The sequence below is a fragment of the Pongo pygmaeus genome, chromosome 10, assembly GCF_028885625.2.
Source record: "Pongo pygmaeus isolate AG05252 chromosome 10, NHGRI_mPonPyg2-v2.0_pri, whole genome shotgun sequence".
NCBI classification, from domain to species: Eukaryota; Metazoa; Chordata; class Mammalia; order Primates; family Hominidae; genus Pongo; species Pongo pygmaeus.
The window spans coordinates 129,014,934-129,086,698 of NC_072383.2; the positions used below are offsets into that span (position 1 = coordinate 129,014,934).

Here is a 71,765-nt window from a genome sequence, read left to right on the forward strand (position 1 = left end):
AAAAACAAAACCAAAAACAAACAAAAAGAGAACAGGTGCCCTTTCTACTGGCCACGGCTATATCTGCAGTTCCTAACACAGTGCCTGCACGGAGATGATGCGTGCTGCACACTTGCTGAATGACTGAATGAAAGGGTGAATGAATGCATCCCTGGCTCCTCTCAGACGCTGCCTTCTTCACCAGGTACTGGCCTCTGTCAATCCATCTGGACAGAGCTCTCTGGCCGGACAGCTGAGAGGTGGCGTAGAGGCCACCAATATGTCACAGAGTTATAGCAATAAGGTGCAGCAAGGCTGAGAAATCTCCGTAGGTACAAGCAAAGGGAGTCGCTTATCCCAGTGATGAAACTCCTCACTCTAAAGCCAGCAAACATTTCCTATAAAGATCGAGATAATAAATGTTTTAGACATCTGGGCCAGACGGTTTCTGTGGCCACTACTCCATTGGAGTGAGAAAGTGACCATCTGCGAATTGTAAATGAATGGGTGTGGCTGTGTGCCAATAAAACTTTATTTACAAAAACAGGCATTGGGTCAGATCACACGGCATAGTTGCTGACTCCTAATGAAATAGCTTCACATCAATGAAAGAACTAAGCAGACATCTAGCATAGAGTTTAAATATTATACTGGAATAGAGGTTGGAGGTATTGTATGCAAAGAATTTGTTTAGGCAGATTTTGCCTATTTCAAACCTGCATAATTCAAGGCTGATTTTTGCAAAGAAGCACACATCACTGAGGAATTGTTCTGTATTTCTGTTGACAAGCTCAAATGGCACTGACTTTCCACGTTAGGGAAAATGTGGTTTACTATTAACGTAGGCAGCCTGCTTTAAAGTCACATGTTTTTACTAATTTTAAAAATTGGAGTGTGTGTAGTATTTATTCCAATTTTGTTCTAGTGAAAGTCCATGAATATTTGTCATATTGCCCTAGTCCGAAATCCCAGAATTTGAATTCATATAAAAGACAGCTCTGTGGCATGTGTTGGTCTTGCTGTCTCTCCCCTTGGCCTATGAGCCACTCAGGAACACAGTGCTCCCTTCTGATTTTCTCTGCATAGGGAAGAGTGTTTTGATGTAGCAGGCACCCAACACATGCACCACACAGAGGTAAAGCACCTGCTTTACCTCTCAGCTTGAGAAGGAGTTAGCAGAGCAGCAGGGACCTCAGTAAGACAGCGGAAAGCACTTTTCTCTTTTTTTGAGATGGAATCTCACTGTGTAGCCCAGGCTAGAATGCAGTGGTGTGATCTCGGCTCACTGCAACCTCTGCCTCCTGGGTTCAAGCGATTCTCCTGCCTCAGCCTCCCGAGTAGCTGGGATTACAGGCACCTGCCACCACACCCAGCTATTTTTTTTTTTGTATTTTTTAGTAGAGACAGGGTTTTGCCATATTGGCCAGGGGGTCTCAAACTCCTGAACTCAGGTGATCCACCTGCCTCGGCCTCCCAAAGTTCTGGGATTACAGGCATGAGCCACTGTGCCTGGCCGGAAAGCACTTTCTGATTATAAAGAATGTATAGCTGTGATTATAAAGAATGTAGAGCTGTTATTCTGATTATAAAGAATGTATAGCTGTGATTCCAATTATAAAGAATGTATAGGTTCTGCGGTCTTTTCCCCTCGAAGTTTGTTTGTTTGATAATAGCTAGTGTGGACTCAGTCCTTCAGGAAGCAGGAGGAAAGAGCAGAGAATATTCCTGGCATCCTTTCACATCTGGCATCTAGGAAGGGAAATGTCCTCTACCAAGTATGACTTGTGCTTTTCTTTTTCCATGCACTTTACCAAGCACTTAAAATCCACTGTGGCCTCACTGCTTAACCACATCAGAAGCATTTTGCAATGACGCTTTTTCCTCTATGAAACCTGAAGCTGTAAGTGGACCTGCTATTACACTGGTAATTAAGCCACTCCCTGGGCCAGTGGATACACATTCAAGACGTCAAAATATGGTGCAACAGGTGCCTTCCTCAGTGGGGCCCTGGTGGCCTGACTCCACTGTTCCCCTTGATACCTTGTTCCAATTCCCACAGATTTGCATGGAAGTTTGTGGGGGGGCTACCTGTTGCAGTCACCGAGGGGCAGACAGTGGCTTTGGGACCTCACCCTTCCAGTTTCAACCACACCCATTCAGCAGCAGCTCACCCCAGCAAGCAGCTCACCAAATAGCCGTGTGGTGACCAGAGATGGTTTCCCGGGGCACTCACTGGAGACAAAGCAACCACAGCCATCCAAGTGCTGCCATCTTCAGTTTATGATGCCAACCAGCCCTGGGAGGATTGAAGGAAGTCCTCTGAGTGATCAAAAGATGCCTGCCAGTCCCTGTCCTCCCCTGCCCGCTGAGGCCCAGCTCTGCTCAGATGTCTGCCGTCCTTCACGGGCTCTAACGGTGCATGCTAGCTAGTCTACACCAATCCCAGTAGTCTCCTGTGATGCTGTTCTGGCCAATGAGATGAAACAGAAAGTCTGTTGTGGGGTTTCTGGGAACGGTTTTCATGATTAAAAAAAAAACAACATCATAGAGACACAGGACAATATGTTTCCCCTTTTTGATTTCCTTTTGTTCCACTGAACAGGCACTGCTTGTGTATGTGATGGCAGGAGCAGAGGCAGCAATTGTGAGCATGAGAGGACAGCTGGCCCAGGCCAAATCAACAGGCTGGAAATGGCACAGCAGAAAGAAGAAATGAATCCAGAGCCTCGATGAAGTTCTGAGTTTCCAAAGAAACCAACCCTGAAACCATCCCAGCTGTAGAATTTCTCCTTCTAGCAAATGATACATCCCTTCTCTGTCGAAGGCACTTCCAGTCAAGTCCTGTTACCTGCAGCCTGAAGCATTCTAATCTACAGAGAGCCCACTCCTAGATTCTTCCTGGATCTGGTTTGTAAGAATTACTCAGATTTAATGACTTTGAGGCATGAAATGATGGAGAAACACCTTTCCTGGGCAGAAAAGGGAAGAGGTACCAGCTCTCCCCTTCTTTTGTCCCAAACCCAATGGCTTTAGCCCAAAGAGCAGAGGAAAAAGTGCGGAGCAGACGAAGCCCAGGAGCTTGAGCACTGGATGTGCTGCATTTAAATTCTGAGTGCCACTTGTCTATTCACAGGCGCAAACCCCAACCCACAGGAGATGTTGGCTACTTTATGGTTGCTTAGCAACCAGTGATCACCCTTCTCCTGAACTGCAGTGCCCAACTTTACTTTTGGGGGTCCTCCTCTACCCGATTCTCAGTGCAGTTAGCTCAGAGAGGTCTGACTTCTTCCTGGTTAATCAGGATACCCCATCCCTCTGGAAACAGTGGATGGTTCAGAACTAGGCACATGACCTGAGCCAGTCCAATGAGACTCCACCTCAGTCCTTGCAGGGCAGTCTGTGAAGGGTGAAGCCAAGACAGCGAGAGCAGGGCCAAGAGCTGGAGAATGGTTCAGGCTTAAAAGCACAGCTGGATCTCAGCTTTTCAATTCCACGAGCCAGTGAATTTCTCTCTTTCTTTTCACAATCCAGCGTAGCTTGGTGTTCTGCCCTACCTATCCAAAGGAATCTTAAGTGAGGCAGTTCCCCCATGAGGGACACTGACCCAGATGCTGGGAATTGGATTCAGCTTGCACCCCTCTCAAGACCGTACGTTAAGACCAAGATGCATTTCTTACATATAACATGGTAGATTGTGGTAGTGATAATGCGGTTTCCCATAAAATTCCTTGTTTCCTTCTGGTAATGGAGCCCTTCTTTCTTCCAGGGAGCTGTACCATGTAGTAGAGATGACGGTCAATGAATCTTCCCTCCCACAGCCTCCCCTCCACACCCTCCCACACTCACCCAAAGAGTCCAAGACCACGGCCTGTCCAATTGGAACTAATCCATCCAGAGCAGCTGGTTTAGGGGTGAGCTCATGACCCAAACTGGGCCACTCGTACTGCTTCATGGGACTTTTGCTGAAACACATGGAGGAAATGGTCTTTCTTAAAAGGATGCTCTCAGCTTGGCATTGCTGGGGCCGTGTTTGCCAAACTGGGGGAAGCCTTGAAGAGAAGGACGCCGCACAGAGGAAAGCAGGGCGCAAATGTGCGTCCTCGTTTTCCAGAGCCAGCCTCTGCCAAAGCATCACCCTTTATACTCCCAGACGCAGGAACCTTGTTTAGTGTAAGCCAATTTGAGTTGGATTTTTCTCACTTACTAACAAGACTCCTAACGAATGCATTCAATAACAAATGCAGCAACACCAGCAAAGATCAGCACGTGTGAGTGTCCCTGTGGTAGATACTGTGATAGGCTTTTCCCATGAATAATCTCTAATTACCCATTGAGGACACAACTCCCATCTTACAGATAAGGAATTGATGTTCAGAAAAGTGTCCTAACACATCCAGGGCTATCTACAAGGTAGCCACTAGCCTTTGTGAGAATTATGAAAAGGTGCCCCCTCTCAGAGGAGGCTTCTGAGGGCACATGGTTAGGTAGATGGGATCTCAAGGTCTCTGTGCACATTGGAGGGAGGAGGGAACCCTTCCTTGAGCCAGACACAGACCCATGCCAGGGTGCACGGCCTAGGAGTGGGGTGTGGGCTGGATGGCAGCCCCCTCGCCCCAGGTAGCCAGGCACCTTAGTGCAGGTCACACTCACGCACCTGAAGGACCCCCCAGCTCCCCAGACCCAAATGACCTCACTCATATGCTATACAACCAAGCCTGGAATTTCAGTCCTCCTCATCAGTTACGGTCCAGCCAGAGAAATACAACCTGCAATAGGATATAAATATATTAAAAGATGCATTGCAAGGAATTGGCTTATGTGATTCAGGGAGCTTGGAGGCAAGTCCGAAGTCTGAAGAGGAAGCTGGAAATTCCCAGGCAGGAGGTGACGCTGCGGTCCAGAGGCAATATTTCATCTTCCTCCAAAATCCTAGTTCTGCTCTCAAGGCCTTTCAGCTCACTGGACGAGGCCCACCCACATTCTTGAGGATAATCTCCTCTACTGAAAACCAACTGATTGTAGATGTTAATGGCATCCAAAGACCTTCCCAACAGCACCAAGGTTCACGTTTGGTGGGCTCACTGGGGACTGTCACCCGGCAGAGTTGACACATAATGAATGCAGGTGGTCTCGCCACTCAGATTCCTCTCCAGGAATCTCCAGCCCTCATCTTCTGGTGTGGGGCCATGGCCTAGACACACCTGGCAGGGTCCTGGTTCGCCCCGCCTGCCCCAGCATAATTAGCAGCCCCCTTTACACTTTCGATAATGTCTCGCTTGCATTGCGGAAGACAGCGTGGCAATTCCTTAAAGACCTAGATGCAGAAATGCCATTTGACCCAGCATGTGTGCCATCCCATGACTGGGTATGCACCCAAGGGAATAGAAATCATTCTACCATAAAGGCATGAACGCGAATGCTCACTGCAGCACGAGTCACCGTAACAAAGACGTGGAATCAACTGAAGCGCCCATCAATGACAGACTCAATAAAGAAAACATGGTACATATACACCATGGAATACTATGCAGACATTGAAAAGAATGAGATCATGTCCTTTGCAGGGACATGGATGGAGCTGGAGGCCATTATCCTTAGCAAACTAATGCTAAGGATAATTGGGTGGAGGACACAATCCCACAAGGCGCTGACCCTTGCACGGCCACGGCAGAGGGAATGAAGAGGCTCCTCTTTGCATTGGAGCCCTGGGACTCCTTCTATTTTCCACATCCTTTCTCAGTGCATAAATAGGTCAGGAGCCAGCTCCACACCTCCCAGCTCCAGAGACAGCAGGGCCGAGTGTGTGCAGTGTCCGTGCAGAATAAGTTGTCCATTGAATTATTGAAGAAACACACAAGGGACACTGCCCTTGAACTGGGAACACGTGGAGGCTCCTGTTTGGTTCCTGCCTTTATGCAGCTCACACTCTTAGGGGGAAGCAGGTGGGCAGAAGAACAGATGCAATGCCTCACACCCAGTGCCCTGCACAGGGAAGGGAGGGAAAGCCCAGGAAATTCCTAGCCAATTGCAAGATGCATGGATCCCAGCCCCAATGAAACTTAGGACCCAAGGTGGTCACAGAGGGAGGCCACTCACTGCTCCCTTCACAAGCACAGCTGCAAGGAGCTAAGGCTGCCAGGCTGGCACTGCCATGCTGCCGTCTTGGGATCCACTGAGCACATGTTAAGGCTGTGCTCCCAGGCTGAGCTGAGGAAGAAGAGCAACACACCATTTTTGCTTGACTCCACTAATGGGCAACCTTGAAACCAAAAGACTGGCTTCCCATGCATTCTAGCCCAGAAGAACCACTCCCGGGCCCAGGAGAGATGAACAAGCATCCTTGGCACAGGCCGCAGGCTCCAAGGGGAAAGTGGGTTCTCTGACCCCATGCAGGCTGGGTTGAAAGTCAGGCCCCGCCATTGACTGGCTGTGTGCCCCAGAGCCTCCGTTTCCTCCTCTCTAAAGTGGAAAGACTATGGCACAAGCCCGGGAGAAGGATTCGATGACGTGACTCTTGGAGACCACTTGGCAAATAGGGCAAAAGCCCTATTTGGGCTTCCCAGGGACACAAATTAGGTGGCTTAAAACTACAGAAATGTATTCTCTCACAGCCCTGGAGGCCAGAAGTCCAAAATGAATATATCTGCCAGGCTGCGCACCCACCACAGGTTCCAGAGGAGGCTCCTTCTGCCTTTGCCAGCTTCTGGCGTTTCCGGGCATCCCTTGGCTCACAGCCACATCACTCCAGTCTCGGCGTGGCCTTCTCTCATATCTTACATCTCCCTCTGTCTTTCTCTTACAACATCACCAGTCATTGGATTTCAAGGGCAGCCGGATAATTCAGGGTCACGTTCTCTCAAGATCCTTAACATGATTACCTCTGCAGAGACGTAACGTAGAGCTTTTTCCAAATAAGATCACAGCCGCAGGTTCCCAGGATCAGGATGTGAACACATCTTTTGGGCGAACACCATTTAACTTGCTAGAAGCACTCAGCGAGCAGCTCTCAGAAACGGGGGCTCTGAGGACAGCAGCTGTTAGGATTGTCAGTTCTCTGCCTGTCTGTACCCTCCCTCATTCTAGGGAGAAACTTCATTTACTCCGCAAACCCTAGGACTCCCTAAACCTAGCTGGGGTCTCTCCTGCATAGAATTTCAGAATGCTTACAAATAAAGCTGTACAAACTTGTAGATATGAAAAGTCACGGAGTGGGTGCCAGCTTTTTGCCATTGGTCGTCGTGGTGTTTTATTGTTTCTCTCTTAGGGAAAACTGTAAGATGGAGTAGAAGAATGAGTTTTCTGGCAGGGTGCAGTGGCTCATGCCTGTAATCCCAGCACTTTGGGAGGCTGAGGGGGGGCGGATCACAAGGTCAGGAGATCGAGACCATCCTAGCCAACATGGTGAAATCCTGTCTCTACTAAAATACAAAAAAAAAAAAAAAAAATTAGTTGGGCATGGTGGCACACATCTGTAGTCCAGGCTACTTGGGAGGCTGAGGCAGGGGAATCACTTGAACCCAGGAAGTGGAGGTTGCAGTGAGCCGAGATCACACCACTGCACTCCAGCCTGGTGACAGAGAAAGACTCTGTCTCAAAAAAAAAAAAAAAAAAAAAAAAAAAGAAGAAGAAGAAGAATGAGTTTTCCATCAAAATGGACAGCCTTGGTCCATGGTCAAAATGGACAGCCGGCCGAGGCTCGCCTGGTGGCTCTCTAAGCAGAATCCAATCCCTGTTGACTGTGGCCTCTTCTGCCTCCGGGATCCAAGCCACCAGCCTGTCTCCTCTGAACCACTGCGGCTGTCTCCTAACTGTTTCTCTGCTTCACTCTTTCCCCACCGCTCTGTGTCCTTGACGCGCTAGCCAGAAGGGTTCTGGGAAGACTGAAGTCAGAGTATGGCTCTCCTCTCTCCAGAACCCTTCGTGGCTCCCCATTTCACTCAGAGTCAAAATCAAAAGGCCCATAGACGCCATCATGGCCCGATTTCTTTCCCTCCCACTTCCTCTCCGCACACCTCTTCTGTCACCTACCTTCTGACGCTGGCCCCTATGCCCTGACTTCCAGCCATTGGCCCCATTGTTCTTCCTCAAAAATCCCAGGTATGGTGGCACCTCAGGGCCGTGGCACTGGCAGACACCCCATTATCCCAGCAGGCACTTCTAGAAGTGCCCTCAGCTCTCTGCACCCACTCCTGGTGTCTTTGCTCAATGGTCTCCTTCTCATCGAGGCCTTCCCTACCCATCTTGCTGAAAACTGCAACCCCCCTTTCCTAGCTCTCTGGATGGCACTGAGCTGCTCACCTGCCCCGCACGCTACTCACTGTGGAACATGCTCTAGCACGCACATGTGCAGACCCCAGCCTATCGCCTCCTCCTACTGGAAGGTGAACTCCATGAAGGTGAAGACATCTGTCTTTCTATCCTCTGCTCTATTTTAACCATCTGGCAAAGCAAGCAAACTCAGCGCAGTACTTATTAGAAGGGAGGGAGCAGAACAACTATTCTGGGACTGACTTCCTGCTGGAGGAGGAACAGAAAATAAACACATAAGCCGATAAGTAAGATAAGTGACGGGCAGAAAAAGTACCACAAACAAAATAAGAGTAAGACTGCTCCAGGACAAGGGGCTGGGGAGGGGGTCCCTGAGTAGGAGGCAGCCTAGTGGACACGTCAACCAGGAGCAGACATCGTGTAGCCATGAGGAGGCCAGGGATGCAGCCTCCTGATGTGTCAGCTCTGAAAGCTACTGACTGTGCCTGCGTGTGTGCGCGTGACATGCATGAGCTGGAAGCACAGCTCCATTAGATTATATATGTGTGTGCATGTATATATATGTCTGTGTGTATATATATGTGTGTGTATGTATGTCTGTATAATATACATACACACATGTGTACACATATATAACCTATATATATCTCTATATATAGATTATATATGTATATAGTCACATATATAACCTATATATATCTCTATATATAGATTATATATGTGCATAGTATATATACACATGTATATATTATATATGTGAATATATGTGTGTATATATGTATATATGTGTATTATATATACACACACATATATATGTATACATGTATAATCTATATATCAGAGAGAGAGACTGGCCTGCCAGCAGATGGACAGACATTTGTCAAATGGGGAGAGAGTGGACATTTGTCAGACACGGAGAGAGTGGACATTTATCAGAAGGGGAGAGAGTGTCTTTATTCCTAAAGTTGGTTTCTCAGCTGCAAGGGCAGTGGCCAAGTCCTTCCCCAATCTTACCTTATGAAACAAGGGTGACAGGCATTCAGGGATAGCAAAACGATCTTTCCTATCCTATTTTGGGCCTTAGAGAAAAGTGTAATTGTGCATTTAAATTGTTGTTTGGGATGAGGGGAGCAGAGCACACAGCTATTGGAACCACAGTTTCTCTTCATGCTATCATATGAGGCTGGAACCTGAACTATCTCTGGGAGGCTGCAGGAAGTGGGAACGGAGTTTCACATCCATGCTGGAAGAACAGGTAAAGGCTCCCGAAGGGCTCTGGGTGGTGTCTGCTGCTGATTCAGCAAAGGACTTGTCCTGGACACGGGGGCTGTGGGAGCTGAGCACGGGATTTCAGGTCCTGCTTCACCTCCTTCTCACAGGGAAGAAGCTGTCCACTGCTCACTCCTGGTTAAATTCAAGGAAGAAGGGACACACAAGTGTAGCAGCCCTATAGAAAAGAGAAAGACTTGTAAGTGATGATATTAGTAAACCAGCCTTCCGGCCAGTAAAGACAAATGAATTTAACAAAGAAAAGTCAACTAACCAGAAAGTTTACAGACCGGTGAATCCCACAGGGCTAGCATTATGTGCCAACTCAGTTCTCAGAGCTTACTGAGTTATCTCACTTAATCCCTACCCCAAACCTGATAAAGTAAGTGTCATTGTTCCCATTTTACAGCAGAGGAAACAGAAAGAATCTCAGAGAGGTGAAGTAATTTGCCTGGAGTCACACGGCCGAGGACATGGGTAAACCAACACACATTAATACCTCCCACATTGCTTCTTCCACCATTTCCTCCCTGTTTCTGGCTCTAAAGAATCCCTTCAGACACCATCACGGGGAATATCAACATAATAGGAAAGTGGCAGCCTCGCCCCAGGCCAGGAGTCCCTCAACAAAGCCATAAACCAAGACTTGATCTTTGCCTGGCTCCGGACAGGACAGCAGAATGGGGCCCCATTCTGAAAGTCAGGCTCCATCACAAGTACCCACTGTGCCTGCATCTCCGTGGAGAGGCAGGAGGCCAGGTGTAGGCACCTGAGCCCCTCGGGGAGTGGAATGGTGTTGGCTTTACCCCCAGCAGCCCCGTGGCCTGGGTCTAGTGACTTGGACTCCCCAGCCCCAGTTCCTCCTTTCTGAAATGGAAATCTTCTCTGGACCAGCTTCCTGGGGTACCTATGAGGAGGCAGTGAGCTGCTTCCTATCAAGGCTTAAGGCAGCACCTGTCAAATGCTTAGTCAGCCTTGGCTCTTGTTAGCCTTTTGATTATTTGCTTGCCTTGATTATCAGCTTGTATTACTGTGTGCCTGACACTGACATGTCCCCAAACTCCTCCCCACAAATGTCACCTTCCAGTGCCTCTCCTTACTGTGCTCTCTCCTTCCATGTATATTGCATTTCAACAATAATAACAGCTACTCATCACTGAGCACTTATTTGGTGCTTGGTATTGCGATCAACGCTTCCCAGTGTGTTATGACATCATCCTCATCGTGCCTTGGGAAGCAGGAACTCTGCTGGTCCCATTATGCAGATGAGAAAACTGAGGCAAAGCGATTCGAAGTGGCATATCTGAGGTCACAGGGCTAGAAAGTGGAAGAGGGGGATTCAGACCCACGCATCTGGGTCGTTTCCTCCCCAGCTCATCAGTGTGGTGTGGGGCTGCTCACGTGTTTGGTGAGTAGCTGCAGATTCAGAGCCCACCTAAGGTGAAAAGCAGGAACAGGGTTCCTTCTCATTTCTTCGTAAGGCAGAGCCAGGCTCGTGGGTGTCCCCGCTTTGTCCCTGAAGGGACAGTTTCTGCGTGTCATCTTTGCCTCCTCTGTAACCTATGCAGGGGCCGCAGGCCTGTGATGAGCTGACCCACTGAGCTCCCAGAACAGGCAAAAGAAAAGGGTCCCAGGGTGCAGGAGGGAACCCGAAAGAAAACAGATGGGAAGGGGAGTAATTAAATCAGCACATCCCAAACAGCTAATGGAGGGGACAAGGAGCAAAGCAATTAAGACCAGGTTTGAAGTGTGAACTCACAGAATGGGCACGTGCTTCCGATAAGCTGTCCACTCAAGCTGTTTGGAATACAAACACCAACCAAAACAACACACGCACACACTCTTTTGTGTCATGTTTCTGGAATTCTGTGATGTTTCTTTTCTCATATAATTCCTCCAAAAACAGTCCAGTACAGAATTGCAGGTGGAAGCACTGTGAATAGGCTCTAGGTTTGCCCCAGGTTAAGGGTTAATTTGTTTGAGTTTCAGAACAGGCAGGCAAAGCTCTCCTGGATTTTAAACAGATAACGTCCTTGTCATGTAAGAGCACTTAGATAGAAGGCTGGCTTTGTCTCTTTAAAAAAAAAATATATTTATATATGTATACACACACACATATATATACACACACACATACACACACATATGTACACACACATATATATACACTCACATATATACACACACACATATATACACACACACATACACATATATATACACACACACATATACACACACACATATACACACACATATATACACACACATATATACACACATATACACACACACATACACACACACATATATATACACACACAGATACACACACACACATATATATGATTGTGTTTGTTGTTGTTGTTGTCGCAGTTGCAGAGATGAAAAAGAAATCTGTGTCTTTAAATGAGGAGGGGCTGTGTAAGGAGGCTTGGGCAGCAAAAAGGCTAATACGCTGTGGAAGAGAAGGAGTTTAATCTAATTTAGTTGGAGGGTGTCTGTCTGCGGTGTTGTTTTTTGGAGTGTGGGAATAGAGGCGGGAAGCTGCCCCCTTGAATGGTCCCTCCTGAGCCAGGAGCAGTGGGGAGCCAGGCGACGCCAGCGATCCAAAGCCCGGCCTTGAAAGAGGATTAAATCAATGCTCTGATTTGCAATTCACACTAATGCACCCCGTGGAACCTTTGGTAATATTTCAAACCACATTTCAAGAGAAGTGGCCTTAAAATAGCTGCCTAAATTGTGCTGGAGCCACACTGGACACCCCACTCATCCACTTTAGGATGGGGGTGCTTCGGGGTTCATTTCTCACCTTCCCCCAACCCTCCACATCTCACAACCAGTGTTCTTAGGCGGAATTAAAACTTTTGCGCCTGTTGAATTCGCTGCAACTTGCATGGCCTTTCTGGTGATACAAACTGTGTTTTCTTTGCTAAGTATTACTTCAGATCACTAAAGGTATTTTCCCTGGAGAAAAAGATGGGGGCACGCCACGGGGAGCATGCCTACTTGATCAGAAAACATAACTTTTTGTGCATGCTTTATATCTGATAAGTTTCTGCAGAAACTTGATACTAGATGAGGTCAGAGAAAATAAGGCCTATTCACATCAGGCTTCCCTGCATGTGAGGCAATGATTGGTAAATAGATCAGTTTTCATTCTTATACTTGAAAGTAGAATTGGAAATGTCCCGGACTAAATACAAATATTGACGACACGAGAAGACGAGAGAAGAAACACAAGAATCACTTACGTGGATCCTCACACTTGAATGTACCAAGAGAGATGATTCAAGCAGCAGCTACTGAAAAGGCGTTAAGACAGCCTGAACCACTTTTTATCTCAACATTCACCAGCACGATTTTATTTCTGTTTATGAGCTTTCTTCCTATGACACGAGTTTACTCTTGCAATTAGCTTGTAACATGCTAAGCTTATGGTTTAATTTCTTTCTACTGCTGAAAGACTCAGTACTTTTTTATCTTAAAGAGATTATTTGGGTTTTCTCTAATCCCATTTCAGAAAACCTCGCAGAGTGCTTATAATTTCCATTGACTATTACATAATAAGAAAAGACACAACTTTGATTTTTAGCAATATCTGTGTCAAAGTACTTTATACTTTTGACTTTGCGAGTTTAAATGGAATGAAACTGGGCGTCTCTTTCAATTCCCCTCCACCTCCAAAAAATATTTAGTTCTTGTCCAAAACACTGCCTGACTCCTGAAATATTCTCTTTCGAAAACCTCATACTTTCCCCGGTGAACGTTTGCAAGAACTTGAAGGTAGATAATGTTTACTGATAGCTTTCCGATAGATATTTTTAGGTGGTTGGGGGTAAAAACATATTCCTTGTCTCTGCACGTTATGTGAAATCATGTTTAATTATAAAGTTTCATTAAAAATCTTTGCTCAAAATTTTAGAAGCCTAATAAGATTTCCATTAATTTAAACATATCACTATTCCCACGACAGCTCCAAAGCTTTCTTTTCCCTCTTTCATCCATGGTTAAATATGTAAATAAAATGTCTAAAGTCATTCTTCAAAGAAGACAAAAGAAAAAAGAGCTGAGGGAAAGACAGCCATAAAATTCCTCCCAATTCTCCATAACATTTGCCAGAGGGGGGTCGGTTGCCAGCCAGGGCTGAGCAGCGGGGAACCCCGGCTGCTCCTTAGACTCACACATCTCAAATCCCACACACAGGAAAAAAAATAAAATAAAATATCTTTTCAGCTGGGGCCATCAAAAGAGCCTTTTCATTTATTAGTTACAGACTTATCTTCCAGTCGCTGATTTCTCAGAACCCTCATTTCTCTATAATAAAGTCTATTTGTTGGTTTCCATCTCAGCTGGACAGGGCGAAGCACTTCTGCAGACATTTTTATAAAAAACGAGAGAAAAAGGCAATCTGAAGTGGTTATAGCTAAAATAATGGGCCTGAACACGGCTGAATTAAAACAGCACAGAAAACATCAATTAGGAGGCACTTTCTCAAATAGCTCACACCCAGCTCGCGGCGTTTGGCCCTCACTCTTGCACTAAATATTTCTAATAGTTGCTGAGGGAGAGACACAAAAAAGAAAAGAAGGAAAATAAGGGCCAGGAAGGACCTTTGCAAGGAAAATTCTAGAAAAGCCAAGTGATTTCTGCTGAATTAATTTTAATTTAAAGGTTCTGAAAAATTACTCACTAGACAAAAAAACAAAAAACAAAACAAAACAAAAAAAAAAACACTATCATAATAAAAATGGCAGTCTTTCAAAATAAAATCATGCAATTTTTCACTTGGGAAATAACACAGTTGAAGGTGGTGTTCTAACTGCCCGGAGTTTCTACCTTCTTTTTCACTTTCTCCCTCACCCCGACTTCCTCCAGCACCTCCTAGTGAGACCCAGGGCACCCAGGGACAGCGACCCAGGGGTAGGTGCCTGAACCTGCCTATTAATTCTGGGATTCTGGGGGCTCAAATGTCTGTTGAACGGATGAATGAATGAGTGGAAAGGTGAGATTTCCCCAAGTTTCTTACCGATGTAAAAATTGTAGGGCTTGTTTTAATTAAAAGCCAGTACTCTCCGAGGAAGTGGCCCACTTCTGCACGGCGTGCAGAAAGCTGGTCAGTGAGGGGGGTTCCAGGCGGGCCCCATCTCCTTCCCGGGCGCTTCCTAGGGAGACCTTGCCCCGTGCTCAGCGTCCCCACCGCGGGGGCCCGTGCAGCCGCCCCCCACGCCGGGTGGAGCGCCGCCAACGCGGGAAGCCCCAGCACGGCCTCCAATGATGTCCGCACACTCCACCCTGCTCCCTGGAATTATCCTCAAACGGGCAGGGGGCAAGCGAGGCCGGTGGACGCGGGACTCGCTCCTCTGACCTCTCCCCGGCCCCCCGGGAGGTAGCGGGAGATTGCACACGCGATCCTGGGAGTTTCCGAACTTTGGAAGATTGTGACCCGGAGAGACCCTGGGAGGAGAGGGCCGGCCACCTCCTAGGGGTCAACTCAGGACGCTATGGGAAGCACCTGGCGCATCCTTGGGAACAGTGGGGCTTAGGGGTGGGCGCCCCCCGCGAACGCCCTGGGCGGGGGAAGGGAATGGGGGGGGGACGTCGTGTCCTAAGTGACCCCGTCACAGACCCGCCCCAATCCGAGGGGGGTGAGCTCAGAGGACCGGCCCAGGACGCTTCTTCCCCACTTTCCAGGAAAACCGAGCGGCGTGCGCGCCTCCGCGTCCTCGCGGGAGCTGCGGGTCCCCGGGGAGGCTCTGACGCGCTCCTCCCACGACCCACCCCATCCCACCCTACTCCGGGTCCTCCTGCGGGGCTGCAGCCAAGGAGGGCGCTGGCCGGGCACATCACTCGCCAAATCACATAAATACCCCACGAGCGAATGACTTCCTATAATAAATAAACAGCCGCCAAGAAGGCATCTCCAGCCCTGCTGGCGCGAGGCCCCGGCTCTGCGGCTTCGGAGGGGGCGGGGGTTACCGGGGTACAAACCAAGCCCCCACTTCCCGCGGGGTGGGAGGCGGTGTTCAAAGTCCCGGGACGCTTCTCGCCCCCTCCCCCTCCCCGCCTTCTTAGAGGAGACCTCGGATGAGCGGCCCTAAAATCCGGATTCTTAGAGCCCCTCCCCCTCCCCTTAGCTCGTCTCTTTGAAATTTCAAAGAAAATCCCTCCTCTGAGCCCGGAACCCGGAGCCCGGGGCTGGTAGCACCTCCCCAGCCTCGGGAAGATGCGGGCAGGTTTACAAGCAAGGGCCCACTTTATGGCCCAGGCTATAAAACGCAAATCCCACCTCTCTTTGAAAGCGCCCTCCGCCCGGGACTCACCATAAAAGGAAGAGAAGATGCGCCCCGCGCCCCTCGCCGCGGACCACCCCCCCAACCCCTTCTCCCGCCAGTCCCCGAACTTCCCGTAACCTCGGCGTCCTCGGGGTGCCGGGGACCATCCCGGGGACCGCCGGGAAAGGGGGCGCCGGCGGAGAGGATAGCAAGAGGCAAAGTTGGAGGCCAGGCAGAGAGAGGGCGAGGAGAGGCGGGAGGGACTGCCGGGGTGGGTCGCAGCGCGCAGAGCCCCGCGCGCCAGGCGGGCTGTCCTGGGGCTGGCGGGCGACGCGGGCGGGACTCGGCGCTGCGCCCCCCGCTGGGCTGCAGGCGGGGTGGGATTGGCCCCCGCGGGGCCCGGGAGCCCGCGGCGGGGCGGCGGGGCGGCGGGGAGGAGGCTGCCCCGGGCCGCTGCGCTTTCTCATGCAAAGCAGCGGCGGGGCGGGGCGCGCGGCCCGGGGGCGGGGCCTGTCAGCGCTCGGCTTTTCTGCCCCCTTTTGCCTTTTTGCGAGTCTTCTCATCCCGGGACGCAAACCTCGAAACAGCTGCCGGCTGGGCCCGGCGGAGGCCGGCGCAGGGAGGGAGGAGCCGCCCGGGCCCTGGGGGCGCCGCGAGCTGGCCCGGCCTCGGTGTGCCCGCGCCGCCAGCCCGCTCCAGACGCGCCACCTGGGCGCTCCAGGAAGAGGCCGAAGTTTGCCGCGGCCGTGAGTTGGAGCTCGTGCCGGGCCGCTGCGCCGGGAGTTCCGGGGGCTTGCCTCGCTTCCCGGTATTGTTTGCAAACTTTGCTGCTCTCCGCCGCGGTCCCCAACTCGGCGGTCGCCGGGCGCGGAGAGCCGAGCCGGGGGCGCTGTGCGCAGCGCTCGGGCCAGGCGGGGCGGGCATGGGCGGGGGCCCGAGCAGGGGTGGAGAGCCGGGGCCAGCAGCAGCCCGTGCCCGGGAGCGGCGGCGCTGAGGGGCGCGGAGCTCCCGGCGAGGACACGTCCAACGCCAGCATGCAGCGCCCGGGCCCCCGCCTGTGGCTGGTCCTGCAGGTGATGGGCTCGTGCGCCGCCATCAGCTCCATGGACATGGAGCGCCCGGGCGACGGCAAATGCCAGCCCATCGAGATCCCGATGTGCAAGGACATCGGCTACAACATGACTCGCATGCCCAACCTGATGGGCCACGAGAACCAGCGCGAGGCAGCCATCCAACTGCACGAGTTCGCGCCGCTGGTGGAGTACGGCTGCCACGGCCACCTCCGCTTCTTCCTGTGCTCGCTGTACGCGCCGATGTGCACCGAGCAGGTCTCCACCCCCATCCCCGCCTGCCGGGTCATGTGCGAGCAGGCCCGGCTCAAGTGCTCCCCGATTATGGAGCAGTTCAACTTCAAGTGGCCCGACTCCCTGGACTGCCGGAAACTCCCCAACAAGAACGACCCCAACTACCTGTGCATGGAGGCGCCCAACAACAGCTCGGACGAGCCCACCCGGGGCTCGGGCCTTTTCCCGCCGCTGTTCCGGCCGCAGCGGCCCCACAGCGCGCAGGAGCACCCGCTGAAGGACGGGGGCCCCGGACGCAGCGGCTGCGACAACCCGGGCAAGTTCCACCACGTGGAGAAGAGCGCGTCGTGCGCGCCGCTCTGCACGCCCGGCGTGGACGTGTACTGGAGCCGCGAGGACAAGCGCTTCGCCGTGGTCTGGCTGGCCATCTGGGCCGTGCTGTGCTTCTTCTCCAGCGCCTTCACCGTGCTCACCTTCCTCATCGACCCGGCCCGCTTCCGCTACCCCGAGCGCCCCATCATCTTCCTCTCCATGTGCTACTGCGTCTACTCCGTGGGCTACCTCATCCGCCTCTTCGCCGGCGCCGAGAGCATCGCCTGCGACCGGGACAGCGGCCAGCTCTATGTCATCCAGGAGGGACTGGAGAGCACCGGCTGCACGCTGGTCTTCCTGGTCCTCTACTACTTCGGCATGGCCAGCTCGCTGTGGTGGGTGGTCCTCACGCTCACCTGGTTCCTGGCCGCCGGCAAGAAGTGGGGCCACGAGGCCATCGAAGCCAACAGCAGCTACTTCCACCTGGCAGCCTGGGCCATCCCGGCGGTGAAGACCATCCTGATCCTGGTCATGCGCAGGGTGGCGGGGGACGAGCTCACCGGGGTCTGCTACGTGGGCAGCATGGACGTCAACGCGCTCACCGGCTTCGTGCTCATTCCCCTGGCCTGCTACCTGGTCATCGGCACGTCCTTCATCCTCTCGGGCTTCGTGGCCCTGTTCCACATCCGAAGGGTGATGAAGACGGGCGGCGAGAACACGGACAAGCTGGAGAAGCTCATGGTGCGTATCGGGCTCTTCTCTGTGCTGTACACCGTGCCGGCCACCTGTGTGATCGCCTGCTACTTTTACGAACGCCTCAACATGGATTACTGGAAGATCCTGGCGGCGCAGCACAAGTGCAAAATGAACAACCAGACTAAAACGCTGGACTGCCTGATGGCCACCTCCATCCCCGCCGTGGAGATCTTCATGGTGAAGATCTTTATGCTGCTGGTGGTGGGCATCACCAGCGGGATGTGGATTTGGACCTCCAAGACTCTGCAGTCCTGGCAGCAGGTGTGCAGCCGTAGGTTAAAGAAGAAGAGCCGGAGAAAACCGGCCAGCGTGATCACCAGCGGTGGGATTTACAAAAAAGCCCAGCATCCCCAGAAAACTCACCACGGGAAATATGAGATCCCTGCCCAGCCGCCCACCTGCGTGTGAACAGGGCTGGAGGGAAGGGCACAGGGGCGCCTGGAGCTAAGATGTGGTGCTTTCCTTCGTTGTTTTTTTCTTTCTTCTTCTTCTTCTTCTTTTTTTTTTTTATAAAAGCAAAAGAGAAATACATAAAAAAGTGTTTACCCTGAAATTCAGGATGCTGTGATACACTGAAAGGAAAAATGTACTTAAAAGGTTTTATTTTGTTTTGTTTTGTTTTTCCAGCGAAGGGAAGCTCCCCCAGTGAAGTAGCCTCTTGTGTAACTAATGTGTGGTAAAGTAGTTGATTCAGCCCTCAGAAGAAAACTTTTGTTTAGAGCCCTCCGTAAATATACATCTGTGTATTTGAGTTGGCTTTGCTACCCATTTACAAATAAGAGGACAGATAACTGCTTTGCAAATTCAAGAGCCTCCCCTGGGTTAACAAATGAGCCATCCCCAGGGCCCACCCCCAGGAAGGCCACAGTGCTGGGCGGCATCCCTGCAGAGGAAAGACAGGACCCGGGGCCGCCTCACACCCCAGTGGATTTGGAGTCCCTTAAAATAGACTCCAGCCTTCACCAATAGTCTCTCTGCAAGACAGAAACCTCCATCAAACCTCACATTTGTGAACTCAAACAATGTGCAATACATTTTTTTTCCTCTTTCCTTGAAAATAAAAAGAGAAACAAGTATTTTGCTGTATATAAAGACAACAAAAGAAATCTAACAAAAGAACTAAGAGGCCCAGCCCTCAGAAACCCTTCAGTGCTACATTTTGTGGCTTTTTAATGGAAACCAAGCCAATGTTATAGATGTTTGGACTGATTTGTGGAAAGGAGGGGGGAAGAGGGAGAAGGATCATTCAAAAGTTACCCAAAGGGCTTATTGACTCTTTCTATTGTTAAACAAATGATTTCCACAAACAGATCAGGAAGCACTAGGTTGGCAGAGACACTTTGTCTAGTGTATTCTCTTCACAGTGCCAGGAAAGAGTGGTTTCTGCGTGTGTGTATTTGTAATATATGATATTTTTCATGCTCCACTATTTTATTAAAAATAAAATATGTTCTTTAGTTTGCTGCTAGTCCCTGGTTCGTGGTGAGGTTTCCCTTCTCTGTGTGTGGAGAGACTACAGGACACTTTCTCCCTTTGCTTTTTAAGCAAATTCTGGGGGTGTGCTTCTAGCCAGAGAGTACTGGTTATCTATATAAAATTGCAGATCAGAGGATTCCAAGATTGGAAGAATCATTCACTTGTGAGTTTCAGAGGAACTGCAGGCAGGCAATGTGTGAAGTTGGAAGTCGTTTCTGTGACTGTTGGTAGCTGGACATGAGGGCTTAGTTGTAGACACATGTCACCAAGGAGAGCCTCACCACTAAGCGTGGACCCACTCATGAGCCTGGATTAGCCTGTTTTAATATATTCAGAGTAGAGCCAACCGATGAGGAGAACTAAATCATCTGTATTCAATTGACCTGCTAGGCTCAAATGGTACCTAGACAGAGCTGTATCCATCAGCCCGAAGTGTGCTGGCTTTGCAGTGACTGAACGATGAAGACATTTACAAAACAGATTATAGACCTGGACGGGATAAAATACCTGCTAAGGGTGGTGAATCCTTAAGAGAAAGTTAAGCAGCTTTGGAACTTCATGGTACTTGGTTCTTCTCCAGGGTTTGCTGTTAGAACTGGGTAGCTGTAAAGAACTGCCCCCGGTCTGCTGGTCAAAGGCACAACTACACTCAAGTTCCAGCCAGAAGGAAGCAAGGGCACAGTGCAGTCCTACTGTGGTGAGGACTCTATTAATATAAAGCAAGCCAAGCTGCCCCTGGGGCCGTGCCTTTGTCCAGCTCCAAGTTAAACAAGGAGTTCTGGAAAACTTGGAGCATGGATGACACGCTTACCAATGAGGAGGAGAGCCTGGAGCCAGTGCTGTCTGTTTTCTGAAGAGGGTGTTCAAAAATTCAACCTGGTAAACATAAGATCACCCATCAACACTAGGGCTAGAAACAGACTTACATTGGTTTTGAGGGGCTACTGCACATGGCCGTGAATATTTGCGGGCACAGGAGCAGGCAGATCGGTGGTTTGGGATCAAGTCTGACAAACGGAAACACCAGCTAGGTAGGCAAAGTAAAAGAATGCAAAATCCCAAAGAGCTTGCAGTGCATTAAAAAAGAATGCAGAAAAGCTTCAGAAATGCCCCCAAATAAAATTTCTTTGTTGATTGTTTTCACCTAGTCCCCCAAAAGACTACATAGAAATATTGATGTCTCCATGCATGTATGGGTATAGCGTTTCCTTTTTGTCACTCTTAGGGAAAATAAAAATAACGTATTTGGAATAGAACTTTCAAAAAGTCCGGAAGGGTAACATTGTCCGGATGCTGCTGTGAGCCCCAAGGCTACATATAACCCAAAGATATTTGGTTCTAAAATTCCTGGACTACAGCAGCTTCAGACCTGCCCACGCTCGGGTGTGTAGGCTCAAAAATGTGGTCCCAAGGAAAGACATATTCAACAACACACCTAAGAGCCTCTGTTGTTAGTTATCCCTGAATGTGTCTCACTGTGGATGCATCCCAGAAATGACTGATCTTGTTTACGAATGTTAAGGGATTGTGACATGTGGCTGGGTTGGGTGCAGCAGGGTGAGTGTAACAGTGAGCAGTGCAAGGAGCAGCTGTAGAGCTTCCAAGCAAAATACTCTAAGGTCTTCCTCTCCCTCTCTCTCTCTCTTTCTCTCTCTCTCTCTCTCTCTCTCTCTCTCTCTCTGCTAAGCTGAAATCTGACCCTCCCTCACATACAGACAGTGAGTTTTAGGAGAAGCATCAAGGCCTAAAAGTCAGAAAGCTGGAAAAAAAAGAAAGAAGGCAGGGAGGGAGGGAGGAAGGAAGGAAGGAAAGAAGCAAGGAGAAAGAAAGACAGGCACACACATCACTAGTGAAGGAAGGAAGGAAGGAAGGAAGGGGAAAGACAGGCAAAAACATCACTAGTGAAGGAAGGAAGGAAGGAAGGAAAGAAAGAAGGAAGGAGAAAGAAAGACAAGCAAACACATCACTAGTGAAGGAAGGAAGGAGAAAGAAAGACAGGCAAACACATCACTAGTGAAGGAAAGAAAGAAAGAAGGAAAGAGAAAGAAAGACAGGCAAACACATCACTAGTGAAGGAAGGAAAGAAGGAAGGAAGGAAGGAAGGAAAGAAGGAAGGAAGGAAGGAAGGAGGGAAAGAAAGGAAGGAGAAAGAAACAAAGACAGGCAAACATCACTAGTGAAGGAAGGAAGGAAGAAGAAAGACAGCCAAACACATCACTAGTGAAGGAAGGAAGGAAAGAAGGAAGTAGAAACAAAGACAGGCAAACACATCACTAGTGAAGGAGGGAAGGAGAAAGAAAGAAAGGCAAACACATCACTAGTGAAGGAAGGAAGGAGAAAGAAAGGCAAACACATCGCTAGTGAAGGAAGGAAGGAAAGAAAGAAAAAGAGAAAAAGAAAGAAAGAAAGGCAAACACATATCACTAGTCCTTAGATTCTCTTTAGCTCAGTACAGGGTTTCCAAGGAATTGTTGATAGCATTAATTTGGAGATTTCTCAGCATCTGTGCCCCATGGCCTTAGTTTTAGAAAAATGGCAACCTGTTTTGGATGGCAGTGGTGGAGTCATAGAAGAAGCCCAAAGAAGGAGATTGTCCAAGATCTACACCCATTCATCCCTCCCTTCCTTCCTTCAGCCTCCAGCCAATCACCACCCACCACATGCTAAGGCTGAGAAACAGAACTGGCACCTGGTCTGTGGTTTTGCAGTGGACAGGAGAGACCTTCATGGCACATCTTATATGCGCCTCTGTGAGGCATCAGGGCAGGAGTCCCAAAAGTAGATGTATTTCCACGGGGCCCCTAGATGCATACAAGGCAGAAGATTCAGCCTATGTGAGGTCATAGCAAGGGGAAGCTGCAGGCTCATGTAGAAGGCAAGAGAAGTTATCATCAGAGAATCAAAAAACTCCATTGGGACCCGGACTGGGTCTGGCTCATGATCCCCTATGTAAGCCCACACCTTGCAGAGGGCTTTGGGTGTGGTAAGAATAACTACAACAATAGCAATTGCTGTGATAATAGTAATGGTAGCAGCACAGCCCTGAGAGCATTTACTGTGTGCTGAACAGGTTGCTGGGACTATCTTAGTGAATCCTCAATGCATTCAGGGAGGTACTGTCATCAGCCCCGCTTTTCGTGTGAAGACCCTGACACAGAGAGGTTAAGTAAATTTCCAGGGTCACATGACAAATAAAAGACCCAGAACAGGAACTGGGTGGTCTGATAACAGATCTGGAACCCCCAATTCGGTAAGCGATTGTTGAATAAATGAATGAATGAACAATAGCTGACTACTTTACATGCATTAATTCAATCCTCTGACAAACATTGGTGGTACTGCTCTCATGCTCATAATATTACAGATGAGGAATTTGGAGCACAGAGTAGTTGTGTCACTTACCCAAGGTCACACAGGCAGCAAGCAGAGAGTCTGGCTTGCAAACCTGGGCTGTGGGACTCCAGACCTGCACCTCTGACTACCAGGCTTTCCCACCTCTCTGGTTTCTCAGGACTTGACTAAATCATTTCATCTTCACAGCAGCACCGCTGCACCTTTATTCCAAGCAAAAGGAGAACAAGGTTGCATGGCAAAGAGGAAAAGCCACTTGGCCAGTGTGGGGGAGCCCAAGGGATGAGGCCACAGCAACCTGCATTTTTGCAGCAGTCACGAGGGTGCTAGCAGTGGGGCTGGGGGGAAGCAGGTGGATGGAGAGGTCCTTAGAAGGAAGAACCAGGATTAGGTTTTATGTAGAAAGGGAGCAAGAAGGAATGGTCAGGGAGGACCACACCATTTCTGACTTTGGTGGCAAAGTGACATTCCTCAAGACAGGAGAAAACCAGCGAAGGACAGGCAGTGTGATGGGAAGTGAAGATGAGTGCAATGTGGATTATTTACCATCAAGGTGGCTGTAGAGAATTTGGGATGAAGTCATGGTCACAGGCGGGTGTTTGAAATGGTGAGAGTTGGAGCTGTGGTTAACCTCAGGAAGCAAGTGGGTCTCTCCAGGGACAGAGGAGGGAGGAGGGCAGACATCAGGGCCAGGTGAACAAAGAGGAGGTTGCAAGGGGAGCTGTGACTGGGAGCAGCCCCTTAACCACTTGGGCGCTGGGTGCCCATTTTTACTATAAGAGGATTGGCAGAGGAGATTATGTAAATGGCTTTATCCAGCGTCAAAATACGTGAGCCAGATAGCGCTAAGGGGGAATGCAGCAAGGATCTTACAGGAGTGACTTAGGAGGATCCACTCCTGCCTGTGATAACTCAGCCTCTGTATCTTTAACTTAACCCTTGGGCTACACAAGCAAAATTAAAATCAGCTCCAAGAGCTCATAGTTTTAAATTCTCCACTAGCATCTTTGAGGATGCTGCTTCAAGACAGAGAAACAGAAGAGAAAAATCAAGAAGTATTCCTGAGGCCATAGATATTATCCTACATTCTAGATTATTTTCTCAGAAGGAGGAGAAAGAAATACAGAAAATGATAACAGATTGGAGTGCAAACTGGCATTTTACACTTAAAGGATGTGCAGATATAAACATCGTTTAGGACTGAACTATATCTTGCCTTCTCTATGAGCTGGTTTTTAGTTTGACTCAACCACTTACACATTGCTTCACCTTGAGCAAGATACCAGAACTTCCCTGCCTCTGTTTCTTCATGTGTAAAATGGGCATGACAATGGTACCCATCTCACTGGACTGTCACTTACAAATAGCTCATGCTTATTGAACAAGTATTACATGCTCAACTGCTTTAAGTTCTCTGTGTTTATTAATTCATCTACTCCTCACAACAGCCCTAGGAGACATGGTACGAGATTAAATAAAACCATTTGTGTAAAGTACTTGGAAGGCTGCTTCGCGCAGAGCAAATGCTCCATAAAATGATCTATTTTTATGTTTTTTGTCCCTCCCCCCAAAGAAAGTTGAATCCTGTAAGCTAATGAGTAGGGCTCTTTAAAGAAAATGAGTTTTTTCTTACAGAAACACTTTTTCCAATACTGTGTTCAGGTTCCACAGAAAACCCACTGATCTTTCAAGTTTAAAAGGCAGGCACAGAGCCTCTACAGCAGTGAAAAATATTCTCTGTCTTTCCCTTTGAACACAATAACATCATAGCTGACTTCCCAGGAAATCAGACCTCATGCACGGACACCTCTATACGCAAATGGATAAAGATGGTTGTAATATGGAAATGCAGAAAAACGGTCAGACTTCAGGGAAGCTCGTGAAACAAGCGCAGGCAGCATAGTGTGGGGTGTTTTTTAATGTTTTATTAAGAGTGTGAAGGCCAAGCTGGAGGGAGGAGGGAAGGAGACGTTTGAAATCTGAAAGAATAAGTTTCAGCTGCCGAGGTGAGCTGTCGTAATTGGGGACACTCCTAGGAAAATGACACTGTTGGATCCCACACAATGTCCGCAGCCCATCCGGACTTCCCCAAAGTCAGTGCCTGTCGCTTTGTTATTCTAAGACTTTCTGAATGTTTCTGTTTTTATATACATTGTTTGGTACCAGGCTGCCCTCCAGGGGCCTTTGGTTTATAGGAAGGGATTCATAACAGCAATCCTTGCCACACGCCCATCTCCTTCCCGGACGCTGGGGGCTTCAGGGGTTCTGTAGATGGGATGGGGTGTTCCCAGGTGGTCTCTTGCAACAGAAGTCCTCAAAGGACGCAATTTGTGGCATTTTAGGGAATATTTGCACTTAAAAAAACATCTAAAACCTATCCTAACAATGTTGTATTTTAGGCAGAACTACAAAGTGATCAACCTTGACATGATGAATCAACACCCATTTTCCAATGGGGCGATGGTGATCGGGACCTGCAGGTGCTGACTTTGATCAGAATTGACAAGCTCATGGGGTGGTGCAGCTCTCTCCCCACCCCAGCCCTCCCCATTCCACCCCTGCCCCCAGGGCAGCAGCACCTGTTTACCTCCCACGCTCTCCCTGCACTATTTTTGCCTCTCATAAAACACTTGGATGTTGTTGGCTCTGAATAAGTTCATCCATTTGCGAACTGCCTCTCTTCCCGCAGCTCATCTGAAACAGTCTTATTGAACTTGGGTCAATATCACCTCAGTTTCTTTGGATTCCAGGATCACAGCAGAAGGCTCAAATTTGAACTAAACTCAGAAGCATTTTAGGTCAGCAAAACTTTTTTTTCTTCCAAGGGACTCTAAGTATTAGAAATCTAAGTGCCAACTTACTTTTCCACACATGGCACAGGTTAAACAGAACATGAGATAGTCATGAAGAAGTTGTGATTCTGATTTGCCATCATGATGACTCAGGTCTAAGTGGACAGAACAAAAGCAATGAGAACAAGAGAACAAGGCCAATTATAACATTTGACATTCTTCCATGGCAGTCATGATTGTAACCATTTTCAATTAAAAAAAAAAACCAATACTACAGCAATGTTCTGAGCTGAATCTTATCTCTTGAGTATACAGAGGGCATCAGAGCAGAAAACCATGCAATAGAAGGGAGGCATCAAACGAAGTTGGAAATGTAGTATTTTTATTTTTAACTCACCTCTACCTTCTAAAGGCTTTATTCTTTCCAAGACAAAAAGCTTCACACATGTCCCAGGGGATGAGCCAAGAAAAAAAAAAATCAGGTAAAATAATCCCTCTGGGTCAGGGGTGTGCATGTCACTCGGTGTGGTCAGTGAGATGTGAGGGGAGCTTTCCTAGTGAGATTAAAAAAAAAGGGGGTGTGCGTGTGGGAGTGAAGGAAGGTTCTAAAAAAAGATTTTGCTTCATGATAAAAAGAAAATGATGAGGAAACCTGTCCTTTTTTTCTGCACATAATGTAGTGTGTGAGAATCACATATGGAGCTATTGCAACCATTTTGTGACCACAAGGCAATACGCCCAACACCAAAGCCAAAATTCTGAGATGGCACAGGTAAGCAAGACAGAGCCAGCCTTGTGAGCACTCATTAAGCGACTGCACCCCCAGGATTCTTGTTATGCCAAGTAACCAACACTGCCTGGATCCCCTGAGTGTTGCAGGTTGGGTGTTCTGTGCCTCTTAGGAAAATACACCTGATATAGCAAATGAGTCCCGGGTGTCTCAAACCCTACTGTGCACACAAATCACTGGAGTTCTTGCTAAAAGGCAGCTCCTGATTCCGTAGGTCTGGGTAGGACCCCAAATTCTGCATTTGTAATAAGTTCCCAGGTGATGTCGATGCTTCTGGTTGTCCTGACCCCTTTGAGTGAAGAATCTATCTGGCCACCCACCTGAAGTTCAGAACGCCCCCACTTACTCCTGGCTGTAATTATATGGACCCACTTACTCCTGGCTGTAATTATATGGACGCATCTTGGGCATCACTTCCTGGGTGTCCTATAGTGGACTAGCTGTCAATTAAAACAATTTCTTATGTTGAGTTAAAATCTGCTTCCTTGTAACTATTTTCTATTCTGATCTCTACTTTTGCCACATAGAGCTTCACAGAGCAAGTCTACTTCTTTTTCCACGGGAAAGCCCCTTATGTATGGAAGCTTATCACATATGCAGAATTTAGGGTCCCACCCAGACCTACTGAATCAGGAGCTGCGGTTTAGCAAGAGCCCCAGTGATTTGTGTGCACAGTAGGGTTTGAGATGCCCAGGACTAATTTGCTATATCAGGTATATTTTCCTAAGAGGCACAGAACACCCAACCTGCCAACTCTCAGGGGATCCAGTAAGTAATATGTGCTCCCTGGATCTTTCTTTTTATTCTTAAAACTATTGCCCAAATAACTTGGTTTCATCTTGCTGGCTGTCCCCTGAATGTGTTTACCGTGGTCTCAATTCTTGTCAAGGAAGAATGTGCCCAAGTAGCGACAATTCTCCAGGAAGCGTCTAATAAGCAGTGGGATCATTAGACACCCTCAGCAAACGTTATACAAGATAATGGGACACTAAAAGCATTTTTATTAAAACCAGGGACAAAACAAGGCTATCTACGATTACCGGTCACTACCCGGAACATGATTAACCCTGAAGTCCAAGAAGAAGAGGAAAGAAAAAGGAAGGTAAAACCATTGGAAACAGTCATTATTTGCAGCTGTTGTCATTGAAAAGCGACTTAGCTGGAAATAGAATTGATGAGATTTTCATAAGGAGACCAGGACAAAACATAGCTACAAAAATCAATAGTATCCTCATGCACCAGCATTAACTAGTTGAAAATATGAAGAAAATTTAAGATCACTTATGCAATGCCTACAACAAGCACAAACTATCTAGAAATTAACGTAGGGGGTGTGCAAGCCTTTTGGAAGACAATGTGAAGATGTTACTGAAGAGCATAAATAATTGGCTCAAATAATTGGAAGCTCATGTCATGTGCCTGTAAATATGTCAATTATCCCCAAGTTAATTCCTAAACATAATGCAATTGCAACTTTAAAATATGTATTTCTGTGGAACTCCACAAAATGATATTAAATCCATAAAATTTGAGCACTAGTCAAGGAAAAAACCCTGGAACAGGGATAAGAAAGGACATAATCTATCAGTGAAGTACACTGTGAGTCTGCAGAAACAGAGAGCCTGGGCCAAGTGTTAAAACAGACAAAATAATGGAACAAAATAGAAAATCCAGAAAGAGTCTCAAGTGCATTTCAAATAAATAAGAAAGAATGGATTATTCAGTCAACACTGTTGAGGCTTCGTTTAGATGTGGGGAAAGTAATATTCCATCCTCACCTCATACCTTTCACTAAAATACATGTTGGATTGATAAAACATTTAAATATAAAAATAATACAGTAATTAGGAAAAAATGTTATCTAAAATTTTCATTCAATAGAAAGAAATTACAGGTAAATATTTTTCATAAACTTACCAGGAAAATGTCTTCTTAGCATGACATCAAAGCTAAAGCCATTTTTTAAAAATCATAATTTTACTACATAAAAATGTAAAATTCTGTAATGTAAGAAATCAGTTAATTAAAAATAAAAATGCAAAATCTCCAAAAACAAAATTAAAAGACAAAAACTAGAGTTTCTTGTCTGGGTCTAGGAGTAGGCAATTCAAATTAGAAGAAATGCTAGTGACCCATAAACCTGTGGAAAGTTATTTAAGCTCACTTCTAATAATCCAAGGGTGCATGTATAAAAACATGATTATTTGTGCCTAACAGGTTTGTCGTTTTTTTTTTTCTTTGAGACAGTCTCGCTCTGCTGCCCAGGCTGGAGTGCAGTGGCATGATCTCGGCTCACTGCAACCTCTGCCTCCCCAGTTTAAGCAATTCTCCTGCCTCAGCCTCCCAAGTAGCTGGGATTACAGGCGTCCACCACCATGCCCGGCTAATTTGTTTGTATTTTCAGTAGAGACAGGGTTTCACCATGTTGGCCAGGCTGCTTTTGAACTCCTGAGCTCAAGTGATCCTCCAGCTTCAGCCTCCCAAAGTGCTAGGATTACAGGCGTGAGCCACCGCGCCTGGCCAGCTTGGTACTTTTTTTTTTTTTAAACGGATAATACCTGGATTTTGCTCAGGCATGGAGAAATGGACTCCCTGTATCACACGAGTGGAACCATAAAGTAGCTCACCCTTTCTGGAGAACAAGTGTGATGTGTACCTACTGCCGTTTGCAGTATACATGTCCTTTGACCCAGCAATTCCACTTCCAAATAAATGTTGTATTGAAAATTGGAAACAGTCTAAATATATACCGGTAAGCTGACTATTCAAGCCAATTATGGAAAATCCTTAAAATAGAGTAACATGTAGTCATTAAAGTAATTATGTAGAACCATGTCATTAACATGGGAAAATGGCCACATGGCACTGCGAAGCAGGCTGATTTTCAGACAGGACGGACCAGGGCAGCCCTTCCAGTTTGTTTTTTCTGGTGTGTTTTTGAATTAGTCCACACCCCTGTGCCAAATCAGTTGTTAAACATTTCAAATATTGCCCTGTCGTTACTAAACAAAGCAAGTTATATAATTCCTAAATAAGACAAGCCTGGGCAACACAGTGAGACCCTGTCTCAAAAAATAAAAAGAAAGAAAAGGAAGAGAGGAGGGAAAGGAAGGGGAGGGGTGCGGAGGGGATGGGAGGTGGGGGCAGGGGAGGGAAGGGAAGGGGACGGGGAAGGAAAGGAAGGCCGGGTGCAGTGGCTCTCGCCTGTAATCCCAGCACTCTGGGAGGCTAAGTGGTTAGATAACTTGGGGTCAGGAGTTTGAGACCAGCCTGACCAACATAGTGAAACCCCGTATCCACTAAAAATACAAAAATTAGCTGGGTATGGTGGTGGGCACCTGTAATCCCAGTTATTCAGGAGGCTGAGGCAGGAGAATTGCTTGAACCCAGAAGGCAGAGGTTGCAGTGAGCTGAGATCACACCATTGCACTCCAGCCTGGGTGACAGAGTGAGACTTCATCTCAAAAAAAAAACAAAAACCAAAAAACAAAAAAAGGAAAGAAAGGCAGGCTCGCAGACTTTGCAGTGCCTGCTTCTTCCGGAGCAAGGGTTAAAATGGTGTCTGTTTCATGAGTGGTCATGTGCAGGCTGCTATCCTAATATTCATTTCACCCCTCTTCTCTTTGGGGATCCATGCAGCTGAGGCAATGCGGTCCCCACCCCGTCTCCACTGGCTCACTTCACTGAGATATCCACAAAGGTGGGCATTGATGGACACCAACCCAATCAGTGTGAGGCTCAGGCATGGGTGAGCACAGACACTCTGTCTTCCTCTGGGTCATGCAGCACAGGATGTTGGGTTCAAAGGGCCTCTGCCATGTTTACTATTTCAAGGGCCCCCGATCCCAGGAGAAGGTCAACACTTGGAGTGGAGCTATTTTCAGAAACTCCGACACTAAGCCATGGTGACATTACACATCTCGAATCGAACAGTGCCTGGATAAAATCTCTCCTGCGCTTTTCAGTCCATAAATTACTTTTTAGAGACAGTTCCGTGGGGTTTTCTCTTACTTGCAACCAACTGAGACAGGAATATAATTGTCACAAAAGCAGCTGCCTCACTAGGCAGGAGACCAGCCAGGGGAGGGGAGTGGATTCACCCAGGGTGTTCGGGTTCTTTGTTATTCCACAGTGAAACACCTCAAAACTTAGGTTCTTAAAATGACTCTTTTATTCATATTCGGCTCACAATTTGGCAAGTCAGGAATGTTGTCAGGAATTGGCTGGGTCATTTGTCTCTGGCCACCTTGGCAATGGCTGGGGTGGCTGGGGCTGGAGGATCCCCTTCTGCTTTTCATTTCACTCATGAACCTGGCCTCTTGCTGCCCCCTTGGTCTGTCTCTTCCCCCAAACCCCACATGGTGTCCCCTCCTCTTGGGCCTCCTCATGTGGCTGTGGCTTGGGCTTCCTCACAGCATGGCTGGCTCAGAGTAGTTAAACTTATTTCTTATTTTATTTTATTATTATTATACTTTAAGTTTTAGGGTACATGTGCACCACGTGCAGGTTTGTTATATATGTATACATGTGCCATGTTGGTGTGCTGCACCCATTAACTCATCAAGAGTAGTTAAACTTCTTACACGGCAATTGGCTCTGCCCAGAGAGAGCATTCTTTAAGAGAAAGAAAATGGGGCTGGCCAGCACACTCCCTCTGCCATGCTGTTTTTTTTTTTCTTTCTTTCTTTCTTTATGAGACAGGGTCTTGCTCAGTTGTCCAGGGTACAGTGCTGTGGTGTGATCAGAGCTCACTGACTCCTGGGCTCAAGTGATCCTCCCAACTCATCCTCCTGAGTAGCTGGGACCACAGGTGTGTGCCACCATGCCTGGCTAATGTTTAATTTTTTTTGTAGAGAAGGAACGTCCCTATGTTGCCCAGGCTGGTCTCAAACTCCTGGACTCAAGCGATCCCTTGCCTGTCTCCCAAAGTGGTGGGATTATAGGCATGAGCCACTGCACCAGGCAGCCCCAACCTCCCAGGCTCAGGGATCCTCCAGCTTAGCCTCCCGAGTAGCTGTGACTACAAGCATGTGCCACCGTACCCAACTAATTTTTAAAATTTTTTGTAGTGATGGGGTCTTGAACTCCTGGGCTCAAGCCATCCTCCCTCCTTGGCCTCCCAAAGTGCTGGGATTACCACCATGCTCTTTTGACAAAGCAGTCACGTAGCCTGCCTAACTTCAAGGAGAGGGAAGTGAGTCCCTGCCTCTCAATCAGAGAAGGGGATAGGACCCTCTGGCCTTTCTTACCACCCGGGACAGGGTGCCCCTAAATCCACAAAGAGAAAGAGCGGAAACGGCCTCCTTTCATCTCCTGCCCCGGATGCCCCATCTTTTGTTTTCTCATAAAATGGCAACAGAAGTTGATTCTAGATAGAATAATTAACTCCTTCCTGCCACAGTGATCCCGTCCCTGCCTTTTGCAGCACGCTGATTTTTAACCAGAGGAACTTCTTGAAAGAGGCTGCTGTGCCGCAATTTTGTCAAATGTGCTGACAGTTTGGGAGCCACTGGAGGACTCCGGATCTGGTCTCCAGGCAGACGAGGGACACTTTTTGTGGGCTGAGTTTGTTTACTCCTGGAAAAACCTGGCTTCCTGTTTCTAAGGGGGAACAGGTTTAAAAGGCCTCATAAAAAAGGCTCTAAGGCCCCTTCACATCAAATGGCTCTTCCACAGTAACATTTGATGAGTTAAGTGTAAAGGAATCAGAAACATAAGGATTAAATTTCCTTGCAGATACACATAGGTTATAAATTAGGGGGGGAAGAATCATGTCAAAACATGTTTTGGCATTTCGCCAAGACTGAAAAGATTTGGAAAAGGGTTTTGAGATGGTAGATGTAACTGTGTTCTCTCTCAGCCATCCCTCCCGGTTTGTAAGATTTATTTATTTTTCAGTAAACGGCAGAAGAATTGTAGACGCGGGTGGAGGGAAGTGGTTCTAATTCAAGTTACTGAGATTTTAAAAGTTTATTCCTGAGAGATGGTCCTGGATGGGGACATTCAGCATTCTTATTTTGTGTCGGTTTTAATTGAGATTTCAAAGAAAGGCCCGTAGCTTTTATAGCTTTCAGTATGTTTCTTATTTAGATTAAGGGCCCAGGAAGCACAGGGCTCGTTAAGTTCAGTGGTCTATCCAAGTATGGCTGCCTGGCCTTTCTCTCACCTGTTTTCAAGAGATTTATGCATCTGCAGGCTTTACATTTCATCATGGATGGAGCAGATTCCCTGCTTCAGCAGATGGACAAAGAAGTTGAAGCTCCAATATTTAGGAGGTATACAGACGTAAAACCAGAGACGTGGGGATTTCTGCTTGAGAGGATATTTCTGGAGAAATATTTCACGATCTAGCACTGCAGAGATATAAACACACTTTTTTTTTTTTTTAAGATTTTCATTTAGGAAACCTTCACGAATCTAAGACTTGTTAAAAATGGGTCCAGCAGCCGGGCACGGTGGCTCACGCCTGTAATCCCAGCACTTTGGGAGGCCGAGGTGGGCGGGTCAGGAGTTCAAGACCAGCCTGTCCAACATGGTGAAACCCCGTCTCTACTAAAAATACAAAAATTAGCCGGGCGTGGTGGTGGGTGCTTGTAATCCCAGCTGCTCGGGAGGCTGAGGCACTGAGGCAGGAGAATCACTTGAACCCGGGAGACGAAGGTTGCAGTGAGCCGAGATTGCACCACTGCACTCTAGCCTGGGCAAAAGAGCGAAACTCCACCGCAAAAAAAAAAAAAAAGGGGGGGGGGTCCAGCGATGCTGTCAAGACTGGAGTTTTTGTGTATGCCTGTGCAGCTGGCCCACATAATTTCTTGAGTCACTTAAAAAAGACGGCGAGTTCTGAGCCGACTGAAGAGCACAAGGGACACCACAGGGGCCACCCAGAGACCTGGATTTCCCAGCTTTAAAAAATAAAATTGACAACAGGAATGTTTTCCAAGGCAACTCCACCTAGTAATTATGTTGTAGCTCTGCCTGTGATCAGCAGAGACAAGAAAGACTGATCACCAGGACGTGAAAAACAGCAAAAACCTGTCCCTCTGGGCCACCCTTGACCGAGGAGCAGGCCTGCAAGATGTGTGGTGTGAGCACACGGTTCCTAGAAATACCTTTCGGTTCCTACTGACGGGGGCACAGGTGCAGCTCCGGGCACAGCAGAGTGCACTCAAGTGGCAGCAACGATTTAGCATCACCTGGATGCCTGGATGCCTCTGTCCATGTTTGGTGTTGTGGGTGTAGAAGGAGGTGGAGGAAGCACAGAGGAAGGGGAGGTTCGTGAATCCACCGGTGGCCCATCCTTAGCACTGGGTAGGTCCGAGAGGGGCTTCAGTGTAGGTCTTTCTCCCGTTGTCCCTTCCAATCCCCTCTCTTCTTCTCTGCCCCCAGAAGGCTGACCCCACACACCACATATCTCAGGACCCCCTGACCTCTGGATTGGGTCGAGTTTGGCCAACGGAGTGGTACCAGCAAGGGAGACTGGAGGATGGGGAGACAGTGAGCTTCCAAGGCATGGGTTCCGCCCTGTCCCTCCTGGCCAGGCCTAGTGTGGGGGCCATCCCTTCCCTGCAGCTCTGACTGCTGCAGGCTGTGGCTCCTCTGGAGGAGGCTTCTGCTGCCCAGCTCCTCCCGGGCCCCATCAGACTGGTTCCAGTGCAGTGACACCCACTTGGCTGTTCTCTCTGGGCCTCACCATTCACTTATGTTTCTCTTAACTCTACCCACACTGTATGAGATAGGGTTCTCTAGAGGACCAGAACTAATGGAATAGTCATACAGATAAAGGGGAGTTTATTAAGTATTAACTCACATGATCACAAGGTCCCATAATAGGCCATCTGCAGACTGAGGAGCAAGGAGAGCTAGTCCAAGTTCCAAACTTGAAGAACTCAGAGTCCAATGTTCAAGGGATCATCCAGGAAGCATCCAGCACGGGAGAAAGATGTGGGCTGGGACGCTAGGCCGGTCTCTCTTTTCGCATTTTTCTGCCTGCTTATATTCGAGCCGAGCAGGTAGCTGATTAGATGGTGCTCACCCAGATTAAGGGTGGGTCTGCCTTTCCAAGCCCACTGACTCAAATGTGAATCTCCTTTGGCAACAACCTCACAGGCACACCCAGGATCAATACTTTGTATCCTTCAATCCAATCAAGTTGACACTCAGTATTAACCATCACACACACCTTGATCAAGAGTCCCTCTCTTAAGTCCTTTCCAGGGAAACCATCTGTCTTAGGGAGCTCGTGCTTCTCCAGTAAAATACCATGGGCTAGGTGACTTCACCAGCAGACCTTTCCTGCTCCCAGTTCTGGAGGCAGCACAAGATCAGTCATACAAGATCAAGATGCCGATTCAGTTCCCCATCAGGGCTCCATCCCTGGAATGTACACGGCAGCCTCCTTACTGCCTGTCTTCAGCGTGTGTGGGTGAAGTGTCAGGCACTTTCCTCTTCCCATCCCATCATGGGGCCCCCACTCTCCTGGCCTCATCTCACCCCAGTCACTCCCCCAAAGCCCTCACCTGCTAATACCATCACACAGGGGGCCAGGCCTTCAACACATGAATTCTGGGGGGACACAGCCCATCTGCCCTCTGAGAGCCACCCATCTCCTGCAGGAACCCCAACAGACCATCTTCTCACATCAACTTAAACTATTTAACTCATTCCCACAGATATTTATTGAATATTGCTAGGCATGGGGGAAAAAACAAACAACTCTTACCACTATAAGTGTATGAAAGCTTATCAGGCATTTAATACATAAGATCTCCTTCCATCCCCATAAAAATATTGTTATTCTCATTTTCCAGGAAGGAGAAATGAGGGTTAAAGAAAAAGTAGGGAAAAGAAAGGATGCTTGCACAGCCAAGGCCACCAATCAGAAGCAAAACAGTTATTATTCTTCAGGTTGATTTTCCTTTAAATAATTCATTGAGGTGAAATTCACACAACATAAAGTTAAACATTTAAAGTGTATCACTCGGTGACACATAGAACATTCACAGTGTGTGCAACTACCACTTCTCTGCAGTTCTAAAACATCGTCCCTCCAAGGTAAACCCTCCACCCAGTAATGAGTCACTTGCCATTCTTCCCTCCTCTGGCCCCTGGCAATCACTCATCTGCTTTCTGTCTCTCCGGGTTTGCCTCTTCTGGACAGCTCATAGAAATGGAATCACACAATGTGTGGCCTTTTGTGTTGGCATCTTTCACTCAGCATGATGTTTTTTGAGGTTCATCCATGTTGCAGTGTCAGTCAGAGCTTCATTCCTTTTCATGACTGAATAATATTCCTTCATATGGACAGATCATGCTTCATGGTTTATGCATCCGTGGATGGATAAACATCTGTTTTCACCTTCCAGCTGTTGTGAACTGTTCTACCATGGCATGTGTACACATATGGGTTTGAACATCTGTTTTCAATTTTCAGGGTATATACCTATGAATAAAATTGCTGGTTTATATAATAATTCTATTTTTAACTTTTTGAAGAACCACCAAACTCTTTTCTACAGCAACAGAACCATTTTTACATTCCTACCAGCCATGTACAAAGGTTTAGGTTGATGTTTTTAATAGCTTTCCTGAGCTCTGATTCACATATCATACATTCATCCACAGAAGGTGTGCAGTTTCATGGCTTTTGGTATGTTTACAGAATTATGCAATCATCACCACCATCAATCTTAGAACATTCATAGCACCCTAGAAAGAAACCCATGCCTTTCACAGTTGACTCCCACACTCCCCTCCTCAGTCCTAGGCAAACACAAATCTAATTTCTGTCTATAGATTTTTCTATTCTGGACATCATCTCGTGTAAATCATACAGTGTAGGGTCCTTCATCACTGACTTCTTTCACTTAACAGAATGTGTCAGCATTCATTCATACAGCAGATAAATCCATAGTTTCCTTTTCATGGCTGCATAATATTTCATTGTGGGGATTGACTGTGTTTGTTTACCCATTCATCCTCTGATGGACACTTGGATTATTTCCATTTTTGGGTCATTGTGAATAATGCTGCTATGAGCATTTGTGTACTTCTTCTGTGTGGGACATGTGTTTTCCTCTCTTTTAAGGTTAATGTTTTCATTCCATTGGATAGTAGGTTCGTTTGATGTAGAGAATAGACAGTTCTGTGTGGAGAATTTCCAAAATGTTATGGACCAGTGGGAAAGATTTTTTTTCCTTTGGAACAGATTGGCCGTAGTAGAAAATCATGCTTTTCTACCTCAGCTGAGCATTTTCTGCTTCTGTGGGTCATTCCAGTCCCATCTGATTGACAATCCCATTTCCCAGTGGGTCCTCCTCCCCCAGGCCGAGCTCCACCCAGCACCCCCTCATTCTTCCCTGAAGATCTGGAGGGTCACCTGATAGTTCTTCTCCGCTCCATATGGCTCCAAGTTAATGCTTATTCTCAGCATCCTTTCACTTCAGCCTGTGGCCCCATATCTCCTGTGCAAACCCTTGGACCTATTCTCTCGATCCCAGTCCCTCCTCTGTTTACCACAGCTCGTTTTCTTTCCCCAAAAAAACTTAATAAATAAATCCCCTGTAAGCAGTTGAATCGTGCCACCCAATAGATACATCCAGGTCCTTAATCCTTGGTTTTGTGAATGTAACTTTCCTTATTTGGAAATAAGGCCTTTGTGGATGTAAGTAAGTTAAGGATCTTGGGATGTGATCATTCTGGGTTTAGGGTGGGCACTAAATCCATAACTGGAGAAAGGAGAAAGAGATTTGAGACACGGAGATGCAGGGAGAAGACTGTGTGAAGATGGAGGCAGGGATTGGAGTGATGCAGCCATGAGCTGGGGCCACCTGGAGCCACCAGAACCTGAAAGAGGCAGCAAGGACCCTCCTCTAGAGCATTTGGAGAGGGCATGACCCTGTGGACACCATGATTTCAGACTTCTGGCTTCCAGATCTGTTCAAGAATAAATTTCTGCTGTTTGAAATCACCTAGTTTGTGGTGGTTTATTAGGGCAGGAAACTCACACATGTCTCCAAAAGTGTGCTTAGAGAGGGGCTGTTAGAGCACAGATTCTCAAGCTGGACAGGCTGAGTCTAAATCCTGCCTCCTGCCACCTGCTAGTCATGTGACCTTGGGCAAGGATGTAACACTTGAGTGGCCATGGGTAAGAGGAGGACACTATGGCATCTTGGTCATGGGGCCGAGAGGACCAAGTAGGTCCATAAAAGTGACTGTCAGAGCAGCCCCTGCTGCACACAGCTGCAGCCCCACCTGAGGCTGGGATTCCACCCCTGCATCCTCCAGCCGTGATTTTCTCGTCTGTTCATCATCTCAATGCAGACCCTTGGCGCCATCTGTAAGCCTCCCTTCTCCTTCACTCCTGTCTCCAGGGAATAGGGGTCCCATGTGGTCTGCAATGGCATGCTCGCTGGCTCCCTATCCCACACTGCTCCTGGGCTCTGGCTGATTTTGAGACCCCCCCAACCACCATCCGGATCCTGAGCCATGGCCTCTGGTCTCCAATGGGTCTTTTTGTCTGCAGGTCTTCCACCCAGAGCCCTGACACGCGCAGTGGAGTTCACACATTCACAGGGTCTACGCTCCCCTGGTGGGTGGGACCACATTTCTACTGGTTTAAGAGGTGTTCAATCTATGGGCACAATTATCTGGCTGGGGAGTAGCATGGGGCAGAGAAAGAATGAAGAACGCTGCCTCCCCCAGCCTCAGGAATTGGTAGGCGCAGTCCTGGGGCCTCATTCAAACCAAGGCCTAGAGACACACCAGGGGCAGCCACAGGCCTCCCGAGCCTCCCTGCAGTGCCCCGTGGCATCTGGGATGGTCCGGGGTCACCTTTCCCTCTTTGTTCCTCAACCCCTCCAGACAGCAAGTCACTCTAGGCCAAGGGGCTTCTGCTGCGTCCACCGGGTGTAGCTTCCTTCAGAGACACAATAAAAGCTGCACAGAGACAGGACGTATTACGGTGTAGAGGACACACTCCCAGAACTGCCACGCTCAGCTCGCCCTGTGCCTCCTGCACGGCAGGTCCTCCGGGGGGCTGAGGAGGGAGTCTCGTCCCATGATATCAAAACAAAACCATGAACAGAATCCCTTTGGCTTTGGGATTTAGGCTATGAAACGCAGGGCATGTCCTGCCATGTGATGGCCTATATTTGTCTCAGATCAGTCACATGTTGGCATCTTCCAGAGATGGGGCCCCACCCTCCCCGTCCGCTCTCCCATCTTAGCTGTCTGCAGTCATCGGAGGCAGGAGGGACACAGGCTGCTGAAGGGCGCTTGAGGAGCTGGCTCCAGCTGCTCGGCCCTGCCCTGTTGTCTCAGCACAGGCGACCTGCTGCTGATAGGCTAAAGAGCGTGAGGATAGCAAGGAGAATGTGCATCCTGAAGGCAGAGCCATTTCTGCAATGCAGCCATCTGGGAAGTGAACTTCGTGGTGGAGGACCAGGACGAAACGCAGCCTGTTCCGCTCCCTGCCAACCCTGCCCATCCCTTGAGCTGACTCAGACATTTAGGGGCAAACAGACAGAGACAACTGCACCTGGGTCTGTAATGAAATACTAACTTCAAAAGGCTCAGCAGCTGCTTTCTGGAACTTGGCAGCCTAACTCCAAAGTCCCCTCAGCCCACAGTCCAGCCTCTTTATTGCCAGTGCCTGACACGCTGGCCACAGAGCAAAGTCGAGGTGAACATTTGACCATCTCGAAGCCAGGGGAGCACGGTCATTGTCAAGAGGTTTCTAAAAGTCCTCTTTATCCATGAGTGTATGAATTGCTCCATCTTCTCGACTCCTCATGTTTCCCTCTGAGCACACCGCCTTACCCAGCTGTATCAGACAGGTTTCTTGGTAGCAAGCCACAGAAACTCCCTCTTCAGCCATTTTCAGCTAAGGGGTGGGGATGTGGGGTTGGAGGGGAAGGGACATGAACAGGAGTCCAGAAGTCCAGAATTTGGAACCAGGAACCGTAGGACAGATAGTCTTGCCCCATGCTCTGTGTGGCTACAGTTAACATAATAATTCCCAGCTGTCCTCAGTTTCCTGCCCTGATCCCCAAGAACTCTAGTTGAGACTGTCCCACTGGCTAGGCCTAAACCGGCTGTCATTCCTCAGGTAAGCTGGGTGGGAAAGGAGAGAAGCTTTCGGACTTCTGTAGCGGGAAGTAGTGTCTCCTTCCCAAGGTAATTGTGAGGATGGATTCCCAAAAGTATGACTCTTCCCAAAAGTCGGACTTTCTTGGGAAGAGAGGTCTGGATGATGGGTAGCCTCCTTCCCTGCAAAATGGCAGGCGTCGACAATGCAATGATAACACTGTAGGTCCGGGGAACGCCCTACAGGGTGTGAAGTCAGTACACACTGGCCACACTACCGGCCGGGGTGCTGTTTCCCTCCTCTTTGTGATCCCAGGTTTCCCTGCAGAAGCCTTTGTATGGCCCATGCATCTTGTAGGCACCTCTCCCCGACATCACGCCTCCCTGCCTAGGCTGCCTTCATGGCAGCCCAAGTTCAAGCAGCTGGAACCGGCAGCTGGCTGGAGCTTGGGTGGGGAGTGAGTTCCGCTGGCCAAATCTGGTAAGAGATTCTCCATGGGACATGAACACTGTCCGGCTTTATACCAGACAACAGGCAAGCCAGTCCCCTCAGGAAGGCAGCCTCTCACTGTGTGGAGGGCTGCAGGGCAAGGAGGGGCCGCTATCTGTGCCAGCCTAGATTGCAACTGAGCAAGAGATTAAGCTGAGGGCTTTGACCTTGATGCAGCCTTCACAAGTCCGGGAAGCGAGACACCAGAAACCTGCCTCTGACTTCAGGCCAGGTGAACACACTTTGCGCATTTCTCTCCGGAGCTGTGTAAGTCACAGCAGAGATTTCCTCTCTGACCGGGGCTGTGTTACCCAATAGGCCACCTAGTAGCATGCCTGGGATGCATGATGGAAAAGCAGGGATGCCAGGCATTTATTTTTATGAAGTTGGTATTTCAAAAGGAGCATCGAAGAGAAGTCAACATGGCAGGTGCCGGCAGTTTGCTGTACTTCCTTATGCTTACCTCATATGTTAGAATTGCTTTGGTTTTGAACTATTTGCAGGCACGGGGGCTAGTGTATGTTTTTCTGTGTCAAATCTCTTTGAAAGTCTCTATCCAAACTGCCTCGCCAAGATAAACACCAGTGAGACCTGATACTGGCACACTTGCTGCTGTAGCAATGTTTTTCTGTTTTGCTTTCCTCATTGAGGCAAAATTTTAAAATTATTCTTACTGTTTTTGTTGTTGTTTGCCTGAAAGGTTAAAATTCATTCGGGTGAGCTTCCAACAATGACTGATTTCTCTGCAGCCAATACCGTCCACTGATTTTCACCTGTGGCTCTCAAAGTGCGAGACGTTCAGATCCACTCAAAGTGGATGGGTGTGTGTGATTGGCCAGCCACATCACCATCACCTGGGACCTGGTTAGGAACACTGACTCAGCCCCACCTCAGACCTGCTGAATCAGAAGCCCTGGAGGCAGGCCCCCAAGATCTGCTTTAACAAACACTCGGAGGGTTCTGAGGCACGTTACAGTTTGAGAACCAATGGATTTGATTAGAAAAAAAGCAAGAGATGAGACAGACGTGTCCCCCAAGGAGGACGTGTCTCCTTTGCAGGTGCACCATCCATGGATTCCTGGGAGCTTAGCGGACCCCCCAGCAGAAGAGGCAGGAAAAGGGTGAGTCAGCCAAGCCCTCGCTTTAGCCTTTGATGGATGCACTCTGTAAATCTAAAGCCAGGCAGCTCTTCTCACCCACTTCCTGCTCCTGCTTTTCTATCTGGAGGGGGAAAAAAAAGAGAAAAGAACTGATGGGAAATAAAGGTAACAGAAAGGAAAACGAACTAAGCCACGTTAAAAAATGGAATTCTTTGACAGAAGATTTTAAATTACTTACACTGCAGGGGTTGTTTTTCTGTAGAAAGCCACTACTTTATAAAATTTAAAAAGCTGTTTAAATATAAATAAGACAAAAGAAGAAAGTAAAAATCACTCAAAATTCCTTCACCCAGAGATAACATTAACATTGCTGTGTTTCTGTTTACTTTGCACATAATTTTTTTAAATGACAATGTATTTTTTATCCTTTTGAGTGAAATCTGTGCTCTCATCTTGGAGGATTTCCTTGGGACCAGTTCCTCTAAGTAGAATTCCTAGGTTCAAGGCCGTGGACTGTTTTTTCTATAAAGGCGATGCTTGGTATAGAAACAGTCTCACCTGATCGCCCTCCAGAATGGATGAGCTACTTTTACGCTTTCCACTAACAGCAGAGGAGATTTTTGCAGAGAATATGAAAGTCTTGGTGCTTGTAAATATTTTGTTTTTGTTTTTGAGACAGCATCTCACTCTGTCGCCCAGACTGGAGTGCACTGGTGCGATCTCAGCTCACTGCAGCCTCTACCTCCCGGGTTCAAGTGATTCTTCTGCCTCAGCCTCCAGAGTAGCTGGGATTACAGGCACCTGCCACCACGCCTGGCTAATTTTTGTATTTTAGTAGCAATGGGGTTTTGCCATGTTGGCCAGGCTGGTCTCAAACTCCTGACCTCAGGTGATCCTCCTGCCTCGGCATCCAAAAGTGCTAGATTATAGGTGTGAACCACCACGCCTGGCCTAGCTTGTAAATATTTTAATGAAAATTCTCATTAGGCCACCTCAGTACTGTCGTAGTTATCTAAGAATCTTCCCATGGTCCTTAGAATATGTTCTTCCGAAGGCACGTTCCTTCTGCTGTCCTTGTAATCTCCAGACACAGGACAGGCCCCAGCAGCCTGAAGTGGGCCAGTGCGCCCTGGACCACGTGTAGCCCTTTCCTCCCCAGCACCTGTCCTTCCCCATCCTCTTTGGGTTCCCCTGCATGCAGGAAGTGTGCCCCGGCACCTGGTTTCCTCAGATATACGGCCTGGAAACCACTTGCCCATTAGAATTTCAGTCACAGTCCCCCGTAGATATAAGCACCATCTTCCAAACTTCATGTGCAAAGGACAAGGAATGAAAAGTAAAGTAAAGTAAAGCTGTTTATTTTGGTGATTTTTTTTCTCATTCCTAAGGTAATATGTATTTGCATGGAAAATTGCAGCATAGAGAATACAGCTGTCATCTGATAACATTTCTAGATTTCTATTGTGCATGTCTACATCGATTTATCATTTTTACCAACATGGGTTCATGTCACCATTCTCTTTTATAATGTTTCCACTTGATATTATATATTGTAAACCTTATTCCATGCCAATTACCAAACAACTATATGCCATTGTTTTAGATGGCTTTAATGTATTCCATAATACAATTTCTGTAGTTTATCAAATGAATCTCTCACTATTAGGTGTTCAGGCTGCTTTCTTTGTTTTTCCTTCTCCAAATATAAAGGGTATTACTATACATGCAGCTGTTATGAGCTTGTGGGATTATTCCCGAGCGGAATTGCTGGGGTCAAAGAGTTTGAGCATTACTAAAGCTTCATGTTCGAATTGTCAGATGCCATCGAGAAGGATGAATCAATTTGAACCCTCACAGGCCGTGTATATGAACTCCCCCTGCCTCACAACCTCTTAACATTGGTTCTTAACTGTATTTTTTCCATTTTTCCCAGTGCTTATGGCATCTTTTAATTTGCAAGGCTTTGCTCAGTAAAGAGGATGAACATCTTTTCATTTGTTTATAAATTATTGGCTTTTCTACTTTTGAATCATTTGCTTGACTTTTGCCCATTTTTCTACTGAAGCGTTTATTTTTTTCTTGCTGATTTAAAAAAGCTACTATGCATCATAAGGAATTTTCCCAGTTTTCTTTGTCACTTTATTTTGTTTAAGGTCTTTTTGTTACAGAATATATTTTATTTTGCATGGAGTTACATCAATCCATTTTTTTCCATCTTAGTTCTGCCTCCAATGTCCTGAATATAAAGTCTTCTAGTAACTATATATTTTTCTAATGTTTTAACAATTTTATTCTTTATGTTTAAAATACTAAAAAAAAAAAAAGTTGGTGTAATGTTGTTGTAGTTATAGGAAATATAATTTGAATTTCCCCCAAATTGTTGGTCTATTATTCCAAAAGTATTATCTCAATTTGAAATGGTGACACATGTAAATATATACCCATACTTCGTTTCTGAATTTTCTACTCAATTCCAATATTTTTTTACTACTGCGTGAATAATACATTGCTTTAATTTTGTAATATCTACTTATTTTGGTAATTCGGGTCCCTCTTTTATTCATTCAATGACCTTTATTCGGTATCTACAATGTGCTAAGCTCTATACGAGACCCTAGGGGAAAATGAGGGGAAGTGACCCCTCCTCATTACTCTTCTCTTACATATTTTTTATTACCCTCATGCATGTATTTTTAAGGTGCAACTTAAAACTTCTTTTGTCAGATAATCTCATGGGACTTTTTAATACTAAAATGTGTTATCTCTATTCATTTGGATAATACTGAGAACCTTATTCAGTCTTCCTAAAGAACATGGAAACCTACTGGGGGCTTCACTTGTGCTGCAGAGAAGCGTTTGGTTCTCTTCCTGCTTTAATACATTATTTGAAAGTTGAATATCGTGTATTTCTTAAATATATTTATAAATTCTTTTGGTTTCTTTACTCATTGATTTGTTTATTTCAATGTCTTTCTCCTTTTTACTTCAATTATTTTTATTTGCACGTTTACCTCCTTTTATAATAGTATATTCCTTGGAGATATGTACGTGTGTATAAGATTTTGTATATGATTTTGTTACATTAAGTCAATTCTTGACTTAAATATGTCTTTCATTTTTCTCTGAGCTTTCTTTTTTTAAATATTGAACTCATTTAGGGTGATACAAATGTTTATGAGAAACAGCATATCCTATAAGTTTTAGTATTCTGTAATTGTTTTTCTTACATCTGCAATTGAAATGTCTATTTCCTGTTTACTTAGGAGACCTTTAAAAGGTGAGTTTTTAATGTTAGAAAACTGAGTTTCTCATTTAAACTTTCATAAGTGTGCTTCTGCCGTGGTCAAAAAGCAAGGACCCGGCCGTAAGCCTGTTGAAAGGTATTAGGGTTTAACTAGTTTACAACCATTGTGGAAGACAGTGTGGCAATTCCTCAGGGATCTAGAACTAGAAATACCATTTGATCCAGCCATCCCATTACTGGGTATATACCCAAAGGATTATAAATCATGCTGCTATAAAGACACATGCACACGTATGTTTATTCCGGCACTATTCGCAATAGCAAAGACTTGGAAACAACCCAAATGTTCATCAGTGATAGACTGGATTAAGAAAATGTGGCACATACACAACATGGAATACTATGCAACCATAAAAAAGGATGAGTTCATGTCCTTTCTAGGGACATGGATGAAGCTGGAAACCATCATTCTCAGCAAACTATCGCAAGGACAAAAAAACCAAACACCTCATGTTCTCACTCATAGGTGGGAATTGAACATTGAGAACACTTGGACACGGGAAGGGGAACATCACACACCGGGGCCTGTCGTGGGGTGGGGGGAGGGGGGAGGGATAGCATTAGGAGATGTACCTAATGTAAATGATGAGTTAATGGGTGCAGCACACCAACATGGCACATGTATACATATGTAACAAACCTGCACGTTGTGCACATTACCCTAGAACTTAAAGTATAATAATAATAATAAAAGAAAGGTATTAGGGTTGTCTTTGTGTCTAATCTATTGTTTTTGTAGTTGGTCCCCAGGCAGCTTAATAAAGGATCTATTTGCTGGAGGGTACAAAGCTATGACAATGGGCTGTGATCAGGCCGAGTTTTAAGCACTGGGTGTTTTCTCCTTTCCCCTGTCTCCTAGTGCTCCACAGGGAAGTCTGGAAAAGTCCCTGGGGGCTGTGCCAGATACCGTTCTGAACAAAAGGCTTAGCAGAAGGAAGCAGAAATGGCTGTGCCCGTGGCATGGGTCTATGCATCCCGTCAGTGCCTTAATGAGAAAATGGGGAGGCAGGAGCAAGGGAGTATGAATGAAAGCAGTAGAATAGTCACCTACCATTCTCATCAGAGCAGCTACCACCATTTAAACACCTGCACCCATGCCGTGCTGTCCTTCCAGGGGATGACCATGTGATGAGGCTGACAGTGCCTGTCCCTGGGGCATCTCATGGGGATCCTCTGGACCAAGATCTGCACCTGTTATAAAGGAGAGTCAGAAATGACTGATTGTGTGTGTGTGTATGTAGATATGTGTGCATGGGTATGTATGTGTATATGTGTATGTATGCATGGGTGTATGTGTGTGTTTATGTGGGTGGTGTGTATGTACATGTATGTGTGATATACATGCATGGGTGTATGTGCTGTGCTAGTGTTGTGTATATGTATGTGTATATATGTGTATGTATGTGTTTACATGTATTTATATGTGTGTTTATGTATATGTATATGGTGCATGTGTAAATGCATGTGTATATGTATGTGCACATGTATAAGGACTGAATGTGTATGTGTGTTTTATATGTATTTATGTGTATATGGTACATATGTATATGTATGCTTCTGTGTGTGTATAAGGTGTGAATGTATGTGTGTATGTGTGTGTTTATATGTATTTATGTGTATACAGTACATATGTATATGTATGCTTCTGTGTGTGTATAAGGTGTGAATGTATGTGTGTATGTGTGTGTTTATATGTATTTATGTGTATACAGTACATATGTATATGTATGCTTCTGTGTGTGTATAAGATGTGAATGTGTGTATATGTGTGTTTATATGTATTTATGTGTATATGGTACATATGTATATACATGCATGTATGTATGTGTGTATGTATAAGGTGTTACTGTGTGTGAATGTGTGTGTATGCGTTCATATTTATGTGTGTACGTGTTTATGTGTGTATATGGTGCGTATGTATATGCACGTGTGTGTGTGTGCATGTATATGGTGTGAATATGTGTGTGAATGTGTATGCATTTATATTTGTGTTCATGTGTGTATATGGTGTATATGTATATGCGTGTGTGTGTGCACGTATATGGTGTGTGTATGTGTGTGTGTATGCGTGTGTTTATGTGCATATGTGTATATGGAGGTTGGCAGTGGTGGTATTATAAGCAGAGTAAATAGAATCAAAGGGTTTCTGGAGCCCTAGGTGTAGACTGGCACTTCTCAAACTTTGGGTCGTGGGACCCTTTTACAGTTGTAGAAGTTATTGGAGATCCCAAAGAGCTTTAGTTCATGGAGAACATATCACCTACCTTGTTAGAATTTAACGCTGACAGTTTTCAAAATATTTGTTTAAAAATAACGATAATGATACCTTTGCATGTTATTGCAAATAACATCTTTTTCATGAGAACTAATTATACTTTCCAAAGCAAAAGTATTAGAAGAGTGGCATTGTTTCCGATGTGTGCATGCCTCCTTCATGTCTGGTGTCATCAAAGACAACTGAATTTCATCTCTGTGTCTGTGGTGTTATCTCAGGTCACGTGGGCTCTAGAAAACTCTGCTGCACTCCTGGAAGAAGGAGAGTGAAAACATGTCTAACATCCCACAAAATGGTCTTGGGGACCACCAGGGGTCCCCAGCTCACCCTTTGAGAACCTCTTTTATTTTTTATATTTAAATTTTTTTTCAGAATTATTTTGACATAATATTGGTGTTGCTGTAGGAGCCGCCAACAATCTGACAGATTTTCGTAAACATGAGGGGCTGAGGCATCGCGACCATGCGGCTGGGCCTGGGTGGGGGTGTCACACACATGCCGATGGCTCAGAAATGAAGTGAGACTTGGCAGAGACCCCACGTCACATGCGGCCAACCAGCACAGACAGGCCCACAACTCTTTCCACTCTCCTGGGAGTGAGCAGCGGGATCCAGGGCTGTTCTCGCTTTTTCCTGTATTTCAGTGAGGATACAGGCAAAGCTGCTGAAGGAGACACCACAGGACAAGGACAGAAACATCTGACTTTATTTTTTCCCCCACCTGTAACGTACAGAAGTGCGTCAGCCAGGGCTGGCAGGTGCTTCTGCTCTACGAGGCTATCCAGGGAACCAGGTTCCCGCCGTGTTGTTGCCCCTCCATTCCCTAGCGTGCTGCTCTCGCCCTCCTGTGGTAGCTGTTCACCAGCACCCATGGGCATTACACCAGCAGGAAGGGGGAAGGGAAATAGAGGGTGCAGGGCAGACCAGCTCCTCCTTAAAGGAGGATTCCAGGGAGCTGCTCACCTCCCTGTGTGTCCCTGCACCTGCAAGCGAGATTGTGGCTGCAGGCACTAGCCAGGTGTTCCTCTTACACCCAGAAGATTCTGTTTCCATAAAGAAGGGAATGACCAATTCTGGGAAAGTCTCTGGCTCATCTTGGGACTGTCTGCATCTTAGTTATTCCACGAGCTTTGTCTTTTTTTTTTTTTTTTTTTTGAGACCCAGTCTCACTTTGTCACCCAGGCTGGAGTGTAGTGGTGCAATTTCGGCTCACTGCACCCTCCGCTTCCTGGGTTCAAGTGATTCTCCTGCCTCAGCCTCCCAAGTAGCTGGGGTTACAGGCACCTGCCACCACACCTGGCTAATTTTTGTATTTTTAGTAGAGGCGGGGTTTCACCATGTTGGCCAGGCTGGTCTCGAGCTCCTGACCTCAGGTAATCCACCCACCTCAGCCTCCCAAAGCACTGGGATTACAGGTGTGAGCCACCGCGCCTGGCCTGTCTTCGTCCTTTTTACCCTGAGTCCATGGCAACCAGCCCAGGAGCAGGCAAGGGTGAAAGGATATGGGCGCTGTGTCTTTGGGGAGACAACTAATTTCCTTGGCAGTATTCCTCTTTAGGCAACTAATTTCCTTGGCAGTATTCCTCTTTAGATGACTTTCTCAGGAGTAGCTAGATAAATCTGGCTGTTCAATAAGCATCTTCTAGAAGTTTTCTCAATGGACAAAGGATTCCTATTTGGTCTGCTTTGTTTGGATTCATTTCGGTCTCCTTATTTGGTCTCTGGGACCTTTGACCTGAGGTAGCTAAAATGTCGATTCTGGTGCAGTCAACTTCTTGTAAACCAACACAGCATGCCATTTTGAAAGCCAAGCCAAGCAAAACCCCAAACAATACAAGACAAAAAATATCCCCTCCAAACCCTAGAGAGTCCCATTTGAAATCCTTGGGGGCTGAGGTGACTCCCATTTTGATGTATTGTGTGGACTGACCAGCATCTCACATGTAGGAGCTTTCTGGGGGCCGTGGCTCCCGGGGTCCTGTGGGGAAGAATAGTGAGGTGCACACAATGCAACGGGATCCTTAGGGCTATTTTTGTCACAATGAATCCGCGGGAGGCAGCAGCTTCGTCCTGACCCACTTCCTCCTCGCAAGTGCTCTTGCAGCCAGAAGAGAGCGTTGGGAAGGATTTTCTATTAGCATCCAGCTTGCTTTCCCCCTTCCCCGCGACTGTCCAGGGGGAGAGGCTGCCTGGATTTTTACATTTGCATTTCGGGACACGTTGCAGATATTCTCCACACCTGAATGCCGTGTCCATCTGTTGGCTTCTGCAGGCTCACAATCCTGTCACCTTCAAATCATGTTTCCCCATCTACGTCCTTATCGTCAGCTTAACTCCTTCAATGCAATATTCATTTCAGTTAGCAAGACACAGAATAACTGTGGACAAGGAGTTCAGGTGTTAAGAAAGAGGAGAGGGCCAGTCATGGTGGCTCACGTCTGTAATCCCAGCACTTTGGGAGGCCGAGGCAGGTAGATCACTTGAGGTCAGGAGTTCGAGACCAGTCTGACCAACATGGTGAAACCCCATCTCTACTAAAAATACAAAATGAACCGGGTGTGGTGGCAGGTGCCTGTAATCCCAGCTACTTGGGAGGCTGAGGCAGGAGAATCACTTGAACCCAGGAGGTGGAGGTTGCAGTGAGCCAAGATCACTCCACTGCACTCCAGCCTGGGAGAGTGAGACTCCATCTCAAGAAAAATACAAGAGGAGAGGGAGACAAGAAAGCGTGGGTAAGAAACAGTGTGGTGCTGTCTTCTCTAAACAGCCAATCTTAGCGGCTATATAGCATGAAACCTATGAATGCAGGGAAAGCTAACATTCTGATAGAAATCTGATTGTTCAGGAATCCATAGAAAGTATAAACCCCGGAAAACAGGAGGAGCCCGAGGATGTGGTGTAGTTCATGCTGCTGTCTCTGAACAAAACTGTATCCAACCTCTAAACACTGCCACTTTCAAGAAATACTCAAAAGACATGACTCCATAGCTAATCTTGGTCAATGTGCTCCAGGGTTTTGAGCCCAAGTTATTGATAAGTTCTTCCAAATGTATATTACCTTGTTTCAATTTTAATGATCAGTGGTAACAAGGGACCTTTCCTAATATGTTATTTGACCAGCTGTAAGATGGTTATTAGGCATCCAGATCCTTCCTATTAGTTATTTCTCAAACTTTTTATTTCTGTTTTTTGAGATGGGGTTTTGCTCTGTCGCCCAGGCTGGAATGCAGTGGCATGACCACGGCCCACTGCAGCTTCAACTTCCCGGGCTCAACCAATCCTCCCACCTCAGCCTCCTGAGGAGCTGGGACTACAGGCATGCCTGGCTAATTTTTATATTTTCTGTAGAGATGGGATTTTGCCATATTGCCCTGACTGGTCTAAAACTCCTGGAGTCCAGTGATCCTCATGCCTTGGCCTCCCAAAGTGTTGGGATTACAGATGTGAGCCACTGCACCTGGCCTCAAACTTTTTCAATCAATGAGCTACTTTAGACATCTAAGGAATCCTCCCCACCTCGTGTTATGATTAAAAAATCATCATCAATGAGAAGGCTGGTGCTTTTGTTGTGTGTTTTATTAAATATCATAAATGATTAATTCAGGCCAGCACTGGAGGTGTGGAAACTCTTGTAAATGTGACCTTGGCAGATGTGCTGATGCGGTGAGAAGACGGCTAGGGTGGATTTGCACATCACGGGAAAGACCATCACCCTGTGCTCTGTGGCAGACACCTTCCTTGTCACACCAGGAGTTCTTCATCAGAGCCACAGTCCACATAGCAGGGGTCCCTGCGTCCTGTCCTGCACACATGGTTGCGTATCTGCACCAAGATGAGAGGACAAACAGGCTGACTGCATTGGTTTTTGTAATAGCAAAGAATTGGAAAGAAACCAGACTTTCACAAGTGGTTTACACACTATTTTATATTAGGGTGAAGCCATTAAAAGGAATAGTGAGGGGCTGTGTGCATGCTGGTGGAAAGGTCTCCAGGACCCACAGCAAGGCGCAAAGAGCAAGGAGCAGAATGTAAATAAACATGATTGTGTTTGTGCAAAAAAACCATATGCTCATTTACTTGTACAAATACTCAGAATATTCTGAGTATTTTCCAGAATGAAAGGCCACACCTAGAAGTCTTGTGAATGGTTATTTTCCAGGACAGACAGTGAAGATCAATCAACATGGGACTGACGGACGTGGCTTTGTATCTTAATCTCTGTATTTTCTTCTATCTATCACTTTCATAATACAGAAATAAACAGCTAATAAGTGAGGGGAAAGCGGGAATCATATTTTACCAAAAAAAAACCTTCTGAGGCAGCTGAGGAAAACTGAACACAGTCTGGGTCTTACAGGACATTGCTGAATTACTGATGCTTTTCTGAACATGACAGTGGTACTGTGGTGTGTTTCAAAAAGTCTTCTTAGGTCATAAATACACACTAATGTATGTACAAGTAAAATGATAGGATTATGCTTTCAAAAACTCTGTGCATATATAAAAATTAATTTTGCAATGATTTAATAGGTAACTTTTTAAGATGACCAAATAACAAAGATCTATAGTTTCTTTATGGGGGGAGTAAGAAGAGCCCGTGGTCATGCGGGAGGGCCAGCCAGGTGTGGCTGCAGCTTCTGAGTTCTCAAACTTGCCATCCAGACACTGGGTGAGAGTGGGGGAGATGGAGGGCACCTGAGATGCAGAATGGAGGGAGGAACCCAGAGCGAGGGTCGCCCCCGTCTGCAGATCCCACTGCGCCCTTCCTCACGTGTGGCGCCCGGGATTCCTGCTCACGTCTCCCTGCAGGGCTCTGCTTCCTAGTGTTTAAATGCTGACAACTAACGCAGCTGTGTGGGTGTGTTTGTGTGCGATACGAATGTGTGCACCTGTGTCCGCATGTGTGATATGAACATGTGTGCCTGTTTGTGTATGTGTATATGGGCCTCTGTGTGTGTGAGAGTGAGAGTGTGTATGGGCATGTATTTGCATATATGAATGTGTGTGTATATGAGTATGAATGTGTTTGCCTGTGTTTGTGTGTATGAGTGTGTGTGTTTTGTATACCAGTATGAATGTGTGTGCATCTGTGTATGTGAGTGTGAGAGAGTGGGAAGTGGGTGTGTGTGTGTATATGAGTGTGTATGCAGATGTGTGTGTACATGAATGTGTGTGCATGTTTTTATGTATGTGAGTATAAATATGTGTGCCTGTGTCTACGTATGTGAATGTGTGTGGGTGTGTGAGTGTGAGAGTATGTGGGCATGTGTTTTTGTGAACGGTGCATGTGTTTGTGTATGTGAGTGTGGATGTGTGTAAAAGTGTGTGTGAGCATGTTTATGTATATGAATGTGAGAGAGAGTGTGTGTGTGTGTGTGTGTGTGTGTGTGTGTGGTGAAGACTAACATATCTGAAGGCAATTGGGCCTATAGTGATCTGTGTGATTTCTGATGTGAAAGAGCCCCTGTAAGGGGTCTTCCCCAGCCACCCCTGGCAGGAGATCCCAGCCGCAGAGGGCTCAGGGCTGTCCAGAGCTTGAAACAGAACCCAGTGATCCCATAACAAGAGGCCGAGGGAGAGTCACTCAAGATAACCTTGAGGTTGGGTTGTTCGTATCTCAAGTCTCTTAGAAGGCATTCTTTGCTTGTTTAAATATCCTCTTTCAACAGAAAGTGACTCTTCCTTCCGTGGAGGCCCCTACCATATTTGAGCTACTCATGTTTGCACCACCTAATCAGATGCAAGTCTAAATAAACATAAATATATATTCAATATGCATCGACAGGGAGCACAGTCCCAACATTGAAATGCTTCTGTCACCCCTTATATAATTCCAGACCTGAGGCACCTAGGCCTGTGCTGGGTAAACCTCAGATGCAGAAAGGCCTGGAAGGAGAAAGGCGTGTTCGTTTTCAGGAGAGACCTGGAACTCGAGCAGATGCCAGGGGAATCACAGCACAGCTTGACGCAGGTAAGCCGGGCCCTGGGCCCAGTGCAGGGAGGAAGACGCTGGGGGGGGGTCTCATGCACCATTCAGATTCTTTTGCTTCCAAGTGTGTTGCCTGCTCTCTGCACCCCTCCTCCCTGCAGAGCGTGAGATGCAGGAGCTGCTGGGATGCCGTGGGAGTGCCTTGGGCTTGCTTTGAGACAGTGGTTCCCAAGCTTGAGCATCAGAACATCCCGGGGGTGCTGGCTGGAACACAGGATGCCAGCCCCAGCCCCGAGTGCCCCGTCAGGAAGTCTGGGAGGGACCCGGAAACGTGCACCTGTCACAAGAGCCCAGGCGATGTTGGGGCCGCAGGTCCGGAGACACTCTGGGAGCTGCTGGCCTCGCGAGATGTGCCTGTGTTTCAGATCGCCCCAGGGACAGGCAGGCAGCTTCTGGCTTTCAGGAAAATCACAGTTTGGGTTTTGTATCTCTTGCTTGTATGCAACACATCTCCAAATTAAGGTTTTTTAAAAATTGTGGCAAAATACCCAAAATGCAGTAACACAAACTTTACCACCTTACCCCTCGTGAGTCTATGACTCAGTCATGTTCAGCGCACACACGTGGCTGTGCAACCATCACCGTCGTGCTGCCCCCACACACTTCCTGCTTGTACAGCTAAAGCTCCGTGCCCAGTACACGCCAACCCCTCATCCCCACCTCCCATTCTGTCCCTGAAGCCATCGTTCCACTCTCTGTCTATATGCATTTAATTAAGTCTGTAGCTCACTGTGTTTTGGGCGAAGTCGTGGTGACAGTGAGACCTGAGGCTGATCCCGCGGAGGAGACGGGCAGGTGACTGTGTTAAATTACGTTACAGTGCAGCAATCAAACAGCTGCCTCGTGAGAGACGAAGAGGTGGTAAGAGGCTCAGCCAGGTAGTTTCTCTTCATCCTCCTCCTCCTCCTCCTCCTCATCCTCTTTAACTTCAGGCTAGGAAAATGCTGTGGGTGGAGCCACTCTGGGAAGGTGGAAAGCCTTTTACCCCCAGGTTGCCTCAGTAAGAGGTTCCCGCTGCGGCACTTTAAAGCCCCGTAGACATGTCTGAATTTATAACACACACTTGAAGTATTCATTCAGAATCCTGAAGGGATTTTCAAAGCCACCAAGAGGATGGAGAACTTGTGGCCAGCTCAGGTGTGGGGAAAAACTTCTAGGAGGGCTGCCTGTTCAATGGTATTAAACAGACTTTTGGGAAGACAGCTCCAGTAGCCACAGACCCAGAAAACTCGCGGGCACTGAATTCAGATTAGCAGGTGTTTGTTGTGTGTTAACTCTCTATGAAGCACAGACATGGTGGGAGAGAAACCTTCCAAGGTGCATGGGGCTCGGTCAGTGATCGGAGTCAGAGGAACATCAGATAACCAACTTTTCCATCGTGTCATAGGGATGTAGAGGCCCCTCCGTGTGAAGGGCCCTCTGCTGAGCACGGCTGCCCAGTGGCTTCCCCTGTGGGAAGCGGAGAGGCGGGCACTCGGTCACAATGATAAGAACCTCCTCCTAGTGAGGGCTGCTGTGGCCAGGCTGCACTGGGAGTGGTTTCCTTATGTTCCGTCATGGAAGGAGATCATTACAAAAGAACAAGGTTTGTGACAGCTGGAAATATGAATGAGGTCTTATGAAGGCATCAAGGAGGAATTCCTAGCCCAGGCCAGGGAGGGTGGGATGGGCTGCTGAGTGGAGACGGTGCTGGAGTGAAGAGGCAGAGGATGGAAAGGAGTATGCAGGCCTAAAAGGAAATTCATCCCACTGACGTGCATCCAGAAAGCTATTGAGTGTCCCTCCCTGCCAGGCACAGGCCTAGCCCCAGGGATAAACGACTGAACACAACCTGCTGTCATGAGCTTGTGTTCTTGGGGGAGGGGGTGGTAGCAATAAACAGGGTGGGATGTAACATGGGTTTGCTTTGAGACAGTGGTCCCCAAGCTTGAGCATCAGAACATCCTGGGAGTGCTGGCTGGAACACAGGATGCCAGCCCCAGCCCCGAGCACCCAAGTCGGGAGGTCTGGGAGGGACCCAGAAATGTGCACCTGTCACAAGAGCCCAGACCATGTTGGTGCCGCAGGTCTGTGAGCCACACTCTGGGAGCTGCTGGTCTCAGGTGATGTGCCTGCATTTCAGATCACCCCAGGGACAAGCAGGCAGCTTCTGACTTACAGGAAAACACAGTTTGCACTTTTAACATATAGGATATGTTCGTGATAAGTGTGAAAACTATAAAAAGAGAGAATAGCAAAACTATGGTTGTGTTATTGCAATTTTACATAGGATTGCAAGAGAAGGCATCATGGAGAAAGTGGGATTGGAGTAAAACTCTAAAGGATGTGATGACATGAGTCATGGCACATCAGGGAAGGGTTTTCCAGACAAAGACCAGATGTGCAAAGGTCCTGGGGCAGGGGCTCCCTGGGAAGCTCAATGTGAGCAACCACAGTGTGGCCAGAGCAGAATGAATGTGAGGGAGAGGACGGAGATGAGGTCCTGATGAGGACAGGGAACACGCCATGCTGAGGCTTCTTGGCCACTGAAGGCTCTCTGAGTTTCCTTTGAGTGAGATGGGAACTACCGAGGTTTTATGAGCAGAAGACGGGTGTGACTTGACTAATGTTTTCATAGCCTCTCTCTGGCTGCGATGGGGAATGAAACAAGGGGAGCAGTGGTGGCAGGAGAGACACCAGCCAGGAGGTGGCTGCCCCAACCAGGTACGGAAAATGGTGGATGAAACTGAGGTGCAAGCAATGGTGTGAGTGGGAAGTAATTGGATGGGGACAGTATTTTGAAGACAGAGCTGATAAGATTGACCGGCCAATAGGAGGTGGAATTTGAGGCAAGAGCGATGTCAGGAATGACTCCAGGGTTTTTGGCCAAGCCAGCCTGAGGCAGGAGTTGCCATCTCCCCTCTTATTGTGAAGGGGGTCAGAGCAGGAAGTGAGAAAATGAGAATTCATTCTAGGCACACCAAGCCACAGTTGCAAAGCAAAGTAACCATGGAGTGTGTGCGGGCAGCTGCCAGCCCCTGGAGACCCCAAGGAAGGGTGTGGGGTACATGAGACCAGACAGGGATAGGTGCACACAAAGAAGCTAGGAAGCCTCCTCCCGCAGCATCCGCTCATCCAGAGTTTGGGTTTTTCTGGGCAGGTTTGGCTGGCAGAAGCTATGCAAGGGCTCAGGGATGCTGCTGGGAGAATACCATATTTCACTTCATCCAAGACATCACTTGTAAATTTGGTCATTATATTGTATCCTTCCAAGAAAGAAATTATGTTAAGACTTACATTATGGTGGGTTACTGTTGTGTCACTTAGAGTTTGCCCTTTATGCATATTACATGCATATTAAAGGTGCCCTTCCACACTTAGACATAGAGATTCATACCCTACATCTCTCTGTGCATGCAGAAAAGAAAGGCACAAAATTAATTGGTTCAGATTTTGCAAACGTCTTCACATTCAGAGTTTGAATCCTCTGAAATACTTTGAGACTAGAATCACCCATGTTCAGGTTTTCCATCCACCTGGGAACTACATGTGCTCATGAGCGACAGGGAAGGCTGCCTTCTCTGGAAGAGTTCCCCACCATCATCTTGACGGCCCTTCTGCATTGTTGAAGCTGCTGCATACTTGATCTCTGTCAACATCTTAGGGAAGGCCAATATGTCACTATTGCTGCTGGATGTGATCTGTTGCCAGGCACATCCTGATATCATAAATGTTAAGATGTATTTAAAAGCTCTGTTTTGGAACCAATGACATAGGAGAGAATTTGGGCCATCATTCTAATCTTTCGTCTTGAGGTTGGAGATAATTTATACCCAGAATAACATTATGAAAGGCCCAAAGGACAGGGGAAGGAGTTGGGCTGACAAGTTTCCCAGGTGGAATTATTCCAGGTGGTGCCAAGACCCAGCATGTGTCCCAGGTGTGGGTGACTGGAGTGAGGTAAGATGTCAACCAGTGGAGTGAAAGAGGGTCAAGTTCTGAGCTGTGGCTGTTGGCAGGGAGTCTGTATGGATGTTTAAACCTCCTGGGACTACGGCAGGAGATGGGATGGAGGCTTCAGCAGTGCCCTGGGGCTGCTATAACAAAACACCACAAACTGGGTGGCTTAGAACAACAGGAATTTGCTCTCGCAGCATTCTGGAAGCTGGAAGTCTGAAACCAGTGTGGCAGGGTTGGCTCCTCCCAGTGGGCCTGGCTTCTGGGGTCCCTGGCAATCCTCCAGGTTCTGTGGCTCGCACAGGCATCACTCCAGGCTCTGCCTTCATTGCCATGTGGACTTCTCCTCTGTGTGTCTCTGTGTGTCCTTGCCTCTTATAAAGACGCCAGTCATTTGGATTTACGGCAGACCATAATCCAGCATGAGTTCAGCTTACTTTAACATGTTTGCAAAGATTGTTTCCAAATAAGATCACATTCTGAGGTTACAGGGGGACATAGTTTGGCGGCACACTATTTAACCCAGTACAGAGAAGAAGATTGAGCCAGCTTGCTGAGTTATGCTTGGATAGGGAGGGGTGGACAAGAGGCTGGTCAATGGTAGGGGTGAGGAGAAGAGGATGGGGCTGGAGCAAACCCTGTGGGCCGCAGGGCAGGAGGGCGGGGCAACCTCGCAGGGCCTCCCTGTTGATGGGTTTGGCCCTCAATGTCCAACCAACACCCTCCCAGCACTTTTGTCCCATCCCCTCAGTAACCTCTAGGCCTCCAGAGCCTGGGAGCTCTTGTGTGCCCTGGCATCCACTCCAGTCTTTGCCCTCTGCCCATTCCAATGGATGTGGTGTTTCTGACCTTCCCTGATTCCTGGGCCATCATCACCCAGAAACAGCTCCAGCCCAGCATCCCTTTGGCAGAGCCCCAGGCACACTTTCCGCCCCAAGATGAAATCAAACATCAAAGGAGTATGAAATTTCACACGAGGGCGGAAGAGCGCTGGTCCGGAATTGGCAGTGGAGGCCAAAGGAAAGGTTAACTCCTGTTGCCACTGGACTGGGAGTCGGGACAAATGGCCCCATGTGGAAGCCGGGGGAATGACCTCATCTCCTGAGGCCACAGTTCTCTGTCCATGAATCCAAGAGCCTGGCTTAGGGGACCGACCGTGAGGGCACCTTCATGTCGCAAACTCTCCAAGTTTAAAAACGGGCAGGCAAGGGAGCATTCTACAGCCATTTCTGATTCCTTGTTTCTCTTTTACAAAAAGTGTTCTTTCGCCTTATGGCTTTTACCCCTCACCTTATTGTTGAAATAGTTCCCAAATCTATAATTCTTCTGCAAACCATAACAGCTTAATGAATTCTACCAGAAAGAGAAAGCAACCGGTTTATTACAGACACATTAACATTTGTCTGTGATGCAGCTTCTATTCTGTTGAGTGCTGGCACCACTTGAGAGCTTTAAGATACACACGTAGTGGGGAGAATAATGAAATAATGACCCCCGCAGGCATCCAGGTCCTGATCCACAGAACTGAAGACTATCTTAGGTCACAGGCAAAGGCGGCGGATCGGCTGACCTAAAGTAGGAAGAGGATCCGGGATTATCCAGGTGGACCCGATGTCGTCACGAGATCTTTAAATGGAAAAGAAGGCAAGGTGGAGGGTGGTTAGGGAAGAAATGTCAGAAGGATGTCATGTGAGGACCCATCAGCCTTTGCTGGCTTGAGACAGAGGAAGGATCCCCAACCCAAGGAATTATGGAAGTCTCTAGAAGCTGAACAAGCTGAGGAAACAGATTTTCCTCCAGAAAGGAATGCAGACTGCTGAAACTTTGAGTTTAGCCCAGCAAGAACTGTTTTGGGCTTACAACCCTGAGAACTGCGAGATAATGAATCTGAGGGGTTTTGTTGTTGTTTTCGTTTTCGTGTTTTTATTTTTGTTTTTTTTTTTTTTTTGAGATGGAGTTTCAATCTTGTCACCCAGCCTGGAGTGCAATAGCGCAATCTCGGCTCACTGCAACCTCCACTTCCCGGGTTCAAGCAATTCTCCTGCCTCAGCCTCTTGAGTAGCTGGGATCACAGGTGTACACCACCACACCCAGCAAATTTTTGTATTTTTAGTAGAGATGGGGTTTCACCATGTTGGCCAGGCTGGTCTCGAGCTCCCGACCTCAGGTGATCCACCCGCCTTGGCCTCCCCAAGTGCTGGGATTACAGGCGTGAGCCACCAGGCCCAGCCCAGTGTTGTTTTAAGTGACTAAATTTGTGGTGACTTGTTACAGGCTGGGTGGGAAACTGACGCAATAGTAATGTTTGAGCCCCACCCCAGACCAATTAAATCAGGGTCTCTGGGCGGTGAGGCCTCCGGTGATGCTAATACCCAGCCAGAGGCCACTGGTGAAATGCCGCAACATTTATTTCGTAACTATTCCTGACATCCAATAAGCTCGGCAACCCGGTAGGAGCGGATTTCCTTGTCTGTGAATGAAAGGTGGAGAAAGTTCATCAACTGACCTCGTCTGAACTTCTACTGAGGGTGAGGATGGGACAGGCGTGTGTGATAGAGAACGCACAAGGGTTCCTGCCATGGCAGGGTGTTCATCTGTGAAGGCTGTGGCAACTGGGGTTACTGACAAATTCAGATGCTTACGAGGAAAAAATCAATTCTGGACAGATCAAAGCCCAGTGTGGAAACCTCCCCACTCCCAGAAGCAGCCAGCTCAGCTCCTGTGAAATAGCGAGGAGGGGAGTGCCTTCCTTAGGGCCTCTTCCAGTGGCCACGGCCGTTTTATCACCTAAGTTTATGGAGGGCGGGAGGGAAGTGATTCATTTGCGTGAGCAGGCAGGGCAGCATCAGAGCTATCTTGGGGGCCAGCACTCCAGGAAGGCTGCCGCAGTGAGGGTCTCCCCATTTCCCAGCTCTGCTCCCCAGCGCTGATGCTGTCTTGGGCTCCAGGAAGACTCAAGATACCCGAAGCTCTGGCCCTGAGAGCCTGAAGCCTCCAGCCCAGCAGGAAAGGCAGGACCCTTTTCCCAGACATCCCAGAAAAAGCCTCATCCAGCTAACTCATTCTAATCTAGTCCCACAACCATCCCTAGATCAATTACTGTGACCAGGGGAACACGTATGGAGCCATGTCTAGTCCAATGGCCACATCCTGAGAAGGGGACAGGCCCCTGACAGCAGGGGCCGAACCTTGTCTTTGGGTTACAGCCATAGAAGATGAGCTTGAAACCAGAAGGAGCTGCTGATGAAAACATTCTGAGATCCCTTTGATCTTGCTGAGCTTGAAGAGGCTGTGGTTCTCCCAATATCCCACACCAAGGCCCACACATGGCTGGTGTGCAGGACAAGTTGGTCTGTCTGTCAGTCACCTTCATGCTTCCTTCCAAGCTGTCCCACCCACGCGCAGCCTGCCATCAGCTGTAGAGTCAGGGTGAGGCCAGGAAGCTGTTTGCAAAGGTGTGTGCTGTCAGGCCAGGTTAGGGTGCATCTTGGGCCAGGAGGTCAGCAGCAACACAAAGTGGGCAGGGACATTTCTGTGATGTCATCTTGAATGTATTCCCCAGAGGAAGTACCATCCGTAAAGCCAGATTCAAGAAGTTCTTGTTTTTAAAGCTCAAAGGACCCCATCTGGCCCCTGAAAGTCTTAAACATCTGAAAGCTTAAAGTGCTGCCAAGTGGCTTCCCTGGAGGCAGACGGTGAGATGGAGGTAGAGTGTGGCCTGACTTCTTTGAGGAGGATCCCTGTGGTGAACCTCTGCAGAGAGGAGAGGTGGGCCAGGGAGCAGGCAGAGGGAGAAGTCAGCCTCACCCACGGGACCCAGGACAGCCACAACCCACCCAACTGAGCATTCTGGAGCTAGAGCTATCCCTAGTAGGGTTGCGTTGGGTGGGTCTCTATAATCCCTTATGGATCTGTCCCTGGATCGTGGAATGTTTGTTGTTGTTTAATTGTAAGAGCTCTTTATATATTCTGGATATTAATCCTTTATCAGACATATGACTTACAAATATTTTCTCCCATTTTGTGAGTTGTCTTTTCACTGTATTGGCAAGCACCTTTGATGATGCATAAAAGGTTTTAATTTTTACGAAGTCCTTGTTTTGTTTTGGATGATGCTGTTACTCACGTTATCACACACAGTACTGCAAGACGGGAGATCAGTGCATCCTCCCAACATGTAGCAAAGAAAAAGACCCAAGCCCCAGGCCCAAGCTGATCACCATATTCTGTCCCCTATGCACTGTGACTGGTCTGGAGATGGACAAGGACCCAGTTTGTCCCAGTGAGGTTCAGTCCAGAACTTTTCTTAGAATGACTGGGGAGAAAGATTTACCTACCCTCTGAGGCTAAGAGCAAGTTAGGAACTTCTGGAAGCCATCTGGTCACCATGAGAGGAGGGTGTAATAGAGAGAGGAAGGCAGGGAGAGAGAAGGTGTGCATGTGAGTGTGTGATTGATTGATTATGTGCATTGGTAATCAATAACTTACCCATGCCGCCTTACACCAACTTGAGTTGTGCTTTCTTTCTTCTTTCACTTGCAACAAAAAGAGCTGGATGGACACAGAGGTTACTTTGGAAGTCTTTCAGTGCCCCCTCTATTGAACAGAAGAGGGAACTGAGGCCCAGGGAGGGGAGCCCACGTATCTGATACATTTCATCAAGAACGATTAAAGGTCTCTTGCAAGAAGCACATCTGTTCAAATATTTGCATGGGCCTTCCTTGTGAGACGAGATCTTTGTCTCGATTTTGCTCCCACCTCCTGTGCTAGGAGAAGGGACACCTTGGGATTCCTCGTTCTCAAAAAAGAAAACTAAGGAAGAAATCACAGAGGGCCCCTGATATGGTTTGGCTGTGTCCCCACCCAAATCTTGCATTGAATTGTAACAATCCCCATGTGTCAAGGGCAGGACCAGGTGGAGATAAGTGAATCATGAGGGTGGTTTCCCTCATGCTGTTCTCATGGTAGCAAGTAAGTCTCAGATCTGATGGTTCTATGGGAGTTCCCCTGCACAAGCTCTCTTGCCTGCTGCCATGTAAGATGTGACTTTGTTCCTCATTCGCCTTCTGCCATGATTGTGAGGCCTCCCCAGCCATGTGGAACCGTGAGTCCATTAAACGTTTTTTCTTTATAAATTACCCAGTCTCAGGTATGTCTTTATGAGCAGTGTGAGAACAGCCTAATACAGCCCCCAAGTCAGTAAGGGAACCAGGTTCTATATAAAAGACCAAACAAAATTCATATATGAAACTTACCTTGAAACAATTTTCAGAGTTCAGAGAAATAAAACAAAGTTTACACATTTTTGGACAAATTTATATGGGGTGGAAAGTGAAAGATTTCTTCCCACACTAACACACTTCTTTATATCCCTGCAGAATTTTTCCTTTATTTAAATAAAAGGCAACATAATATGCATATTTTTCTGCAACTTGCTTTAAAAGAAAAATTAACAATATACTGTGACTGTTTTTCCAGGGCAGAATATGCCAAATCAAATACATTCTTTTTAATAGATCCATATTTCAATTTCATTCAGTGAACACCAAGGTTGTTTTGATTTTTGTTATTACAAACTACTCTGTCCATACATCCTTAGGCATAGAAAGCTATAAATCTGGGGTTAGGTACAGAATCACTTCCAAAAGTAAGAGGTCTAGACAGAAGTTAATTGTCCTGATTGCAGACTCTCTCTTGTGCTGTTGAGTGACCTGTGTGGGCGTCTCTCAATATATTTATTGTTTGGGTGTCTTTGATATCTGCTAAAATATGTCTTCCTCATAATACTACCTATTTGAACATATTTTTAGCTATTCTCTTGCATTTTTCTCTTCAATTAACCTTTAATAAATATGACATGTTAATAAATGCTTCATTAAAATATTGATTGGATATACCCTAAATTTATTAATTTACAACTTCACGCTATTGAGTTTTCTTTTATCCTTTTCAGTATAGTCTTATAATTTCATTCAGAGAGAGGTTGAATACATGGGTAAGAATTTTATTTCTTCTTTTCACTGTTTTTAACTATCACTTTCTTCCTTACCTTATTAAATTAACTAGCAAGCCCAGAACAATGTTGAAAAATCCTGGTACCAGCAGATAGCACTTGTTGCTATCTTTAATTGTAACTGCCTTTCATGTTTCACCAATTTATCTAATGTTTACTAGTTATTGTTATATATCTTTTACTGTTAGAACTTCCTTCTGTCAATAGCCAAGACAAAGCAGTAATAATTATCAAGTTTCCTCAGAATTTTTCCCATTTAATGATTGAATCATAGTTTTTATCCTTTAACCTATTGTAGTAGTTAGCCTTCAATAAAATGCCCAATAATTCTCGAATCCTGGCATTCACACACCATGAAGTCCCCTCCCTCATCGTGTAGGGCTGACCTGTGTAATCAGTAGACGATGTGGAATAACAGAGCATGAATTCCAGAGCTAGGCCATAAAATGTCTCAAATTACTTGCTATGGGGGAATCAGCTGCCATGTTGTGAGGATGCTCAAAGAGTCCTAAAAGGTCCACATGGCCAGGAACTGAGGCCTCCAGCCAACAGCCATGGGTGCCTTCCAAGGCTGCCATCTTGGAAGCCAGTCTTCTGCCCCATTTAAGTCTTCAGATGACTGCAGCCGCATCAACTTCTTGACTGCAACTTCTTGAAAGACACTCTAAGCTACAGCCACCTAAGCTGCTCTGGGTACCTAACGGAAACTGTGATAAAATACATATCTGTTGTGTTAAGCTGCTAAGGTTTGAGGTGATTTGTTTTGCAATGGTAGATAACTAATACACATACTAACTGATTTTTAAGTAAGTTTTCCGATGTTATTTCATCGTTTTATTATTGGAATAAAAATAGTTTAGTCATGGTATATTATTCTTTAATACACCGATGGATTCAATTTGTTGATAGTAAATTTTGAGTTTTATTATTCTTCTTTGCAAAAGTGATTAGACTCAATCTGCATTTCTTAACCTGTTTGTCAAGAACCATAATTCTGGAAGTTTCATTGGAGCTCTGACAAAGGCAATTCTATTAAACCACTCTGGGAAGCATCTGCATAATGAATGCCCCTCTTGGAGATTTACAATGCTTGTTATTGCAGTGTTTTTACCACCTGAATCCAAATTACCTAGGTATCTCTTAAATTCAGATATTCAGGCTTTATTCAATAAAAATCTGTGATTTGGGTCTGGAAACCTGCATTTTAACAAGCCTTACCAGGGATTCTTATGCACACAAAAGTTTTAAAACTCTATCTTAATATATTAAAGGTTCTGGGAAGTTCAACAATTGAAAAAACAAGCCCTTAATGGTAAAAAGTTCATTTCTGAGGGAAGGTTTTTTCTCTGTTAGATACATTTCTAAAAATATTAGTTTGGATTTATAGTTGTATGTTTTAAATATATATATAATACTGTTAATTAGATTTTGGTGTCAGAATTTTATCAGTCTTGTAGAATATACTAGAAAATTTTCTGCGTTTTTTTCTAGGCTTCAGGATAGTTTAAATCACAGAGGATTTACCTGTTCCTAGAGGGTCAGATGGTAAATTTTTGACATCCTTCTCATTTTTAAATAATTATTATCCAGATTTTCTACTTCTTTATTTAACTCTGGTAATTACTCCTTTCATCCAGATAATAAGTGTCTATTGGTATGAGGGTATACATGGCATTATCTAAGTTTTATAAATCTCTGCCATATCACTAAATATTTTGTCTTATTTCTATCATGAACAATTTAGTTTCTCTCTCTCTCTTGTTCTCGCTCTTGCTCTCGCTCAAGTTTGCCAAGAGATTTATCTATCTTAATCTATTCAAAGCTATGGTTCTTTACTTTATCAATTCTGCTTTTTATTCCTTAATTTTTTTCTAGACAACTAATTTTTTTTCCATTTCACCTATTTTATTCATTAATTTCTTATTTTTTCTTAGCTTCTTCAGTTAAATATTTAATTCATTTGTTTTTAGCCACTTTATTAATAATAAGAGGATGTTCAGTCCAGGAATTTTCCCCTGATTACAGGTTGGGCCACATTCTGGTTTTTGTTGTTATTGCTATTGCTTGTTTTGTTTTTTTTTTAACCTTCATCTTAAAGTTTGAATATGTGTAAAATAGACACATAATTAAGAGTATCCAGTGCTTATAATTTAAGAAGCATCCCTTTTCCTCTCTCATACGGCCCCACGACTCCCTGTTTGCTTTCCCAGGAGAAAGCATGCTGGATTATTGCAGCTCTCTCTGGTCCATTTCCATTTTAAAAAGGTGTTTTCAGCATTATATCATGACATAGTATTAGTTTTAGACATTATCTGTTAACTGCCTGTTAGAAGAAACTATAGTCTCTTTTGTATGTGGCCCCTGCCTCCTTCCCTGCCATTCTCCCAGTATGAGTGAAATCATTTTTCTGAGATTATTTCTATAGCTCAATCACTTATCAGGGCTTGTATTTGGAACATCTTATCTTGCCCAGTTTTTCCCGTGAATGTGGAAGAAACACTTGCCAATGAACGTGGCTGGACCCAGGCTCTTTTCTCCTTCAATAGCGGCAACAACCACAAGTCTTCAGCTTGAACTCCCAAGTCCACAGCCGCCCGGGGTAGTCCATCAGGGGCTAGCTAGGATGGCTACATATTTGGCTAGGGCCTTACCTAATACCTGAGAAAGTTGGCTTAGAGCTTCTCATTTGGAAGAACTCATAGTTTTTGTCTTGCACTTTTTTTTTTTTTAATTCTTGAGTTTAGTTTTTCATTTTACTTTAAGTTCTGGGATACATGTGCAGAATGTGCAGGTTTGTTACATAGGTATATGTGTGCTGTGGTGATTTGCTGCACCCATCAACCCATCATCTAGGTCTCAAGCCCTGCCTGTATTCAGTATTTGTCCTAATGTTCTCCCTCCCCTTGTCCCCCACCCACCAACAGGCCCCCGTGTGTGATGTTCCCTCTCTATGTCCATGTGTTCTCATTGTTCAACTCTTACTTATGAGTGAGAACATACGGTGTTTGGTTTTCTGTCCTTGTGATAGTTTGCTGAGAATGATGGCTTCCAGCTTCATCCATATCCCTGCAAAGGACATGAACTCATTCTTTCTTATGGCTGCATAGTATTCCATGGTGTATGTGCACCACATTTTCTTTCTCCAGTCTGTCATTGATGGGCATTTGGGTTGGTTCCAAGTCTTTGCTATTGTAAATAGTGCTCCAATAAACATACGTGTGCATACCACAATGAGATACCATCTCGTGCTGGTTAGAATGGAGATTATTAAAAAGTCAGGAAACAACAGATGCTGGTGAGGCTGTGGAGAAATAGGAACACTTTTACACTATTGGTGGGAGTGTAAATTAGTTCAACCATTGTGGAAGACAGTTTGGCAATTCCTCAAGGATCTAGAACCAGAAATACCATTTTACCTGGCAATCCCATTACTGGGTATATGCCCAAAGGATTATAAATAATTCTACTTTGTTATATTTTTATTTATTATGGAATATTTTATTTTATTTATTTTATTTTATTTGAGATAGGGCCTTGCTCAGTCACCCTGACTAGAGTGCAGTGGCACAATTAAGACTCACTCTAGCCTCCACCTCCAAGGATCAGGTGATCCTCCCACCTCACCCTCCAGAGTAGGTGGGACTACAGGTGCACTACCAGGCCCAGCTAATTTTTAATTTTTTTGTAGAGACAGGGCTTCACTGTGTTGCCCAGACTGGTCTCAAACCCCTGACCTCAAGCAATCCTTCCATGTTGGCTTCCCAAAGTGCTGAGATTACAGACGTGAGCCACTGCACCCAGCCTATTATGGAATATTTTAACTTACACAAGAGAATAGAGTAGTATAATGAACTCCCAGCTTCAGAGAGCGCGAGAGAGAATAGTGAGTCACTTAGCTTTAAGACTGTCAGTTCACAGCCAATCTGACTTCATCTATACCTCCATCCACTTTCCCTCTCCTCTATTATCTTGAAGCAAATCCTAGAAATCATATTGTATTCATAAATATTTCAGTATGTTTCCCTAACAGATAAGGACACTTTCTTTAATATAACCATGATGCCATTATCCTAAAATAGTAATTCCTTAATATCATCAAAAATCCACTCAGTATTCAAATTTCCAGTTGTCTTCTAAAAGTCATATGGGGTCAAACCAAGTCTCTTTGATTTTAGGTTCTACTTGTTGGTTTGAACCAGGAGCTGAACAGCTCCACACATGCTGACTGGCTGTACTATCTTTTGTTTTCATCTCTGGAGTTCCCAGCCATCTTTTTTTTTCTTCAACATTTGTGGAAGAAACCAGTTTCTTTTGTCCTGTTTCCTAGTTTCGATTTTGCTAACCATGTCCTTATGGGGCATTGTGTAATATTTTTCTCTGTCCTCTGTGTTTTTTTGTGGATTGGAAGCTGGAGCAGTGGGATTCATGAAACTCGATTTTTTTAAACAGGAAATCTATCTACGTGAGGTGTTGTCTTACAAGGAGGCATGTGATGCTTGATTGTCTTTCATTTTGTTATGTTGACAGACCTGTGTTCAATGCCTGGATCCATTATTTTAAGAAGGCTTGACAAATGTTAATGCTCTGTTCTCGTTTCCTCATCTGTTCAGTGGAATAACTCCACAAAGAGAAGCTTCCTCTCAAATACTATTTGGTAATTGTGTGGCAATATTTTAAGTCTTTTTCTTTCATTAACATACATCAACAACAAACATAAGATTTGCTATGTATAACTCCATGTGTGTATATGGAAACTGAGGGCTCTGAGTTGTCAATGACTCCTAGAGCTGCCTAAGGAGTTTCATCAATAGATCTCTCACTGTTGTTGGTCAGCAGCTTGGAGACAGTTCCTTGACAGTGCCTGGCTGTCTAGAAGAAAACAGTCCACTCCCCATTCTCACTGGAGCTTGGTGTATCTGTGTGACTGTGTTCCATTCATTGAGATAAAAGTGGAAAACATGAGGCTGCTTTCATGAAGCTGTCTTAGAAGGCAGCTTTCCTGGCTCCTGACCTCCTCTTCCTTGCCTCTTCCTCATGCTTGGAATACATGGAATGCAGAAGAGAGGGCTGGAGGTCCTGCAGCCTTCTTGAACTAGGAAGTCAAGCTCCACACCCTAGAAATAGCAAACATAAAAGCCACAAAGTCCACGGATCCCTGAAACTCTCCGCATGCCATATTAACCTGAGCTGCCCACCTGCAGGTTGCTTTCATGTGAGAGGGAAAGAGATTCCTATCTTCTGTAAGATACTGTGTTGAGGATAAGGAGGTTCTATTAATCTTGATGCGTGGAGTTGTCCAGCTCCCACATCCTCCCAGGTTGAAACAGCTCTTCTCTTCACTCTGCAAACCTTGAAGACCTGCTTGGAGAAGGGCTGTGGGGAGCGTGGGTCATATTCTCCTTTGGCACTCCCTCCACTGGCTCCAGCTCAGTAACCTTTAATTCGGATGACACATGACCCCACTCAGCTACTCCAGTCCTGAAGTAGAGTTAAATGGGAAGTTATGTGCTCCAGATACAACTCTAGTCTTATCTCCTACCTCTTTAAAGCATCTGTGGAGGCACAGACGCCCGCAGCAATGGCCTCCCTCCCGCAGGATTCTGTCATCTCCTGTTTTCAGGCACCTGGAATCTTATGGGGCTTTTTAACTTCCAATCATAAAACAGCTCTTTCTGTCATCCAAGGCATGCATGGGCCATCTCAGCCCTTTGATCCCCTTTCTCCCTAACAATGCTCACCCCCTTGGACTGTGTTTCTCCAACATGTCTGGTTCTGCCACCACACATGCTAAAAAAGGACAAATGTGGTTTCTTCTCTGTTATGATCATCTTGTCTGGAGAATTTGCCAGAATTCATGGAGTTGCATAAAGGAGCTAAGTGGAAAAATGGACTGTGTTTAAGCTCAATTGTTTTGAGCTATGAAAATTCAAAAATGTGCCTCCACCTTGCTTCTTGCAAATTTTATCTAAGGGTCTGGAAATCTACAATAAGACATAAATGCCATCTACCCTCTCTGAGACCTTTGAGTCCATAAAGTAAATCATCACCCTCTAATTAAGACCTGCTTGTGTTTTCTGATTAACAAACAGTTAAGGGGGTTATTTTTGATATTTCATGTGGGAGCTTCACATTTGTGTGTCAACCAATATCTCAGATCAATGTGTACATTCACAGAGCTTTGTGTAGTGCTGCGCATCGTGCTCCTAATCCCACTTTTAGTAAATAAAAAAGAAGTGAGGTAGTAGAGACAGCAAGTGCACATATAGGGGCAGAAGGGATTGGTGTGAGACTAAGCGTAATCTAATCTAATCAGAGACTCAAATTTATGAGACTCATTACGAGACTATGACACACATGTGTTTATTTCCACTTTACAAATGTGGAAACTGAGCTAGCGAGTGATGCAAACAAAATTCTAATTCCAGCCTTGTCTACTTCCAAAACCCATGTTCTTCCCCTCTACTGCTCCGCTGCTGTTGATTTGAGCCTGGTAGTGAACCTCGGCTGCTACCAAATTTATCGGTGGGAGGTCCTTGTAGGAGAGCATCTGGAAGGAAGAGGGCATAGGAGACCTATCTTGAGGTTGTGTTTGCACGGAAAGGAAGGTCATTGCTCTCGTGGAGTGGGGAGGCTGGAGATTATAAGGGGGCTAAATAAATCTCCTTAATGTAGGACTCCAATCCCAGCAAAAGAATATGACAGAACCAAAAAGCAAAGCCAGGCAACTCATGTAGGAAGGCGGTACCCGCTGGCTCGCCTTCCAATTTCAGGAGTGCTGTAGAGGCTACGGGGTTGCATTTCGTATTCTCTTCCTTTACTGATTACAAGTTGATACATGAAACCACAGGGAAGTTGTTGAATCATCTGAATGACATTTTTCTCCCTGACTTAATATATTCTTCAGTTAAAAGGACGCTCTGAAGAGGTTTTGTCCCCCGGGGTTCCATCCTTGGCTCCCGGATCTCATTCCACAGCCCCACCCGAGACTTCCCCCGAGCTTCGGGCTCATTTATCCAAGTGTCTGCCGAGCCGCCACCTGGATGTCCTGCAGGCACTGCTGCTCAGCAAGTCTGACTCTGAGCCCCTTTTCCTCCTGTAGGGGCATCTTCGAGGCTGGCCCCTCTGTCTGCCCCACGCACCTGGGCTACAACCCCAGATCTTCGAGGCTGGCCCCTCTGTCTGCCCCATACACCTGGGCTACAACCCTGGAGCCTTGACCCCCTCCCTCTTCTTTATCCTCCCTCACTCAAATCACCAAACCCTCCACCCCAGGCTGGGGCAGTCACTCTTCATGCACACATATCTATCAATCTATCTATCAATCAATCAATAGATAGGCATATCTATCAATTGCCGAGTGACCACATAATATCCTATTTATCTGCATATGTGTCTATTTTCCCAGCTGGATGATGAGCCACATGGAGGCAGAGTGAAGACTCGTTTCATCTTTTAATCTGTAATCCTCAGCAGCACCTGACATGAGACCTCAATAAATATTTGTTGCATGATTATTGTTGAATGACTTGTAGACAAAATGCTGTATAAGCATGAGATACAGCACGGGTGTGTGGAGAGAGGTGGACAGAGAGGAAATTTATTTACAACTTATACTTGTTCATGAACACAGCCATGAGCTGCGTGCTAAGGGTGCAATAAAAGAACAGGAAAGACCCCACTAGAGCCCGCCGGTGATAGACAATGAGCATGTGAACACGTTCATAAGGAATCCAGGAGCACATTCTGGTATGCATCACACAGGCAATGCCCTGGGTGCTGTGACAGGGAGTGGCGGGTGACCTGCTTTTTACAGAGCGATCATGAAGGGTTGCCTGAGGAAGTGAGAGTGAATGCGACTGTGAGGAGAGATGCCAAAAGAACATTCCAGAAAGAGGGAAGAGCAGGCGTGATGGCCCTGCCCAGGAAAGGCATGCATGTGTGCAATACTCAGGCCGCCTGGAGCCTAGTGGGGTGCAGGGAGCGTGACAGGAGATGAGGTTGGCCATGTGGCAGGGCCAGGACTGGAGGAGCCCACAGGCAGGGGAGGGGTGGGAGTTCATTCTCAGACCCATGAAAAACCAATAAGGGGTGTTTTTGTTTTTTGTTTTGAGATGGAGTTTCGTTCTGTCGCCCAGGCTGGAGTGCAGTGGTGCGATCTCAGCTCACTGCAACATCTGCCTCCCAGATTCAAGCAATTCTCCTCCCTCGGCCTCCTGAGGAGCTGGGATTACAGGCACCCGCCACCACACCCAGCTAATTTTTTGTATTTTTGGTAGAGACGCGGTTTCACCATGTTGGCCAAGCTGGTCTTAAACTCCTGACTTCAAGTGATCCACCCGTCTCAGCTTCCCGAAGTGCTGGGATTACATGTGTGAGCCACTGCGCTCAGCCCAATAAGGGATGTTTATAAACTGCTAATCAATGAATTAAGATAGTTGATGTCACCATCTGCAATGGTGACTTCAACCCCAACTCCTGGCTCACACTGATGAGAATAATCCACTTGGCAGTCTCGGAAGGGCTGTGCAGGTGGGTAAGCTGCGGGTGGATTCTCCTCTGGAAGCAAGCCCATGTCAAAAGCCTTCACCACAAGGAGTTTTTCTTGTAGTGCTTCTCAAAGGCTTGGGAGGCAGCTGGGCCAGTCCTTTCATTGGAGATTACCTTCCTTTGTGGCTCTGGTCAAGTCAGTACACACCTTCTCCAAGGATTGCACGTTGCGGCTCATTAGGGAGACTTGAACTCGGTGAATTGCGACCTCTGGCCCTGTGGGTGTTTTCCGGTGTCTTTAAAAGCCATGGTCCAGCGCGGCTTCCTGACCAACTTGTTCATTGGCGAAAGCCAACAGCGGTGAGTCGGGAGTGAGAGCAGGCGGACCACGGCTCTACAGCCCCCGCGACCATATCTTCCTCAGAAGAAAAGTCCCAATACAGAGTTTTCAGCAACTGTTTGGAGAACAGATCGGGAAACGAGGCTGAGGGTGGAAGTAGGGAAATCATTTAGGAGG

General features: G+C 46.7%; 2 protein-coding genes across 2 annotated transcripts; one reads left to right on the forward strand and one right to left on the reverse strand.

Moving 5' to 3' along the window:
* Window positions 1-9,228: 9,228 nt before the first annotated feature.
* LOC134737652 (uncharacterized) lies at window positions 9,229-16,354 on the reverse strand. The gene is made up of 2 exons (XM_063647235.1): window positions 15,840-16,354; window positions 9,229-9,694 (listed from the first exon to the last, which is right to left on the reverse strand). The coding sequence occupies exons 1-2, from the start codon at window positions 16,352-16,354 to the stop codon at window positions 9,646-9,648; spliced, it is 564 nt and encodes a 187-aa protein (XP_063503305.1). The 3' UTR covers window positions 9,229-9,645.
* FZD10 (frizzled class receptor 10) lies at window positions 16,347-20,134 on the forward strand. The gene has a single exon (XM_054445297.2). The coding sequence runs from the start codon at window positions 16,826-16,828 to the stop codon at window positions 18,569-18,571; it is 1,746 nt and encodes a 581-aa protein (XP_054301272.1). The 5' UTR covers window positions 16,347-16,825; the 3' UTR covers window positions 18,572-20,134.
* The last annotated feature ends 51,631 nt before the right edge of the window (window positions 20,135-71,765 follow it).

What these genes read in the sequence shown, in the direction of transcription:
- LOC134737652 (XM_063647235.1), bottom strand. Translation starts at nt 16,354, where the DNA reads ATGAGAAGACTCGCAAAAAGGCAAAAGGGGGCAGAAAAGCCGAGCGCT. An exon ending in CATCTTCTCTTCCTTTTATG is followed by an intron (nt 9,695 to 15,839) that starts GTGAGTCCCGGG and finishes TCTTTTCTATAG; the next exon opens with GGCTGCTACACTTGTGTGTC.
- FZD10 (XM_054445297.2), top strand. Translation starts at nt 16,826, where the DNA reads ATGCAGCGCCCGGGCCCCCGCCTGTGGCTGGTCCTGCAGGTGATGGGC.